The sequence below is a fragment of the Anser brachyrhynchus genome (genome assembly GCF_964034855.1).
Source record: "Anser brachyrhynchus genome assembly, chromosome: 4".
NCBI lineage: Eukaryota > Metazoa > Chordata > Aves > Anseriformes > Anatidae > Anser > Anser brachyrhynchus.
The window spans coordinates 24,230,591-24,302,679 of record NC_137698.1 but is presented as its reverse complement, the minus strand read 5'-3'; the positions used below and the strand labels follow the sequence as shown (position 1 = coordinate 24,302,679).

Genomic DNA, 72,089 nt, shown 5'->3' with positions numbered 1-72,089 from the left:
TTTATTTTAATCAGCAGTATAATGAATGTCTTTGTTAAAGAAGTTTTGAATTTTTCATGTCTTTTCAGAAGAAGAAAAAAAAAGAATAAACAAATAAATAAATAAACAGAGCAAAATCCAGCAACTGAACTCTGCTCTTTCGAAGATGTATAGCATTCGATTTACAGCAAATGCACTCTTTCAAAGATGAAGGATATTTTCTTTCAAAGATATAGAAGTTATTTCCACTGAGAACTGTAAATTGTTACCATATATGCTAAATAGGTTCCTATTAAATGTATTTTATTGAATGATATTTGAACTAGTACAGAAAGCATTATATGAGATGCTTTCTATGACAGTTGAATAATTTGATAAAGAAAATTTAGGGAATTACAATTTATAATATGGAAAACACAAGATAAAAGGATTCATGCAAATGCATGGTGGTTAAATTCTGAACCCCAAAGTAGATATTTGAGCTCATGTAATGAATTAGGAACATATGAAAAGACAATTAGAGGCTGATAAGTATCTGAGAATGAAAGGTAACAAAAGAGTAAGGTATAGTTATACAGCCTGACTGGAAATAACTTCAGTTGTGTTTTCGTTAAAAACTTTCCTGAATTTGGTTTCCTACTGGAGGTCATCTGTTGATGAAGGACTTTTTTAACAAAGTAGAAAAAGGACTCTCCAAACCACAGAACGAGAGAAATTGCCTGGATGGGGAACAATAGGTTCAATCTCATTTTCTGTATAATGCAGAGCAGTAATTTGAACTGCTATCCTAGGTGAGAAGACTGACATCGATGAAGGGAAAAGGTTCTCAGTGACAAGGTTTCTCCTACTGACACTGTTAAAATTTCTAAATAACAAAATGGTCATCAGGGTACAGGACAAGTGTATGAATGATCATATATCCCAGCACACCTAGGATGCTGGAAATAACATGCATATATTTTTTTAAATATATATATATATATAGGAATATATTCCTATTTCATCTGAAATATATATATATATATTCTGGGTGAAAAGAGTGAATCTTTTGGAAAAGTTCATTTGTACTAAGAACATGAAGTAGATGTCACATTTATGCTCTTTGTAAGTTTTACAGACAACATCAGGAATACTCCTAACTATGCAAAAGCCTAACAATAATTCATATGATTTTTAACTTGATCATGCAGACCTCATCTCTAATAAAATACAACAAAGCTTGTATTCTTTTCTTCTATGGATTTTTTTAGTGCCTTTTGAACTGTTTTACCTCATTCTTAGTCTTTCTTCATGGTTCTTATTTTTGTCTTGTAATTGAATAATTAAAAATACATATTGTAGAAATATATGAACTGCATATTGGGGTGAGACAGAGTAAGAATGGGACTCTATTAATTTTTTTTTCCTATTTGTTGAAAAAAAATGTTCTCATACTATAATGATAGACTAACAAACTGAAGTGCAATGTATCACCTATAACTAAAGTACTAGAGCACAGCAAAATGCATACAGACAAAATCAAACATTGTAGATGGGAAAAGCACATCTTTCTATCATCCCCCTGCAGCCTTCTTGTTTTGTTTTCTTTGTTTTCCTTTTTTTTTTTTCTGAGTGACAGCTAATGTGTGGTACATGAATAAATAATTTACTTTCCATATATAATAACTTTCAAGCTTTCAAGGATATTATCTCAGGAAGAGGTAAACTAGCATCATCAAAAGATAAAATAAAGCTTGATGTCCTGGAAATGAAGCTCAAAGTATTATGATCTTCTCTGACAGCCTATTAAGAATTTATCCAAAGTTAGAGCTAGCAGGAAGAACTAAATTTCTCTTTAAGAATGTAGTTCCCAAACCACATTCTTTAATTAGGCAATGTTGCTTCCATTGTTTTATATAAAAAAATGTAACAACAACATGGGTAATATATCACCAAAAAATATTCTTGTCACCCTGAAAAAAATCGAGTAACTACAGTAAAAAGTATTAAAGATGTCAAATAAACACATTATGTTTTTAAAAGGTTGTGTAAGAAGTTCTATATGCACATATCTGCACTGCCAATGGAATTAGAAAAAGCAGAGAAAGCAGCATATTACCCCCAAACTGCTGAATATGGCTGGGAATATCTGATCTGAACATATCTTTGTGCATACATCCTGATTTTATACAGATGGCTAGCACAAACAAATTGTGTCTTTCAATCTCCCGTTACAGGTCACAAGATGTCTGGATCGTAATTGATTGCTTTACCAGATAAAGATTAGGTTCTTATAAACAATGAATGTTCCATGTGTCTAACACATTAGTAGGTTAGACATCTGGCTGTAAAGTGATCTCTTCAATGACTAAAAATAGTTCTAATTACAGTAATAATAAGATGCATTATTATACTTTCTCTACCAAACAACCTTATAAAAAATAAACAGATGGTGACATTTTATATGAAATCATAAACATATTTAAAAACCTCTCACCTCTAAATATACTCTGCAAAAGAATATAAAAAGTTCTCATCCATGCTAAAAATCTCAAAGAGAATGTCATATATTTGTCTAGCAACCATCTGTATCTCTTCTCAAATAGTACCTAGGCCCAAAATAAGTCTTTACACAGAAATGCATATACAGGCAGATTTAAACGGGTGAGCTTGTAAAGGACCTTGTAATAATATGTTCTCTTTTACTTTGCTCTTTCATTAAGTGTTAGAGTTTATAAACAGTGTCTTGTAGTAAATTTGAAAGGATATTTCTAATTACTGATATGGTAGTGAAAACATTAGTTGATATGTAATTTGATTTAAATTTGGGGGAATCTTCAAATGCTCTTTAGAGCTCTCAAAATTATTACCAGTCATACATTAAGCCCTTTCAGTACTTGTATCTAATGACTTCCTTCAGAAATAGTGTTTCATTTGCTCTATGCAGCAATTTTTCACAATGTTTAATTATGATGTTAATACGTAAGTTAAGATCGTATGGTCATGTCTCCCTCTAGTGCCTGTATCTGTTCTCTATAGTTTTAACTGGATTTTAGAGGTTCCAGTCTGTAGATCCTGAAGTTTGGTATAGTCATCACAAAATTCAAAGAGAAAATAAGGTAGAAGTGAGGTATTTGCTAGGTACCTAAAAATATTTACTAGTTTGTATTCAACAATCTTTTGATCTCTCCTCAGACTTTATTTTAGATTTAATAACTAACTTCTTCCTTACCAGTGGGAAGGTATCACTGAAAAGTTAAGATACCTTACTATTAAGATCTTTTATCCAAATCTTTACACTGTGCAAAAACACTTTGTCACCGTAAAATGTAAAGATTATTTGAAAAGTTCTTGTTTGGATTCAAAAAAGAATCACAAAACTTGGTTTCAATAGACTTTCCAAACAAGTGGCCTCATGCAAAGTAACAGATGCAAGGATGTGAAGTTTAGAGTGTTTTTCTTTTTTCCTACTCCCTACTGCTTAAGCTCCTACTGGTAGGAATGTTTGCAGTACAACACATCAGTCATATCTCATTTCTTCTGTTATCAGATACTACAGATTCTAGTTATTGTTGTTTAATGGTGTATTGTAAGACAATGGGAAGTGGACAAATACATTAATTTGAAATTAGTTTCAATATTCACCTTTCTACAGTAAGTTGCATTTGCAGATGTAACTGAATGCAGCTGCACAATTTCTTTGTGTCTGCAGCCTGAAACATTATGGGGTTCACAACCCATAGAACCAGTGTGGAATCATTGCAGTACTCTGACATCTCTTGTATTGAAAATGTTAGTATACAGCCTATAATACTAAGTCATTTCAACTCTGTCAGAGTAAATAAAAGTATATTAACAACTCATTAAGTTGTTTGTTGTGCCTAGTAACAAACAGTTCTTTTGTACCAGTGTTGAATTCTGGAGGACACTCTCTCCTAAATTCATGCACAGAAAAACATCCTGTTTAGCAGTAACATTCATCCTATTTTTATATCAATTAATTAACTAATTAATTAAGAACTGGTAATTTCTTACCCATCAAACAAGAAGTAATAATTTGAACATATTTTCCTAGGTATATCTAATACTGAAAAAAAGTCTATTCTTCTGCTAGTTAACACTTCTGTTATTCTTTTGTCACTGAATAATTTTTCACTCTATACTCAGCCTATCTACTTTACAACTCACAAAATAAAATAATCAGGCAGTAAGTTAGAAACCTAGGTCAAATTAATCTACCGTATGAACAAAGAGAACACTTAGGAATTCAAAGTCCTATCAAGTTTCCCACCCAGTGAGATGGGTGAAGCTATTTTATTTGGAAAATATTTGTACTGTGACCTTCTGACTAGCTGTTTTCCCAACATCCCCTTGTGTTTTGGATGAATTTTGGTCAGTTATAATCATTTACTTTTTTTGTTTTCATTTTCAGAGAAGATTTGCATGAACAACCTCTAAGGTAGAAAGCAATTTCATAGAGCTATCACAAGCATTTATATTAGAAAATATTAAATGAATATGTACAGTATCAATACTGAGAATACTAAAGCATTTATAAAGTAGGGAAACCAAACCAGTTGCAACGTCTAAATAATGTTCAGCATTTGTAGAGCTTCATGATTTTGAGCTGAATGGAATGAGGAAAATGCCATAAACTGCTTTTAATTATAATACAAGAAATAAGAGATGTTTTCATACATTTGATTACAATTAGATCTACGTATAAAGTTACTGTATTGGGTTTGAAAACCAGCTTAAGAATAGGAATTCCTAAAAGAAAGATAAATTTTAAATTGAAATACAGACATTATGAATAGAAGCAACAGAGCTACCCTTATCTGGGACATTTAAAATACAATTGCTCAAAGCCTCTGTTTGCTAGGAAATGGGCAAGAAAGTCCGAAGATTTATTACTCTGTTGTTTAAATGAAGGTGTCTGTGCACTATTAACAACACCGTGCCATTCAGTCTCCAAACAATTGGAGAGCATATGCTGTCATGCCTGGATTGCCAAAAGAATAAGAACTTAGTATAAAATATATGATGTTAAATAAGTGATTTTTTAAAGCTATTTCAGCCTAAAACTAGTCTATCACAAGACGAAAGTAATAATCCCACAAGAGGTATTGGTATTTTTCTTCTGATGTGTCAGAAGACCAAATTTCTTTGCTGAGATAACATTTGCAATAGCAGAATATTTTTAGATTTATCATATTTTTTAAATGGGAAGATAACTATTTTCATATTACTACAATCTTCTTCTCTCCAGTCATTCTTTCACCCTTCTTTCCCTTTCAATTTAACATGTGTTTTTCTTTCTATCACATCTGAATCACTCTTACAAATAATGAAAATGTTGCCCTCTGAAAGTTGTAACTCAGACTACATACCCCGCCTGTATAAGTGTATACTAGCTGAATCTCAGATCCGAAAGGTAGGGAGAGAGCTGTTATATTATTCATTACATTTCTCAACCACAGGGATGGTACTTTGAAGAAAACCCTATGGATGCTGAGAATGTTCTAGCAACTATGCACATTAACGTGCCTTCATGAGTTCAATAAAACATTATTAGGCAAGTTAAAGTGGACCGTTAGTGTAAGTGCTTTTTATATTGCACAATCTATTTTTCACAACATAGAAGAAAGCCTCTAGGAACAACGGAGTTTTTACATCAAAATGTTTTCATCAGGAGTATGCACACACACACACACACAACACAAAAAGTGAGATGCAAGCCTCTGCACAGGGGGCTTTGTGTGCCTATGGGCTCTCCAAAGAGCTGGAACAGAATCTGATGTTACTACTGAGAATGTGAAGAAAAATCCAAGCTCTTATCCCTTCTGTGGGAGTAGCTGCTCAGATGTCCAGTTATGCTCTCATCACAAACAACAATCAAGTTCACAGGAACATTGGCAATCACACACTTCTCCGTATTTAATATTGGCCTCCCTTTGTTCAGTTAATTCAGTTCTCTTCTTCCATCTTAGCTTCAAACAAAGGCTTGGGAAACAAGAGTGAAAGCCAAAAAACAACTGAGTCCAAAGAGATAATGATCTCTCTTTCTTCATGTTAACTCTGATGGATGTGACAAAGTTCCTTTCTCAGCCCTCGCAAAGTGAATAAAAGATTCCATTGACTAGAACTAATCAAGCTTTACTAAAAATTGGCAGTTAATTAGACACCGAATTTTCTTCCAGTTCAGACTGGTTTTGCATTTTATGACAAAGACATCAGAAGATACAAGGCCATTTTGTATTAATCACCGAAAGAAGGAAGAGTCACATGTATCATGTTGTATTAATATGTTTCTTTGTTACTGGGCAATTTAAAACCCTAAAAGCGGTATTATGACACTTGCTGGTCAATTCATCAGTTGTAACATGCAATGGGTAATCAGCTCAGCATTACTACTTGCTTGACGTTCTCAGAATGAAGGTGGATATGCAGTCTGCATATTTGAATGTCTGCACAATGCATGGGCAGCATCAGGTTCTGATCTTGACCTCAGTAACCCTGGATTTGATTTAAGGTAATACCAGTCATATAACACAGAGTTTGCTTACATATCTGCTCTGCAAAAGGAAGAAAAAAAAAATGACATTTTCCTCCCACTTAAATCAATCATCTTGCTCTCTGTTGCAACATAGAATATGTAGGCCAGGATCTAAAAAAAAGATAAACAAACCTTTGTAAATCTATGCCTAGACTTCTGTATCATATTATTTCCTGTAAGAATAACTCTATTTACCTAAAAAAGCAAACCTTACTACTTTTATTTTATATTGCACTGTGTTTAAGAACTGTGCCTATAAAATTCATGCAGACCTTAGGTGTAATTGCAACACATTTATTAGAAGAATGGAAAGATTTTCTACCCATTCCAATGTACATTTGCTAAATCTTTAGAGGTCACCTTTAGGGTAAGCTTTTAATGAAGTCCAGCAGCTTAAAATCAGCTGTTTTAAGATGTTTATTTTTCTGGATCAAACATAGTTTCCATGTCCAGTACAAAGCAACATATATTAAGGCATGGATGTTGCTGAAGGTATTCACATTGGCTTAATGATTTTCAATATATAACAAAGTAAACAAAAGGACTACCTAATTTCACTTGATTTTGAAGCATCACCGTTGAATGCAAAGTGTTCTGGCATTTTTTTGAAATTGTTGCCCAGCTTTTAGTTTGGTTTGGAAGCAACTAACTGTAAAAAACTGAAGGTTGTCTTAAGAGAATGTACTCTTCTGTTACTTTACTTCTGCAGTGTTTTTTCCTTGTATTAATAGAGAAATGCATACATTGCTCTATGACTTTTAATTGACTGTGCTTATGGAGAATCTTAAGATAAGGAGACACATTAATGGAGATGAGAATGCTTACAGAGATGTATGAAAGTGTTATTTTTCATAATTAATTACAAAGACTGTAATTTATTATTCATAACCAAAAATGATATGACATGTTAGATAGCAATAAACTATATCTACTACATTTGGCACTCCTAGGCATGAAGAAATCATTTTAAGAGAAATGTTTTTCAGTTTTGAGCTGCAGAAAAATAAGGAATTCCTTGACTAGAATACTGGACTACTGGAATAACAGTATGGAATATCAGATCAGTGGCAGGTTCTGATACTATTAGTAAGGAACAGTACTATATAAATTATCTTATTGGCTTCACGGGAAAGCAGAATATTGCTTCATGTGAATAAATTTATTAGATTATGTTCTTTCACCGAGTTGAATATTCATTATTATTCTTCCTCTCTCCCCTCCTGGACATGCTTGCTTTACGGAAGGGTGAGGTTAGCCAAAGTACCTGGCCATTTAAACGACTGGACATAAGCTGCTCCCTACAAATCAGTGGGGTAATCCCACAGTCCCACACCACAGCAAGGGAAAGACGGAGGAGAAATCATGATTCTGAGTCATAATTCTTTTCCTGACTGGAAATGGACTCTTGGACTGAACAGCTTCTCATTATACCTTTGCATAGGGTGGGTCAGAGAAATAAAATTTAAACAACAAATGTTAGACCTTAAAATGGAATCAAGGGAGTACAGTGAGGGTCAGCTATAACCGCAACCCATACAGCCTTCTGCATACAAGTTGAAAGTCCACTCTTTGTACTTGACAGAAAAAATCCTACAAATATTTGCTTTAGATTTTTTTTAAGTGATCAAATTAAACCAATTAAATGGTGGAACCATTTGACAAACTTCAGACAGAATGATGCTTTTTTCAGAAGCATGTACTTCAGTTCAAAGCAGATAATTGCTACATTAAAAGTGGTTCACATGGGCAAGCTCTTGCTGATATTCAAATTGGTCCAAAGCGTATTCTTACCCAGGACATAAAAGAAGCAAGGGCAGTTCAGCTCTGCCTTTGGAGTCCTCACCTCTATGTCGTACGAGTTCCACATTTCAGCTGATGCTGTAATTCCTTGCCAAATACTGTCATGTGAAGTAGATGACAAACTAAGACAGCTTGAATTGAAAATTCTGTTCATCATGCAAAGGCAAGATGTTTGCAATTTTGTGACAGATTTTCCTATATTGAACTCATGTCTACAGATGTTTAGATTTTAGGATGCTTTAAAGTCCAGGATACTTTTTGACTAGTACTTTACTTAATTAACACTTTTGCTGACTAAAAAATGAGTAAACTCCAGTTCTTCGTAAACCGCACTAGCAGTTATACTTCAATACCGGATATCTGTACAATACGCATAGTATTTATACTCCAAAAAAAGAAGTCTTAAAACAAAGGAATGCTGACAGATAGCAGATTAATGAAACATTTTTTTTTTCTCCTGGCAACAGAATTCTGTCTTTTGCTAAAAATATTTTAACTGATAAATGTATTTTTGTCATATTCATATAATTTTCTGTAGAGAAGAAAACAGAAATTTCAGTGAGCAAGAATCAGTCATACTGAATGAATATATTATAAAAAAAAAAAAAGTCAGAAATTCTGCCTAACTCAGGTGATTATACTTTTAGTATCAAACTGATATATATGCTGAAATATATGATGATTCAGACCAGTCATAGTAAGTGTTTTCAAAGTTATTACTTGTGAACATTGTGTATAAAGTCAGTTGAAATGTATTTTTTAAATAAGAATTTAATAAAAAAAATATTTTTCATTCTAAAGTGGAGTTACAAAACTTGTAGGAAAAATTTGAAAGAGAAACAAACAAGTAATTTCAAACAAAACAAGTCGGTAGAAAAAAAATATTCTGACATGACAAAAGAATAGGTTTTGCTTTCAGTTAGAGTCACTAGATCAATATTGGATTTTCTCAGCTGTGAATGATAGGACACTCAGGCATGAATTTGTTATGCTCTGTAACAAGGCAGTTTTTGCCTTACATATGCATTTTGGAGAAAAAATTTGCATGTTTTCATTCTCACTAACCGTTCCTGAGAAAGCTGAGAACAAGCAAACTGTCCCCACAGCTTACATGAGGAAAAGATTTTGTTTATCGTAATGATCTCTCACATAACAACTTTTTAATCCTCTGTTAAGAGGAACAAGACAGCTGCATTTGAAGCCCTTCCTCCAGCTGTGTATTGCTCATTTGTTCTTTTTTCAAGGAATTCAGGGACTTGTATAATTAGACTGAAGGGACATTGGGTCATGCTTAACAGTTAATTCTGCTAATATAGCTGATGTGTCCAAATGTTCCTTTGGGGTATGTGTGTAAATATCTTCTCTTGGTAATTCTCTACTCTCCACTTCTTATCATAATGACTTGGCAGCTCCTTCGAATATCTACAGTCCATGTTCATCAAGTTTTAAGTAAATATATTAAGATGCAATTTCTAATTTATTAATTAACAGTGCAAGCAATATTACAAGGATACCAGATTATGAATTTACACTATTGCAGAGTGGACATGAAAATAATCCATAAAGAAAGATTAGGAATTCTACACTGCTGAATACTTCTAAAATTGCAACTTCATTGACTCATCACTGACATGCAATTCAATAGTTGTCTTACAGCCTTTAATTCAGATCATTTATGCAGTTAGACTACTTTTGATCCTGAGCTAAGGTTCAAGTTAGTAGAGGTAATGGAACTCAGTATTTTACAGAATCGGGCATCGGGCCAGAGACAGCAAACTTTGTAGCTCCCAAGGAGGTACGCACAAGAAGGACAAGAAAGATGTTAGAATAATGGAGTATGTTTCAAAACAAGTAGGCTACTTTGAAGAAGAAAAAAAAAAGTAGCACGCAATATTCATGAAAGTTATACAACTAAACGATGCATCATGTTACTATCACACAGTAGTGGAGAAGGGAATAAATAATTCAACTAGGAAGAACAGCAACATGGAGTCAACTGCCATTAGACTAATGAGACAAACATACTTTTCCTTCTTCCAGTACTAAAACAAGATAAGGTATTTCACCTGTTCTCTTTCCCTTCTGTTATTCTGATATTATATTCTTCAGAGCCACATCTCTTGATATGTTTTGTACAGGACAGCTCCTTAATCATGATTATAATCACCAGGAACGATTCTCATACAAAACAAAACAAAACCAACCAACCAAACAAAAAAACATATGAGTTGGTTATGAATTCTGTTCTTGAGAAAGGAAATAAAATCACGGAGAAATAACTGGAATGTCTTAAAAAAAAATTCACAATTAAAAATCTAAACACTGGAAGTGCATGAATTATTGAGTACAACACTCTGCTTAGGTTATTAGATTAGCCCTTAATTTCCATATAATCAATTTAATCAATGGTGTCGTTCAAAAACCAAGCACCATGCAAATACAGAATCCTGATCTATCAGGCATTTTCAGGTTACACCTAGCACATACCAACAGGAGTAATCTACTTCCAAGTTTCAGCTGTGACTGCATTATGTCTGTGGAAAGAAACAGCAGGAATACAGTCACTGCATTCCTATATCAGGAGTGAGGAAATCAGGGCCCACAACTTCAGTTTCCAACTCATGATTCTCTGAGATCTCTACCTGCTCCCTGATCCCTGCTCTGGATCTCCCCCTGTCTCTGTATCACCAGGCTATTCCTCACAGAGGGTGTCTGCATTAAGGTTTTATTTTAGATCTACAGTACACTGTGCATGTGAATATCTCCCTCACCCCCACTTACTGTACCTTGGATCAGAATTTCATTTCATTTTGAGGAAGCTCAATTAGAAGATTCAGTCCAATTGTCATCAAGTGCTCTGTATGGTAAATTCTCATGGGAAGCAACTACCACTGGCAAGAGAATCACCATTCCTTCCCTCCCTGTTCCTCGTCTCTCATTTTGTAAATTTTAGTTAGTTTTAGAGAAAATCAAAACAGATGGTGCAACGGAGTAGATAATAGCTATTTGATTTTTCAGGAAATATTATTCAATAACATGACCAACCAATCAAAGTGCAATATTTGCACCTATTTAGCATACTCCAATCATTGCTAATAGCGTCAGAAACAAGAACAACCAATAGGGAGTCTGAGCAAATCCTCACAAAAATTATATAGCAGGAACTATATTATATATAGGAACAGCATGCTATAAAATTGTCACCATCATCCTCATCATCATTTCATCATCACCACTTGCAGCATTCTTTTTCTCCTGAATTATCTTGTGCTATTTATGTCTCTGTGTGCCATCAGCTACAGACCCCACCAAGAAACCTTTGTGTCTGTCTCAACATCTTGTGTGCAACAGTGTTCTCTCTGCCTTCTACAATGCATTCTGTTACTTTCCCTCCACCCACTAGAATAGCGAAGAGTGCTTCAGGGGTTGCAAACTAAAACAAAACAAAACAAAATGAGGGGAAAAAAATCAGGCACCAGTGAGATCTTCTTGCTCTGCTAATACAAAATCTTACAATTCACCACTATCAATGAATGCAGCTCTATTGTACTAATGTACCAATTAAGGACAAAAAGTCTTTTCCTGCCATTAGCTCATAAAGAAAGAGGCCCTGCCCAACTAACAGTGTTCTCACAGTGCATGGGAACTTTCTTCAGCTCTTGAATCATTCTAGACATGCTGTGAATAGCTCTCTGTCCTCATGAACTAGAGGATGGAACTGTGACGTGGAAGAGGAAGATAAGACTCCTCTGGAATAGCTCAGATTCTGCCGGTCTGGCCCATAAAAATCTAGGAACATTCTTACTTCCTTTCCCATGGTCATAAACTCTGGACAGAATGTGGAACTTGTGTCAAAGGGGAAGACTACTTAGTTAGTGAGTTATGTTGCTTATCCTTATTTAAGAATTTGTCTGAATCAGACGATTGCTATCAGAAACATCCTCCTTTGCTAAGAACCGTGGGGGTATTTTTGGCTTGTAGGTTTTGTTTGATGGGGAAAATCCTAATTTAAGACTTCCTGGACTCCTTTTCTTCTTTGTCTCCCATATACAATCTTGGCTCTTGGACAGTTGTGGTAAGGCCTCTCATATTTTAGTGCTCAAAAGGACCAAACTCAAACTGAACTGTGTAATGATATTTCAAATAAGTTGATAAAGAGTTGAAAGTTACAGGAAAACCAAATGAACAATGAGAACAATGAACATTGTTGGACAGAAAGGACGATATAAAGGCAAACTAGAAAACAATGTAGAGTAACAGATGAGTAGAGAGTTAAAACTTCCTCTGACTGATTCTCCTGCCTCTGAAACCTCAATCAGCAAGACTATCTTCTCTTGGAGACCATTGATTGCCACTAAACCACAAGAAAATGTGAAGAAAATATGAAGAAAAAACAACTCAACTTACCGAAGTTGGTTGTACAAACATTCTCTTCCCATCTGTTCCTGAGAAAGTAGCTATTATGGATGGCAGTGTACAGGTCACTACTCCCTTAGGGACACTGAACACTAGCAAGAGAGACTGGTTTTATACTGGCAGTATACTGGCAGTATTTAGCATTTTTCTACATTTGGATAGATTCCAATCATTGTTCTGTTTTGAACAAGTAAGTGTTGGGGCACTGGGTATATAACAGATTATTTTTATAGTACCTTTTATGAGCCTACTTTTTTGGATTTATATATATATTTTTCATCTGAATTAATTTTTTTTATCAATTTATAAATGCCCATAAATGAAACTACATTCAGCACGTAAAACAAAACTATAAATGTATTACAAAATTCACAAAATCCAAACACAGTGAATATTTTCATGAGACTTTGTTAGCTAGTTATTTTTAGCTGTACAAAAGCAGTTCAGATTATCACTCTTTTTCATCTACAACAAGTTTGCATGACAATTCATTGGCTATTCTGAACAAACATCACCCACTTCATGCCAAGAATTCTCATTAAAGTGTGACTTGACATCAGCTATTTCTGATCATTTTAAGATAGAGAGTTGTGGTGCAACTTGATCAACAGCGATTAAAAACTGTGACTCAAAAGTGCTATTTCTCTAACTTAATCCTTTCTATCTCTTTTCTAGACTGAGGAACATTCTTATTTCACTTGCCACTCCGTGTGATTTTCTGTGTAAGCACTCAAATCTTGTGGGCTTTGCTACTCTGAGGAGGCACTGGAAATGTAGACACCACACAGATAACAAGTATACAGAATAGTATGTGCACCAGAGTACATATGTATCAAATATAGGAAACACATACTTAAATATTCAGAATATCTAACACAGAATTTTAAATTAAATGAAAGCAAGAAAATGAAAGGAATACCTTGGGATAATCAGAACTATCTCAGTCCAGCACTTCGTGTTTTATTCTTCATGAAAATTAGTAAATTCAAGAGAGAACATTCAAAAGCTTGAACAAAATCAAAGACAATTTAGAGTTAAGACTCATGGTACATACCAGTAACTCAATGACTGTTGTAATTACCTCCAATAACATGTCATTACTATAGGACTGAGCTGCAACTTTTTGGATTGCTCAGCCAGGCAGCTTAGTAGCAACTGGTCAAATAATATAATTTCTTAGATCTTCATGTTCAAGAACACATCCCTGCTTTCCTCTGGGAATAATGTTGTTATTAGTACTGTTCTCTACAAGTTATTATTATTTTCTTACAGTAATACATAAAGGCGGCTCTCAGGGAAACTTGATTTACAGTTATATATTACAGTTATAATTTAATCTATGGTATTCTTCCTTTTATCTGTTGATGGTGACTATGTCCTACGGTTCCCAAGAGTCATTCTAGTATAGGCATCCCTACTGGCACCTCTCCAAAAAGCATTCTCCCTGCCATCACACAGCAGACCTTCTAGGATTTGTTCCAATTCGAACCTTTCTACACCATGGCTATTCTACAAACTTATTAGACAGTATTACATAAAGAGCTCTACCTCTACACCCACCAGTGTGTCATAGCAAATGTGGGGGAAATCTTGCACCAGGACAGCACCTCTGCATTACCAGTCTTCTCTACTGTCCTCCCAGGGCCCTTCTGCATCCTGGAAGCTGACAGCCTACACTAGGTAGAGTGGCATGTATCTATCTTCATAGGGTTGGCCTGCTGGAGTATCTACAACAAACAATTTTTCCTATCCCCATCCCATGCTGACCTCATGTCCTGCAAAGGCAGGGTATGCCAGAATGCCTCATGTGCAGACTCTCTTCATCACCTGACAGGTTGCACGATGCTGGGCCTTAAAGAGAATCTGTAACCCTAACCTGGCTAACACCACTGGGGTACAGAGCAAGCTGCTTGCAAGGAACAAATAGGCAGAAATCTTTCTTTAGTTTATGACACAATATACTGCATTCCTCAAAAAAAAAAAAAAAGCCAAACAATGAACTGCACAAAGGGACCCTGTCTCTTGCCCCATCCTGGGGTGCTCTGCAATTAGGTGGCCCAGGAGTACTGGGCTCTTATTCCCAAAAGACTTTTTAAGACACTTTATAATACAAGCAACATCAAAAGAAACCTCTTCAGCCATGGCTATCAGTGAAGAGCATTTGACCTTCAGGAACACTGATTGCTGCCACTGATTCCTACCACTGATGCTGCAGGGTCAGTTAAAGCTTCAGACTGGTACTATTACAGTAAACACCTAATTAAAGTATCCGTAAAAAAAAATTTAAAGAGATATGCAAGTGCTAGCCTGTTTACTGTAAACTTACCTAAGCAGGTAAAGTAGTGAATCTACATTCTAGGAGTTTTAAACCCATCGGTATGACAAAAATTCTGCTAAAATATTTCAAAAGGCACTGCAATGGATTTTCGCCTCTATAAACCAGACAAGTTTCATTGATCTTACTGAAATTATCTTAATTTATTCTAGATTTCTGTTAAATCTTTCATGGTCTACAGATTTATTAGAGTAACTCAGGGGGAATGGTGACATAGGAGAACGCTATGTACCTGCACCTCACAACACATTTAGTAGAACTTTGTACAACATCCTGTCTGAGCAGCCAGATTATTTAGCTCTTTGGGATTGACAGTAGGACAATTCATGTAACCATTCTAGTTTATCAAAAACAAACAAACAAACCACAACCATAAAACAAAAAACAGCAACAAACAAAAAAACCCCAAAGCATTATGAATTGTAAATAATTTAAAAGCTTGTAGATATTATACATTATTTCATAAACTATGCTGGTGCCATTTTCTAATAAAAATGTTGTGTAACTAACAGATTTTTAAAATACTTTGTCTAATTTTCAGACTGTACACAGGTGTAAGATGAATACAATGATGGATAGAAAATTAGTACATAAAAGAGGTCAGCCACTCTTAGAAGATCACAGCAATTAGAGTACTTGTTTTGTTAGTACATGCAGACTAAAATTCTGGTTCAGATTTCACTTTTCCTAGCACAGAACTCTGTCTGCTACCCCAAGGGCCTGTGAAGTATATTCTCCTGTCTGATTCCCTGCAGAAGAAAAAGCTTTCACGTTACCTGTGATAAAAATGAATTTTCAAGTTCCCGTATAAGTAACAAGGAAGGAAACCTCATTCTTTCTAGTGTTTGTTTAGCAACTAGACTTCAAACATTCTCTGAAAAGCAGGAATGCTTTTCAACTGCAGGAAAAGGAAAATTGAAACACAACAAGCACACTGAACACATGAAAGGTCCTTAACTGCATCTACAGATTACATAATAGGTTAACAATGATGGGAACCAAAAACATGGTTACAAATCCAAGATAAAGAGGGCAACCAAACTACACAAGGTTCACGACAAGTATTAAATCTTTTACAATTAATTTTGTAGGGTTACTGTTCTCATTTTATACAACCTAGAGTAAGAAAATTCTTGTCTGAGTACTGATTGACCATGAAGATTCAATGTCACATAGTTTATTCTTTTAATGTTTGTGTATGAAACAAATAGCAGCTGAAAACATTTGCATTTTAAAGAAAATTAATAATTCTGTATCAGATGAATGAGAAAGTCAATCAGCTATTGTTTTAGTCTATGACAAATAATCTTAATTCTGACTCAAAATGATTCATTGTCCAGAAATATTTCTTTTGCATTTCTGCATTGAAAAAACAAAGCAAGAGCTCCCCCTATGTAACTCTGTATGCATTACTTTTCTGTATTCTGTATTATAGATATGTTTGTTTTGTGTATTAAAAGTCTTATTGTGTGAGTAAATGATGTATATAAGGAAACAGCAAAAATATGAAAAAAAAACAAAACAAAGCAAAACAAAAAAAATCAAAAAAAAACATACTCCCCAGTACTAGATTGAAATATTTTCTTTCAGTAGAAATTATAGAGAACAATTATAACCTAAAAAATGTAGGCTTGTTATAATAAATGAGTTGGTATTAAAGGTTCACTGAAGTTACAGAGCCAGAATTTCAGATGACGCATGCCTACTTTCTGATACACAAACACTTCTGCTTCAAGGAAGCCAGGAAAGCTCATGGAGCAGATTATCTTGAGGGTCATCACGCGGCACTTGCAGGGCAAGCAGGCGATCAGGCCCAGTCAGCATGGGTTTATGAAAGGCAGGTCCTGCTTGACGAACCTGATCTCCTTCTATGACCAAGTGATGCGCTTGGTGGATGAGGGAAAGGCTGTGGATGTGGTTTACCTTGACCTCAGTAAGGCTTTTGACACAGTTCCCCACAACATTCTCCTCGAGAAACTGGCTGCTTGGGGCTTGGACTGGCGTACGCTTCGCTGGGTTAGAAATTGGCTGGATAGCCGGGCCCAGAGAGTTGTGGTGAATGGAGTCAAATCTGGTTGGAGGCCGGTCACTAGTGGTGTCCCCCAGGGCTCGGTACTGGGGCCGGTCCTCTTTAATATCTTTATCGATGATCTGGATGAGGGCGTCCAGTGCACCCTCAGTAAGTTTGCAGATGACACCAAGCTAAGTGCATGTGTCGATCTGCTTGAGGGCAGGAAGGCTCTGCAGGAGGATCTGGATAGGCTGGACCGATGGGCTGAGGTCAACTGTATGAAGTTCAACAAGGCCAAGTGCCGGGTCCTGCACCTGGGGCGCAACAACCCCAAGCAGAGCTACAGGCTGGGAGATGAGTGGCTGGAAAGCTGCCTGGCCGAGAGGGACCTGGGAGTATTGGTTGATAGTCGGCTGAATATGAGCCAGCAGTGTGCCCAGGTGGCCAAGAAGGCCAACAGCATCCTGGCCTGCATAAGAAGCAGTGTGGCCAGCAGGGCTAGGGAAGTGATTGTGCCCCTGTACTCGGCTCTGGTGAGGCTGCACCTCGAGTACTGTGTTCAGTTTTGGGCCCCTCGCTACAGGAAGGACATGGACGTGCTCGAGCGAGTCCAGAGAAGGGCGACCAAGCTGGTGAGGGGTCTGGAGAACAAGTCTTACGAGGAGCGGCTGAGGGAGCTGGGCTTGTTCAGCCTGGAGAAGAGGAGGCTCAGGGGCGACCTTATCGCTCTCTACAGTTACCTTAAAGGAGGCTGTAAAGAGATGGGGTTGGTCTGTTCTCCTATGTGCCTGGTGACAGGACGAGGGGGAATGGGCGAAAGTTGTGACAGGGGAGTTTTAGGTTGGATGTTAGGAAGTACTTCTTTACCGAAAGGGTTATTAAGCATTGGAATGGGCTGCCCAGGGAGGTGGTTGAGTCACCATCCCTGGAGGTCTTTAAAAGACGTTTAGATGTAGAGCTTAGCGATATGGTTTAGTGGAGTACTTATTGTTAGGTCGGAGGTTGGACTCGATGATCTTGAGGTCTCTTCCAACCTAGAAATCTGTGATACTGTGTGATACTGTGAAGGTAAAATAAACCAGACTACTAAGAAATATCTGAGAAGGCTCATTATTACTACAGTCAGATGGCAGTAGTATTTACCATTCTCGGCTATCTTACTTGTCTCTCTGTCTAAAGCTTCTGATCTGACAGCAGGAACGACCACCACAGATGGTTTACTACATCACACAGCTCACCATACCAAATTATACTGGTGCTACTTAGGGTTACTTTAACACCCTGGGTAGTAAACTGCAGTTGTTCAGAACATGTTTCAAGTGTGGATGCTGCTGCTGCAGGAGCAATAAACCTACAGAGGATGCCAGGCAGACAAGCAGTAATTGCTTCAGCCAAATGAACTCCAATCACTTGTGTTTGTAAATTAAAACTCTGAATACAAAGGTGATTTTTAGTGACGTGTTTTAGAAATGGGAACCATTACAACATTTCCAGCCTCTCTTTACAGGGATACTCCTGCCTTATGTAGACAATTCCTACAGCTATTTGTAATTTTTCACAGAACGTTGGCAGACAACTCCACAACTTAAGTGGAAAAAATGTTTTTATTCATGAAAAAGAATCAATAATGCATGATAGTAGTGAGCACTGCTAACATATAGTTAATGTAGATATTATTCACTGCCTTAAAGCTGTACAAAATGATTCTACATTTCATTGCATTTTCTAAGACAAAGTCGTCCTTTACCCATCCTTTCAATTCAGAATCAAAACTTTTGCCAGCACATTTCAAATTGAAGATGGAAAATTAACTTTTGTCTTGAAGTTTGTGTCAGTTCTATTTTCAATTTAGCAAGCTCTGGGATGAAAGTGGTTAATGACATTGATAACTCCCATGTTAGCAGTATGCAAGTCTTACTGTTTACTTGGAGGTTTCCTCCCCTTTTCTTCAGTGGCTAGGCTAACCAGCATTATGCTCAGAGCTACGAAAAGAACACCGAATGCTTATGGCTCATTGACTTCAAAAATTCCTTTGTCATACCCTGAGGAAAGCAAAAAAAATTAAAATAAAATAAAATAAATCTTACTTCAGAATCACTGGTTACCTAGCAGAAACATTTAGTGCCTCCACACCAAATATCCCGGCAAAATGCAGCACTTTGACCAGGGCACTTGTCAACCTATGCTGTTGAGAAACTTGTAACCTAATCTATGAAGAAATCCTCCAAGACTACTTTCAAGACATTCAGACATAGGGCATCCTAAAAAAGGTTGCCTTGCGAGTCTCAGGACATAATCACTGTAAGACTGATAGTATCCAGTCTGGATCATTTGATTGCAGACACTTTCCATTCTTGCATTTTGTATAGCATATCTGTCTCCAGAAGAATGGATTGTGAGAGGCTAGGTGCCTTTCGAATTAGCAATTATCTTATCCAGATCTTCATATCTGTGGTTCATTGCTGAGGTATGTGTCTCTGGCTTCTGGCTTATACTCTAAGTAGCTTTGTGGAAATCGTTATGTTGACACATTCCCAGTACTGAATGCACGTTCAATGACTGCTCATCTGAATAACCCACTACCATTATAGTGGATTTTCTGGACAACTTATAATATGTAATGAGAACAACATTATGACATGGAACATACTACTGATAAACCTGGAGATGTAACAAGCAATAAATTCAATTCCAATTATACAGTTGTAAAGCACAATCCAGGTATGACTGCAAGACAGGTGGGCATACATCCGATAACCTGCCCAGTATTAGTAATTTGCTGGCAACCACAATATAAGACCTCTGGCAACTCTGTGCATGTTTTTGGATTGCTTAAGCCTGTACAGTCTTTACTGTCTTTGTGGAACTAACTAATTACACTAAATTTACCTGTGATGTGATCACATAGTTATTTGGGCAGACAGGCCTAATGCAATGACATCAATCTTCCCAACCAACAACAGAAATAGTGTGGGGAGGGACAGCCAACATAGTAGAATCATCCTTGGCTGCCAGAACGGTGGGAGGTAGACCACTGGCACCTGCTGCATGCTAGAGGAAGTAGCCTTTCATTATAAGATTAAGTATTTTCTTCAGGGTCTAAAAGTGTATACTGAGAAATTCAATCCAGTAATGAAACTTTTAGAAGAAATATATTATGTTGATTTGTCTCTACTGAAGAAGGACATCTTAATACTGAATTGTATCTTTATTTATTTTTTTTAATATTTAAATATGGGTCAGGCAACACCAGTGTGAATTTGCATTCATAATTCCTTTCTGAAAAGATAATTTGACATGCTCTCCTTTTTCACTTTGCTGTGTATTCAGCTTTAGCTGAAAAGATCATTTACTCTGCTAATGCCTTTCCCCTTCAAAAATGTCTGTGGATGCCATGTCTCATGATGAATACCCATTTGTAAACAAAGTAGTGATTCATTATTATAGCTGAAGGGCATCGTTTTACCTGGATGTAAATTCATCATTTTTTAATGCCTCACAGTTTGATGCTTGAAATCTCATCAAGCACTCTGAAAGCTTTGTTGACATAGACTGATGATCCAAACAATTAACTTAATAATGGCATCAGCAACTAGAGGTTGGTATCAACCAGAGAAAGTGAGCCAAGTTCATTCCTACTGTAAGCCTAATAAAGTCAAAGGAGGTACACTAGGGTTCTATTTACTGCAAACAATGTGTTTAACCTCCTTTTTTGCTGTTCTAACTAATTTTATGAGGCTAGCTATACTTCATTAAGTACTCTGTAGACAACAAATTGAAACTTTTTTTTTTTTTTAACAAGTTAGGTCCTACACACTACGAAAAAATCTACATTCTCAGAAGGGTTTCAGAAAAGCTAATCATCTGTGAATATTCTGTTAAAGCTCAGCTGAGAAGTGGTTAACTCCAGATGTTAATTACTACCCCACACCTGAGATATGGACATGTGGTAGCTGCCCATATATGTAATTTCTGGTCTGCTCTGATGCATAGCAAAATAGCATCCAGTAAAACCCTCACTCTTTGTTCCTTTCCTGGCTTATGGACGCTCTGTCTGAATGCATCTCTACATGACGTGGGAATCCACTAATGAACATAAGGCATCATTTGAATTCAGGCTAAACAAATCACAATTGTCTTGAGGAAGATCTGCTACAGACTTTGAGGGATTCTAAAATATTGCCATCATGACAACCACCTCATTATTATACCCACGACTATCAATCTTTCTACAATGTATTTTACATTAACCTCAACCTTTAAAGAAATCCAAAGTACTAACTCTTAAAATTAGGAAACTAAGTTCGTTCCTAGAACTCTGTGATAGTTTAACAGTGAGCCTGATATGTCATGTCAACTGACGTAATCATATTGGCAAACAGTGCCTGAGAACTGCTGGTTTCAAGCTGGAGACTGACAAATGAATAGCTTTTCTTTCTGAAGAGAGCCAGGTGCATGGAGTTAGATGTAAAGGGATTAGGTATTGCCTTGAAGCTAAGCTGTTTCATCCTCTCTTTGATAGTAATAAATGGGAAAAATTCATGAGTCATACAGAAGTACTCAGACTCCAAAGATGACACCTGCCACAGCCTGTCTGCCGCCTTTTTTTTTTTTTTGGAAGTTTTTGTCTTTTTTTATGGCATTGGTAATTTCCATAACCTTGTCACTACTTTCATCTACCAGAGTTATTTTAACTCAGATTTAGAATAAATTCTTCAGATATTTCACAGCAGTTGATATGTCTTTAATGGTACAGTTAAGGTTCCCATGTTAACACTAATCCTTTTCCACTTGTACATCTGGCACTACAGAAAAAGCATGAGTGCTTAGCTAAGTAATTTTCCTACCTGTAAGAATTCAGGCACAACTATGCACAGCCAGCTGCTTGTATTTGCCAGGTCAGTTGCACACATTAATGACCTTGCAGTTGCAATTTAGTTGTAGGAACAGCTAAAACTTACATGTTAGATATAAAGATACTATTCAATAGTTTAGTGGTAATGATTTGTAGTAATTTTAGCACAGTTATTAACACAGCAAAACAAGCACTGTGTAGCTGTACTGAACTTTCTTGTAGTAAGATGCTGTGTACATTCAATACAAGGTTGTTTTCAAGAGAAGCAAAAGTTAAAGTGATTCTACACAAAGACTATTAGTATATAATTGGAGATTATGATATTCCATATGTAGTCAAAAGTACCTATTTGTTTACTAGAGTTCAATGCATAAAAAGTAACTACTGATGATGGCGATTGACAGAGCAGGGACAAAAAGAAGAGGAACTATCGGGGAGCATACTAACATACAGCCAGGTCAACTGTAGATCAACTCATGTTCCTAAAGCATAATACGCTGTAGGGAGGACAAGAATGCATACACTTGCATATATTTTAAAGTCATTTCTCCAAAATTTTTCAAGTTGTAGATGAAATACTTCACTACTGCTCATCATTTCTGAAAAGCAATGAATCTAAGTCAAAGCTGATGAAGTAAATCTGTTCATTCTCTTTTATAATACAAGAGCAAAGAAACCTGAAAGACAACATGTATGAAGTTAAAACAGAATATTTTGTAAAACACTTATTTGATACATTGAACTCTCCACCACAAGATAATAATTATGTGTTAGGAACAGACAGAAAAAGTGAAAATCTAATGAAGATACTGTATTTTAATATTTTGCCTAGTGTAACATTTTCATAGATGTAATCAGTTATAGTATTGCCACATAGAGCAGATGTTATGACAAAATGATAAAAGGAAGTGAAAGCAGAATAATACTATATATTCCCTTATTCAAACTGCACTGTTATCACAACTCATACAAAACAAATCATGCATCATAACTTAAATTCTGATGGCTTCAGCTTTTAGCATGCATCTTAGTCAAGATCTCCCCCTTCTTTCATCCTTATTCCTTTTTCTAAGGCAAATGTGTACAGCTGTGGTTTTTTTGTCTGTTTGTTCGTTTGGTTCTGCTGTCTATACTAGTCTGTTGAAGATTTATTAACACAGGATGGATAAGAGAAGGTGGTGTATTTGACAGGTAAAGTTAATATTGTGGTGCATGATCTGTAATACACAACTGTTCTAACACCAAAATAGTATTTTCTTCAAACATTGCTTAAATTGGAGGAAAGAGTGTCATAGTGATTAAATATTTTGTCTATCAGCATCTCCATATGAACTTCTTCCTTTTGTTTCATGAAAATATGTAGTTCCTTATGAAGAAGGTTAAGAGCATATATGCATATGCCCCGCCCTCATTCAGCAGATTGGCACAGCCCAAGCACCACCAGACAAGAGAATATGCCTTACAGGCTTTACTGTAAAGCATGTCCTTTGCCCATGAGGTGTGTGTAGAAAACTGTAGTAGAAAACTTCAAAATGTAGTAGTACTGTAGTAGTACTTTAAAATGACCTAAAGGTAAAGTGACCTCAAATTCACAATCATCAAAATAAATAAATAAATCCCATATATTAAAGGCATGAATTTTCTAGCATTGATAATTGTAAAGAGGTGTCAGGCAATGTTAAAAGGTAATTTCAGCCTTAGTCTAAATGAAAATCTTTTATTTTATTTTATTTATTTATTTATTTTAAAGGATGCCCCCATTGCAGAATCTGTTTCAACTTTACTTCAGTATTTGATGTTGGCCATTGTCAGTAACTTTAAAATAACAGATAAATAGACCATTAATTTGGCTTGGGATAGTAATTCCTATGAAAGGCTAGCTACTTTTGTAGCTCTATCCTCTAAGATTAGTGAAGATGTGATTATCAGGTTCTAAATAGATGCTCGGTATGAAACTTGTCTTTTCCATATATATATACTATATATATATATATATATATATATATATATAGTATAAAGGGAATACATATAATGGTACAACTACTGATAGACCAACACAGTACAGGACATAGCTACTTCTGCATTTCCAAAGTAACTAGGTCTTATTCTTAAAACAGAACTACATGTGTAGCTCACAGTATAGGAATATGCTGTTGAAAAAGCACTGTGTTATTTTATCTTATACATTGTTTCAACTTCTAACAAGAAGTTGAAATTAAAATATTTGTTATTAGTTTGCACTGAGAATACAGAAAAGACTGGTATATTATGCTGTTTTATAGAGATGGCAATAATGAAAACATTGCTAAGGCAGTGCCATTCGCCAACTACTGATGAGACTCAGGAGAAATTCCTTAACAGATGTTTCCTACATCAAAAAGATACTTTGTCTTCTCTGATTACGATGATCTTGAGAATTCATGATTTGATTCAGTGATCAACACCTCTTCAGTAGTCCCATAAAAAACAAATCCTTGCAATAGATTTTCCTTCCACACAGCAGCTGGTAAATATATATTTAAGGCCTTGAGTCCATTATGGTGAAGTTGTATTACAGCATTCTTGTGTTCATGACACAATTAGGGTTGTGTCAGCACATCAGTCATACACCGATGAATGCACATCCTATTTTCTTTACCATTTTATAAGCTACTACAAGCTGACCTGACAACTGACATACTGAAATTTTCTACTGCTGTGCTCTAAGATGATTTGTTGCTATTTACTGCAAACTTACTTGAACGAGCTTCCTTTGACAGCTGTTATTCATTATTTTCAGATGCCCCCTAACCTGCGATGCACTGAGTACTACTCCTAGATAACTTTTTTTTTTCTTTTCTTCAAGTTTTGTCATTAAACATTATTGAGGTGTCTTTCCAGAAGAGATATTGAGCTCATTCTAGAATAAGAAGTCATCACCAAAAGTGAGAGCATCAGCAGCTTATACCTATGACTGCAAATAGTCCCATCAGAGCAAAAAAATAATAACAGCTTGAGATACTCAGTAAGCCTGGAAATATGGACGGTCAAATGAACATTGTTTTAACACAATATCCAGCATCTACTAATTTTACATTTTTTAATTTATTTTTAGGAATCTTCAAATCTAGGATCATACTAATAACCACACCTATAACATACATTTCTTCCCAACAATAGTTGCTAAGCTCACAAAATATACATTGCACGTATAACAACAATGAAGTACATCCATTTTTACAAAAAAAACCTCGAAACAGCAGCAAACACTGAAAATAAATTCTTGACAATGAAATGTAACAAATCCCTTGATTTTTCAGACTATTAAGAGATTTTGAGAGTTATATTGTAGCTTTTTGTCAAAAAGTTTTGTCAAAAGTATCCCTTCTATTTTCACTGATTTTCATAAAGAAAATAATACAGCTCAATTTAAGTTTTCCCCTATACTTCAGTTTCTTGGGCCAGGACAAAGGCATTCTCTTAAAAAAACATATCTTTATAATAACTATCTTTAACTGAGTTAATCTTTTTCAGTTTTAATACGTTAAGTTAGAAGTAACTGCTATTGAAATTTATGAATCTTTTTTGGCATATAACTGACATAAGAAAAACAACCCTTTGATTCTCAATAAATACTTCTAAATAGCAAGTCATCCCATTTGGACTGGATCACAAGAGATAGCGAGTCACTGAATAACTGGGTAAGTCCAACAACATGTTTTTTGTAATTCTAGCGTTCATCCTGAACACAAATTGAACATCTGAACTCAGCTTAGCAGCTTAAAACATACACTTCAAAAATATCACCTTGCCTACTTCTTGCACATAAATCATGGAATACCACCTTGCCTTTGCAGCCCTTACCTTCTCAACTGCTAAAAATTGCTGGCATCATTAACTCACTTCATATCATGCTATTTCTCTTTCTGTCCAACCTGTCAGCTCCTCATTTTCTCCTGCATCCCCCCGTCTGACAGATGCACTTGTAGTAATATATTTCTGTTTCTTGACTTATTCAGATTCTGCTATATTGCCAGCTTCCTCCTGAGAGTGCTGCTGTATCACGAGCCTGCTTCCTGTGCTTGCAAGTAGAACTACAGTAGATTTCCAAGCACCACAAGAACTGCAATATTGTGTCCTACAGATACAATAGTTATTTCAAACTTAATCTTTGCTGTGCACATTTACTCCTGATTTATAAAAACTGACTTGTCCAAGGGAAAAGCATACAGCCCACATTATTGTGATGTGGGCACAGGCACACAAGCAGGGAACACACTCTCTATATATACAGCCTATACACATTATTATACACAAACTACATTCACAAATTCTGAAAAATCAAGCAGATTTGTTTTGTATTGTTTGATTTTATGTACCTGATTTTTAGAGCTGCTGATCATAACTACTCTTTTGTGTACCTTACATGGTCTTATATAAAAATTGACACATAGCAAAGCAAGTAAGTTTTGTTTTCCTTTTAAAAATCAAATTTAAAAGGGAAATTAAACAATAGGGGTGATTGCAGCATGGACAGACTGATACGGAACCCATTTCATGAAATTGTTGATACAACATTAATTCAGGAAGGAATTAAAGTGGAATTAATTCCCTCCAAAGAAATATGAACTCTAGCAAATCTTATAATCAAACAAGTTTGGTGATGAAGCAAGAAAACAAAACATACAGCTTCTCATACCTTATCCTCTTATCCCTGCTAAAAACAAGGAAACCCTATCTTGTGCAACTGGTTACTTCTCTCAAGGTGATGAGTGTTTACTTGAAAAGCAGCATTTGAAGGTACAGGTGATACAAATGGACACACAGTCACAATCTGCAAAATGGTTCAGATGCGGCTGCAGGCAAAGAAAAACTGTTTTACCCCATATTCATCTTATTATCTTCATACCAGTCTTTGCTTTTAGTCTGCCTTTTATTCTAGTCCAGCTAGGACCTTAGAATTATTTTTGTGTAATATCTGCCAGTTTAATTAATGGCCTGCTTACTCCCTCTTCCAGATCATTAATGAAGATGTTAAATAAGACCAGGCCTAACACTAATCCCATGGTGCCTTGGCAGACACCTCTCCACACAACATAATTCATCATACCTTTTGTTTGGAGGAGAGTGTTTGGAAGACATAGCTGATGTAAAAGGAGGCTGCCCACCTGCTTCACTGTGTTAACCACAGGGAGCACATTACACCAATTACTAAAAAACTTCACTGACTTTATTTGCTTCTTGTTGCAAGTCAGAAAATGAAGAGTGTTGACAAGTGTTAAAAGAAGATCTCTAAACCTTTTGGTTCCTGACACCTGAGACAGTCAGGCAATCAGCTCACTGTAAATGCTCTGGATGAAAATACACAGAACCAGATCCCTATTTTCTGAAAAGATGCACTGCTGAATTACCTGAGATGCAAACTCTGAGTTAAAAAGACTCAAAATTTTCAACTTCTAGAAGAGAGCAAGCTATTTTTCTTAAAGTGCTCCCAAACCAGCATATTAGACTGAAAGTGATGTATGAGAAGTCAGCATCCTCTACATCTTTAAGGGCAAGAACTATTTAACAGTAGCTGAATTACTTTGGACAGAGACTTCTACAGATGGAGGATTCTCAAGATCTTTTTCCTCCCCTGCAGTTAATGACACAGGTAATGTCGTTCTTACCTATATGGTATAATTGACTTTTTTTCATTAGTGGTTTGCAACTTTTCCCATAATCTTCTGTCATAGCTTGTCGGTGTAGTTTTCCTTTCTAGTAAATCAGCATCCAGATGGACAAAGCAGTATCTGGGGAAAAAAAAAAAAAAAAAAAAAGAATGAAATAAGTTATTTAGTGGTCATTGTGAGCCTCAACAGTTTTTAGTCTATTTATGTAAATATTCTATAAAATCTCTTGTGAGCCACAGTGGAACCTTCCCACAATTCCAAAAAGAGTATTTTCAAGAGAGAATCTGCTCAACTCCAGAACTACTACAGCATGTTATTTTTGGGGCAACTTGTTACTATGTACTTTCATGATTCAGATATTATGTTGTTTGTAGATACAAATGCCATGAATCCTCATCCAGTGTACGTCTGAAGTACAGTTATAGGCCTTCTTTGGTTTATTTTATGTAGGTCTGTATTTTTTTTCTCACCAGATTCTATTTAGTAACAAACGTTAATCTTTTCCTAGTTATTCAAGTGTCAAAAGCCTTTTACAGTGCTGACCCTGTTATTCACTGTTTTATGTAGTTTCTCTTTTCCTTAGATCTGACTTGCAGTCATGCTACTAGAACAGGCACAGTTCACTACTACTTTCTCAACAATCCTCCTTAGCCTGTAATAGGCCACACTCTACTAATAAAAAATTCTAACCATTTATGAAGCCTGCATGAGGGAACTCAAAACAAAGGCTGAAATACAGTAAAGAGAGTTCAAAATATCCAAAGGCAAAAGAAATATACCATTTCTAATATTGCAGTATTGCCAACCCTTAAATTGAAGAAAACAATATGTATATATATATGTATCCAAAAGCAGGGTTTTGGTTTTGTTGTTTTTGAAATTTCTAGTACTTCTGTCAAACGTCTTCCCCATCAGCTTCTATTAGGTTACACAATGCCAAGCTGCCTTGCTGCTAGAGCAACATTCTCTCCACTTCACAAATCATGAGGAACTTTATTGCACAAATGCCCACCTCTTACTGCCATAGCAGTTAAAACAGCAACTCTTCATTGATAGTCCTCTGCCAACACTTCTTAAAAATAGCATTTCAATACTAAAAAGGGGGAGAAGGGAGGAGCTGCAGCATGTACAAAACAGAGTTTGAAATTCAGCTAAGTAACATGAAGTATCTCACATAAAATTCAGAAACCGCTAGAGCAATCTGTCTGATAAGCAGTATGGATCTCAGACTCATAGAAATGCACACGTTGGAAGAGACCTCTAGTATTCAGCTAGTCCAATCTCCTGCCCAAAGCAATGCCAAATTCAAAGTGAGATCTGGTTCCCCAGGAATATTTTCTAATGATGGATATTTTGTATATACCCTGGAAAACTTGCTTCTGTGCTTGGATCTTCTGTGCTTCTGTGCTTGGATCTTCTTTCTGAATTTCTGTTTTTCTTATATTCAGTCAAAAGTTCCCTTGCTGTGTGTGCTGCATAGCCTCTTTTCCTTTTGCTATGTACCTCTCAGGAGAGCCTCTGTATCCTTAATAACTTCCCCTTTCGTTAAGGAGGTGAAGACAATTGGAGAAGCGTAGAAAGCCTTACGCGTCCCTTCTGCTAAGCAAACCCTTCTCTCTCAGACACAGTTCACCATGTGCTCCAGCCCCCTGAACAAACTCATGGAGCCAGATACGGTTTCACGTGTGCCGCACAAAAGAGAAATAACCGTTTTGCTCGACCTGCTGGCTGGCTGTATCCCTCTCAAGTCAGCAGTGGATGCGGTTAGCTGCCAAGGCCACAAGGGTGCACTGCTGACTCATTTTCTACGTGACCAACAGCCCTTTAGGATCCCGTCCTGCAGAGCTGCTCCTCCCAGTTGCTGGCCTGACCTTGTAAAAAGAGGCTTCTGCATCAGGCCCCGCTTGTCTGTTTCCGAGTTTCCTCAAGTCTACAAAATACAGAGCAAAAACTCACCCCATCCATACTCTCTGAACACCCAGCAAGTCATCTGGTGTTTGAGTGATGTTTGTTTTCTTTCCTTCTGCATCCTACCACTTCTTACCCCTCTGGGGTGGGGGACACAGAACTCTTGGCTGGTCCTTCTCCCCTTTCCAGAGCCTGGAACAAAATGAAAACCTCAGCTACGGTGCTGATAGGCTGCTTTCCAGACAGAAGCAAAAACCTCTTTCTGCTTTACACAAGGAAAGGCAGAAAATCATATGGAGCTAAAGCTTTTTGTCCTGTTTCAAAACCATCTCTAGCTTTTACCAGACTTAGCAAGGTCTATCCTCTCCTGTTACCCTTGACAAGAATAGTTCAAGAATAAAGTAGGGACTGTGAGCTTTTGGGGCCATGGCTTGTATGGATGGCTTCGTCATGAAACCTGACACCGTTTTTGGACACAATGAAGTAAGTATTTTGGAAAATGAAAGTAGAAATAAAGTTCCCAGGAAAGGACATTCACGTTACTTTCATGAGCCAGTGTGAGTTCTGTTATTGTATTCTTACCTAATCGCTGACAGGGGTGCAAGTAAAGGTAATAAATAAATATATGTATGGAAGGCATCCAGTTTTGTTTTATTTATAGGCATTATTTGAGAAGCTATGCATCATGTCAGAGATTTAAAAGGATTATTGATAGAGAATAGTACAACCTTTCTTCCAATGCAACAGCTGTTCTGAGAAATTTCCATAATAACAGTTGCTTTTAATTATATAAAGAACTGCAAAGCCTTTTTAGCTTCATATCAGTAAGGCAAAAGTTGCTAAAGAGATAATCCTCAGCCTTTCTTTTTTTTTTTTTTTTTTTTTCTTGCGAGGACAGTTTGTGAATAGCAATGATTTTAATTCCAATGTCATATATATACATTTTCTTTTTTGAAGGAAGGAAAGAACAGCATGGTCTTTTTCCCCCTGAATTTGGACTGAAAAATTACTAATAACACTTGGAAAACATTCTCACAAGAGTCCTTCAAGAAATACTACTGACACTTAAACAAATAGAGTTAAAATAAAAATATCCAAAATACTGCACAGATATAAGAAAAAGAAATTGTCCTAGAGAATCTAGCCCAACGCTATTGATAAGGATTAAAAAAACAAACGACAACAACAAAAAAAAACCTATATCTACAATTGGCGTGTTTTGCTAAAGAAGGATATCTTGTTAGTAATTTTGAAGGCCCTGAAAAGTCAGTGAAAATTACACTTCTTTATCTTCCACTCTTCCTGCCTCTCTCTGTGATTGAATACTGGCTTCTGACTGCTTAATGCTTATTCATTCCTCATTTTCTGGGCAGATCACTAGTTTGTGAAGATAATTAGAGACCCCTGCTATTCCTTCTAAGCCTTGAATCTTGAGACTAATTGAAATGGAGTGCTGCATGTAGATAGGCAGCTGATAAAGGCTTTGCAGCAAGGTACAAGGAATTATACTGTTTGTGTAACAGAGAAGTAAAACCAAGGTGCATGGGCTAGGTCAGTTTTTGCTATGGCCCTCATTGCACTTTGCACTGCAAATCTCACTTAGTTCTGTTATTAGAGCTTCATGGACTTTATAATAATATCTAAGTTTTTAAACATATATTATTCTAATGTTTTTCAGGATAGCATTAAAGTACAACATCTAAACCTGAAGTAAAGATGGCAAGTTCTTCAACCCATGATCACTTTCTTCTACCTCATCTTTCTTTGAGGTGTTACTCTTAAAAGTAACCCACAGTAAAAGAATACACCTCAGAGCACTGTATGTGTAAATACAATGCAGGAAGGCTATAAAGGATGTTTCTGCCTCTCTCCAGGTACCAATTTTCTCCTTTTTGTCTGTTTTAGCATGTAGATAGCCTGCGGCTATTGCTGGACACTTTTAAAAATATCTTCAAGGTTTTACCCCTTGAATAAACTACTGCAAGTTTTAAATATTCTCTTTTCTCATCCAGACAAACAAAGTAAATTTTACTTCATTTGGGAGGAGACAATATGCATTAACAAAACAAACAAACAAACAAAACTTCTGGCACTGAACTGTGTCTCAAGATGCAGTAGCTACAGTGCTGTTCTTAAACTGCTCGGTAAGTTGTCTGTACTTATTCCATGAATATCCAGCTTCAGTAAGATCTACTTACACCCTGAGGCAGTTCCACAGTGCTGTCAAACTTCTCCAAACATTTCTCCAAATGAAGTTAAACTATGACTATAAATTAGATTACGCTATTGTGAATGGGCAGAGGCACTTATGCTGGTGGACCTGGCTACCTTAAAGCAAGCAGAGGATTTAATTAGGAATGGAATGAGATATTCCATTTTCAAACAAACATATATCTTTTTTTCATGCTTTGGAATTTCTAAATATTTAATTTGTGAATTTAGGATGTGTCTTACTCAATTCTTCTCCAATATTTCTGTCACTTAATAGCTGTAAAAGGTGTTTTGCCCCTTTGGGCAAAGAAACATTTAGGAAAGAAACTAGATGTTGCTTGGTATGGTTATAGAACTTTGAAATGTCATAACTCGTGTGTACTACACAGAACATTTCTGAAGGAATCCATATATTTTCTGATCTTTCTTGTCCTCCAAAAAATATAATACTTAGTCTGTAATAGTTTGATCTCTGAGGTCTGATACCTAGACATAACTTGTCCAAAACCAGGCCTTCCTGCATTCAACTTTGATGAAACCTAACCCTGCAGATAGATACCTGTGTTCCTGGGAAGCTATGTTTCTGCTGTGGCCAATTTTCTCCCTTAGGACATGCTCAAGCATCAAGACTTGAAGATACCAGTTTCTTTATACATCATGTGTGGATGGAATTGACTAGGTAATCTCTACATGTCTTACTTTTGGAGTCTGCTCCAAGAGATGTAGTTTCTCATGTTTACCAGGCCAACTCTTGAACAGAAATGTAACAAGAATTATTGTGGCCTCTGCAGCTCTCCTGCTGGCTTAAAATACTTGCACAAGAAACAGTATACCTAGGTTCAAAGTACTCAATCTGAAGTGGAGCGGCATATAGATTGTTGGTCTCCTGCCATCAAAGGAACTGCCACTATCACTGGGTTACTAGGCACTTCGATCGAGAAAGGAAGAGGAATCTCTTTAGTAGTAAAACATGTCCCTTCAATAAATATATATATATGAAGATGTAGATGAATACTGAATACTTAATAACATAATAACTACATCATTAAGACTCAGATTCACTCCCAACATGACAAAATTATATTCATACTCTCATAAGCTCTTGTTAGAGTTAACGGTAAGATCACAGCCTAAGATGAGAATATCCTTCCAGAGACGGTTATATTACAAAATATGAAGTCTGAGGCTGCTACGTTCCGCAGTCAGATGCTGAAAATTAGGCTTGATAATGCCAGGCTAATCTAAATGACCTTGGTTTCTGTCATTGCTCTGGTTAAAGATTAAGTATGTTATGCAAAATAAAAGCACTTTGACAAGAGAGACTGTTAGCTGCAGAACATTGTATATCCTATATCCTGCATACTTTCTCAGGAGTTTGAAACTCTAGGAACATTTTTTCTCTAATTCCCAGGGAAGGATGTGCCAATAAGTTATCCAAGTATCAACAGATTGCTGCAACGGCTTAGATAAAGCTGCCACATTCTGGTTTTTTTTGTTTGTTTTTTAATTTTGCTATGCTTAGGTATCTAACTAAAGGGAATGGTTCACTGCTATGAACCCAGAGGGCTCATAGGCACCTAGCCAACTTCGTGGCACTTCCAGACAGTTCCCAGCTCAGCAAACATGTGAATCATATTCTTAGACACAGCTCTTCTTACACTGCATAAGGAAAATAGGTGACTGCTTAAAGTAACGCAGCAGGGTGTACAATAGCAGGAACTGGCATTATTCCCTGTGTGGCTAATAGAGAGAAAGATGCCATGAGGCCTCTGCTCTCAGTCACCGTCTGGTGAGGTGCCTACCTTTTGCCATTGATCAAATGGACCATAGTCCATAGTCGATGGACCTCTATGACTACTGAATTTTAGGCAGAGTGAATAGCTTGCCTCTCTCCTTGTAAGTCTAAGCCTTTCTTGTGGGTGTAACCCTTTGGTCTACACAGAAGAAAAATTTGGATTTAAGTTAGATTAGTTCGGTTTTTTCTTTTCTTTTTTTTTTTTTCCCCAGCAAAAAATAAAAGTTTAATACAGTACAAAGGTGTCTTAGGAAATATGAATGATTTTTGGTGTTTGAAATCAATACAGAGCTAATTTTCTATTCCTGGCTAAAAATAACAAAATTACTTTGCTGAAAACTAATGCGTCAAACTAGCCAAGATTTTCGAGGATTATTATTTGTTTATCTCTAGGGAAATCAAGAGTTGATGCAGAGAGAAGATATTTTTACTAAGTGACTTGCAACAGTCATTTATTCATAATGCTCTAGTAAGCTCTAGTCAAGAAAATCCTTGTACTGTTGTGACAATATCAATATATATTTTTTTACATAGACAACTGTACACATAATTTGCATCCTCTATCTGTCCAACTCATGTCCTGTTTTGGCTACCTGAAGTGCCAAGTGCCTGAAGTGAAGTTATTAAACTTATAAATAAGAAATTGACTTTCTTGTTTAGTATAAGAATTGGTACACTAAGAAGATGGTTCTGCGTCCAACTTTCAACTGGTGTAAATTAGGATGGTACTGTTAAGAATCAACTGTCTCTTTTACTTCCAATCCATTAATCAAAAGTATTTTCAACACATGCTCCATGTTCAGTGAGAATAGTACATATGCTGTAAGTAGCATTTTATTGTGACTGCAATAACGCAGAAAACTCCTGTGCTAAAACTGTCACTCACAACTTAGTTAATCATGTTATTTTGATATTTTTACTGCAATTTCCAAAGTTCCTCTTTTAGTTTACAAGAACTGGAGCTTTAAAAAACTAAGTTACAAAAACATATTTTCTCTAATGGAAAGTAAGGACTTTACAAAAACAAAAGGATCCCACCAATCAAGTCATTATTTATTTTGAGATAACTAACAGAAAATAATTTAATTATGCCTCTTTATCAACACTGTGTGACTTTCAAAATTTTCTGGCAGACCAGGAATCCATAACCAGAACTCATTCCCTTAACAGCACAACTATTTGGATTAATTGCATTAAAAAACTTAATTTAGAAGGATTTGGGAATGTTTTTACAAGGTTTAGGAAGGATTTCATTAGGATTACATGATCAGTAACTTTCAGTGTACTTAACTGTTTGCATTAACTCTCTAGGCAGCCATGAAACAGATCAGTCATCTGCTGCTTATTAATTCTTATCCAAGATTTTGTCACCATAAAGGGAATGTCTTTGTAGTTCATTGTATACTTCAACCAGCCAGAATTAAAAAATTGTGCCTTAATGAGAATCTCAGTGCTGACATAGTTCTTCTGACTGTTGGATCTGTTGGATTTAGAAGAGCAGGGTGCACTTGTCTTCTGCATATTTCTGTTGTCTTGTGTGAACCATCTTTCAGAGAAATTGAACATTAGTATGTGGCTTAACGTGACATTTCAGTTAAGTTAGTCTGGTTTTGCCACATGATAATATTCCTTGCCAACATCTTTTTTTTTTTCTTTTTTCAAAGCTCTGTTAATGGCAAACTTAACAAATGTATTTAAACTGTGTGCTAGTATTCTAAGGACAACACATTAATCCAAGGGAGAAAATGCACATAAAACAAAGAGTTTGAGGAATTAGATGTTGGTAGCTCTACTCTTGCAAATTGACAACATCGGTTTTATGTCGAATGTCCTGAGCCATGAACTGGTACAACTAGGCATGGAATCAGGGCTTTTGTGCAAGTTCTAGAAAATGGAAACAAATAAAAAGGATGTGTATGCTTTTCATAATTCTGGGAAACCTGAAATTTTAAAAATAAACATACTTTTGATTTGATTGTCTAATGAGATCATAACTGCAGTACTGTGCCAACTATGTCAGTAACAATATGAGTGTCCGGTTGTTAGCACACTGTTCTACTGTATGCTAATATAAAATTTGCTAAATATTGCAAATGCACAAACAAATCAAGAAATGTCACCTGAGAATGCCCCTGGGAAACTTAACAAAGGCAGCTGTGCACACAACTATAATAACAGGGGGTAAATTTATGAGCATATGTAGATTTACTCAATTTCTGTTGCAAAAATAGATTTTACCTTTCACCGCAGGTGACTTGCTGTTATTTGCTACATCTATTATCATAGTACAATAGAATGATTTCATGATTTCATTGATGGAACAGCAGACAGAAAGTATAAAATGGTCAAATATTAAACTTATACTCTCGTGGGATTTATATGCTTGTTTGTTCTTGAAATTTGCACATTTAATTTCTTGTTGGAGATATTATTTCTCATGGCCACTGGATTTTTCAAAGTCAAAATAAAGTGTAAACAACTGTTGATGAAATTACCTGCCAAAAAATGTTATATTCTAGCAAAGAACCCTGACATAAATTAAACAAAAGCTTTTATTTTTTATGCAATCCATCAGCCTCCTTTTAAAACTTGCCTCTTACAAAATACGTTCCCCATAGTCTGAATATCTTGGAACTGCAAAGTTGAAACTGAATGGCAGCAATTGAGATTTCCTGTCTCAAGGAACTACTGTTATAAAGGCAGCTAAGATTATTCTGCTTAGAACTTTGTAAAACAGAAGCGTTTATGTATTTCTCTCTTGACTGCACTACTACATCACTTTAAAAAAACTGTGTCAGCAATAATTTTCCTCAATTACTGTTGCTCTTTCAGCTGCTGTTATTGAGGTACTTGCACTTCACACTGTGGGACAAAACCAATGCTCAGCATTTAGCATTTGTCTGAAACCATGAAACTGTCAGACTAGTATCTCCTCCTGTGCTGTTACTGCTCCTCTGTTTCAAATGTATTCTTAAATGCTTTTCTTAAAGAAACTCCCAAATGTTTATCAACCATCACCAAACACTTTAACATAAAGCTCACCAACATTTTGTACAAAACCTGAGTTCAACTTTTTACGAATTAAAGTGCATGCAATAGTTGAGTTACTGCAGAATCTCTAGTTAAAATTCTGTTGTGTACATGAGTGGAAAAAGGGATAGAGAACCTTATTAAATGGTTAGTGTCAGAACTGCAGATGCACCTGCAAAATTAGATGTGGAATTGAAAACCTAACCTAACACGTTGCACCAGCCATCCACTGAAAAATATCCAGTTATAAACTCTCTTATCACAAAACATATTATATTTGATAACCAAATAACAGGAACTGTTAGTATATTTTTAAGGTGCTTAAATGTGACTACAGAAACCAGAGTTACTCAGTGATTTCTAGCTGCCTTGGAAGAACAGTAAGGCAGGACTCAAGGGCATGGAATAGGATTACATATAGTAGTATTTTCTAACTTTACTAGCACATCTGAAATCATACTTTTATTTCAGTGAACATAGTAACTTTAACCTCATTTAGTCACATCCTTCCAGGGGATAAGAAAAACAAACAAACAAACAAAAACCTTATCCTCTTAGAAATTAGACACATTTTATTCAAAGCCTGTGCCTTGATAACAGATTGGATGTGGACTGTTTATATAAGAAATCATAGTCACTGAAAAACAAATGTGGGTGTGCCTCATGAGGTGGATGTTAGGGGGTGGCACCTAACGGCCTACCTTCTGGCACAAGTCCCCTCAGAATTTCCTAAAGCTTGCGGAGTTTATTACATCCATGCTTACGATTTCTTACAAACGCAGCAGAGAAAAGAACATTTTCTATGTGTAAACAGACACGGGCTGGCTGCAAATCCTATTAAATATTGACTCTCTTAGGGCCGAAATTAACTTCTAATTGTGCACTGAGTCTTATGGTAAGATGTACTTGCAGGGCAGTGGCAGAGAATAAAAGGAAGCCTGTGACAACTAACTGGGTATTCAAAGCCACTACAAGTTCACGCTTAAGAGCAAAACAAATAAGAGATACCGTGTTTTCTGTGAAGGCTCTCACGACACAAAGTCTTTCGTTTAATGTTCTTAGGGCGTTTTGCTCCCATCTGGGGTCGTGATAACATGCACTATCTCTTTTACTCTCGCCGAGGGGCCGGGACCGCTCGGTGGTAATGGCCCGGCCCAGCCCGGCAGCACCGCCCCCGAGCCGAGCGGGAGATTTGAAGGGAAGAGGCGGCGGCAGCGCGGCGCTCGGCGGCCATGGTGGAGGGCCCGTGCCTCGCCGTGTTCGCACAGCGGCTGCGGGCCCGCGTGCTCCGCGGCCAGGCCGTGCGCGGGGCGCGGGGCGGCGCTGCGCCAGCCGGGGCGGTGAGGGCCGGGCCGGGTTTGGGTTTGGGTTTGGGTTTGGGTTTGGGTTTGGGAGTCCTCTGGGAGGCCGCGATCAAGCTCAGGGGCGGGGTGTGCAGAGGCTGAACGGCTGTGTGTGTGGTGTTAAGGGGATTTACTTTCATGTCAATAACCGTTTGGGTTTTTAGCATCATGTTAATTAGACCAGCTATTCAAATAAATAAAGGCTGTGGCATCTGCTGTCAATACAGGCTGTGTAATTTCTCCACTGGTTTTTATCTTTTTTGCTGGCAGCATAAACTAATGCAACAGTATAAAACTCTGCTGGGGCTTTGTGAGACTTTCTGGTAACAAGCTCATATCAATGAGCAGGTCTAGCTAACGAGCTGTGACAATCCTGTGTCTGGTTTTGATTATGGAGGTGGTCGGGTGTTTTGGTTTTTATTTATTTATTTACTTATTTTCTCAGCTGAGTGAAATTGTGTCACTCAAGTCCTAGGTAAGTGTACTAGATATCTTCCAACAAAAAGTTGGGGACTGCCCCTCCAACACCCTTTGTGGTGTAAGAAAATTTATTAAGGATTAAGGCTGAATAAAATAATACTTAAATGAACATAAGAAAGAATGTGGCTCAAGATACATCTGTTTAAGATATGCCATCAACAGATTGGGCCTGATAGCTTTGTATCCCTCAGGACTAAGCTTTTTAAAATTAGGGAGTTACTCTTTCACTTTCATAGGAAAATTTAATGCCTTTCATTGTTCATAACTTAGTACAGCAGAAGTCAGCTCAGGGTTGACTTCATTCATCAGCAAATGACCATCACAAAGCTCTTGTGCATTTCAGATCTCAAAAACAGCTGTTAACCATAGCCTAAGCCTAGACCACTGCTGAGGACTGTAGTGTGGATGCTCTTAAATACTACAATGAGCATAAGGGCTTGCCTGATAATGAAGTGGCATGAATTTAACTTAGAATATTTTGAAAATCAGGTTTATTTTCCATTCCTGTCACTTACTCTGGTTTAGTTGAACCAAACCTTAGTGCTTAAATCCAAAAGAAACCTTGTTGCATACGGACTTCCTTTATTACTTTTATTGGAAGGAGTGAACAGTTTATGCAAGAAGGAAATTTTTGCTTTCTTATTTTGATAATGGGCAAAGTAAATGACATTGGTGTCATGCAAAAAATACTTTTATTTTTTCTCAATCACTTAATAACTGAAAAACCCTCTGAATATAATTTCAGGGTAATAACAAAGTGGGGGATTATTTTGAAAGTGGCTTTGAAATTTCACTAATCAGCTCAAGCCTTGCTGATTTGCTGGAGTTGCTTTCATATATGCTTATGCTGCAATTAAGCATTGTTACTGAAGCTTTGGTACTTGCATCTGTCCCTTGCAGTTAGGGCTGCAATGTTGTTTGCAGGTTTCATTGGGGGCTGAAAGGGACCTTTCAGAGACCTCAAGCTGCTACTCAGAGGGACCCTGACACATTGAGAAAAATGGGCTGGCAGAAACTTGTGAAGTTCAGCATTTGCAGGACTTGCAAATTCCTCCACCTGAAACAGAATAATGCCATGCAATGGCAGGGGCATGGGTGCTGCTCAGGTGGAAAATGGCTCAGTGGGGTTACTACTGTGCCCTTCTGGGGAAGGGAAGAGGGCCAGCTACCAGCTAGGCTGTGTTAACAATGTAGCCAAACAGCTGAGGAGGGTGATTCTGTACCTCTGCTCAGCACCTCTGAAGTTGCATCTGAATTACTGTGTCCAGTTTTCAATTCCCCAGTACAAAAAAAATGGTAATGTACTAGAGATAGGCCTAGCAGGCTGAAACGTGATGCGTTAGGAGAGGCTGATGGAACTGGGTCTTTATTGCTGTCTTTGGCTGTTTATAAAGGAAGGTGTGGAGACAGAGCTAGGCCATTGTCTGAAGTGGATGATAGGATGAGAGGCAACTGATACAGGCTACAACAGGAGAAATCTTGATTAGATGTTAGGAAAACTTTTCTACCACGACAGTAGCCAAGCCCTGGAACAAGAGCCCAGAGAGAGGAGAAACCCCATCCCCAGAGATGCTCAGAAGTTGACTGAACCAGGCCCAGGACTTCCTGATCTAAGTCAGTCCTGCTTTGGGCAGGTGATTTGGACCAGATAACCTGTAGAGGTCTCTTATTATAATTGTAATGAAGCTTCATGTGCTATGCAAAAAAAGATCATTGCTTCAATCACACAATTGTCATCTTCTCTTCTAGTAGTGTCCTGCTTGTTGTTCATCATCTGAGATTAGACTTTCAGCTGTTAGGAAGAGAGAAGCATCTCTGTGGGCTCAGTGGAGGTTATTCTGTAATATGCAATGTGAAATGCTGAAAGCATATAATTAGCATGGCTAGAAATTCTGGCAAGAGGTATTTGGAGAAGGATGGAGCCTTGCAAATGGCAGAAAGTTGGCACTGACAATTGTTTAATGTTCAAACTATACCCATTAGTTTATATCAGCTGGAAACTCTTTTTGAATTCATGACTCGAAGGAAAAGATATTAATTTAATTAAAAGAAATTTTTTTGATTAAAAAAAAAAAAGAGAGAAAAGAACGAGCTAAGTTACAGCCTTAGTAATAGTGACTGTATGCTTCCTTGGTAGATACTCTCATTGGTTTTGATAGACATGGTTAAGGAGATAAAGGTTGATGTTGTCTAAATTGGAAAACTAGTTCACAGAGCTACTTGCTGAATGCATACTGATGGTGGTATCAAAGTATTATAAATTCTGTTTTAATATTTATGCATATGTGTTCATTTTCAGACTGCTGTGAGTGAGGAGAGAACCTCTGTTCATAATTTCCTAACTGGACATGTTTACAGGGGTGTGGAAACATTGGGAAAGGAACTTTTTATGTATTTTGATCAGAAAGCTTTGAGGTAAGAGGCAAGAAAAATGTTTTCTATGTATTTGAACTGTGCATTTTCATGTTTTTTGTTGTTGTTGTTGTTCATGCTATTGTCAGTTCCAGATATTTGGAAGTTAGTGTTATGGAGAAACTTCTCTGCAGCCTCTCTTTAAGAGCTTGAAACACTGGATAGAACCACAGAATCATCTAGGTTGGAAGAGACCTCCAAGATCACTGAGTCCAACCTCTGACCTAACACTAACAAGTCCTCCACTAAACCATATCACTAAGCTCTACATCTAAACGTCTTTTAAAGACTCCAGGGATGGTGACTCAACCACTTCCCTGGGTACCCCATTCCAATACCTAACAACCCTTTCGGTAAAGAAGTTCTTCCTAATATCCAACCTAAACCTCCCCTGGTGCAACTTTAGCCTATTTCCCCTCGTCCTTTCACCAGGCATGTGGGAGAATAGACCAACCCCACGTCACTACAGCCTCCTTTAAGGTACCTATAGAGAGCGATGAGGTCTCCCCTGAGCCTCCTCTTCTCCAGACTGAACAATCCCAGCTCCCTCAGCTGCTCCTCGTAAGACCTGTTCTCCAGACCCCTCACCAGCTTTAATGCCCTTCTCTGGACTCGCTTGAGTATCTCCATGTCCTTCTTGTAGCGAGGGGCCCAAATATTTCAGATAATTTACTGCTTTATTCTTAGTCTAAGATTGCATGTAGAGGTATCTGAAAAGGACAATTGTTCCTTGAAATGCTTTGTTTCAATTAGGAAATGTAATTCTATTCTTTCTAAATCTTTAAATAAGAAAACAGTCTTTTCTGCATTCAATGTAGTCATTGTCACTAATGACTGTTCTTGAACAAAAGTGCTGAGTCATGATTTTTCTTCATTTAAAACTGATAAATAGTATCAACCTTAAATCACCTTAAAATTCTGTGATATAATGCTTTGCCAGTGACACTGCTGTTATAGAAGAGAGATGGAACTGAAAATGCTTGGCTGCTGGTACAACAGTTTACAATGATTGCACTGGATAAAGGCATTGACGTTAGAAGTTACCAGGGATGATGTGTAGACAAACCTTTGGTGGCAGGGGGCTGCTGTTTATCAGGTATAGTGCTATATGCCTATTTCTTTTAGTGTTAGAGGAATGGAACTTAGGGACTTGCATGTATATAAGCAAAGTAAACACGTGGCTTTAATAGTAATTAATACTAAATGCTTTAGCAACTAATGCTAAAAAAGTGCAATGAAAGAAAAAAGTGATAAAAGTTGTACACCATAGAACAACACCAGAAGCCCCAAATCTGATATGCGATCCTGTGAAAAGTCTCTAGGAACAAAAGAGAAGTCTACAAACCATGAAAGTATCCCAAACTCTGTAGCTGTTTATATAGGAGTCTTTAATCTCTTAATAAAACTGTTGACATAGTAGTTATCACAGTATATCAAAAGACTCTTCACTCAAAGTTAATTCTTAAGGATATTATGTATAGGTCCTCATGATTTAAGAAACTGCTGTTGTTGTATACGTGGCTTCTTACTGCAATTTTAAGATGTTTATATTTCCTAGTTTTTAATTAAAACAGTGTTGTGGGGCATAGGGGGTAGGATGTAATGAAAGGGGAAATATAGGGATTTACCAAAGATGCCTGAAAGTTCAGTGCAAAAGGTTGGGATATCTCCTGGGAATTGACCTGGGCATCACCTAGCTAAATGTTAATGCAGACAAACAAAACATCCCCAATATTTTTGTTTGAGAGATATATACCAGTGGTCTTTCCCTGGTCAACTTCCAGTAATATAGTTTAGAAAAGAGGTTTAATATGTGAACAGACGTTTTAATAAAATACCTAAAATGCCTCAAACTTTCTGTTAACAAAAAGATACTATAAAAAAGGCTGGTCTGGGTTTCAGGGGTGGTATTTGTTTTTTAAATCGTAACTTAAAGTAAGATTAGAGATGATTGTACTAAAGATGACAGTTGACATGAATCACTAGCGTAGGGTCACCCTTTCTTGCGGAACAGCGAGTTTCTAGTCTTATAAGCACTTACCAGTGCTTATGACTGTATTACATGTATTACAAATTAATTGCATAAGCAAAGGAGTAAATTATCAAAAAGACTGTTTTTTATTGTACAAACTGAATTACAGTATAAGGTGGGAAAAAAGGCTATTACTCTAAGAAATGTAAGCAAGCATTTTGCATAAGTTATCTTCAAAAAGAAAGAAAATGTGGCTAAGTTCTAGTATGGAAAATATGATCTTTTAGCCCTCAAAGTTATTAAATAATTATTAAGCTTCCTTGTCAATGCAGTAATATACCATACTTTGTGAAAAAACAGAATCATAAAATGTTTAAGGTCCATTCCAACCCCCCTGCCATGAGCAGAGGCATATCCTTTGATTCTCTTTTGATAATAAATTTAAGTTTCATCAATTCATCATTTAAATTAACTCTAGAATTGTATTAAGAAATCTTTTTAGTTGCATTGATTATTTGATTGGAAATGTTGTAAAAGTTATGTACAGGAAAGGTGTCCTCTACATGGGAGACAGAAGTTACCTGTTATCTGGTAGTTAAGATGTTTGTTCTGTTGTTTTAAAAATGTATGTTGCGCATCTGAAACAAGTAGCTGAGGGGAGTTAGAGGAATGCTTCAGAAATCTCATCTAAGATTGTCTGTCAGGATTGTTCTGGGAGAGGAAGTAAGGAATAGGCCTTCAGATGATGTATTCTTCATTAAAGTAAACTCAAATATAGGACACTATTGTCATGGGGGTTACCCCGATGCAGATTGTGTGTCCGTACAGTTTCTCAACATAATAAAACCAGTTTTTCTCATCTGCTGAGATTTCCTGTGAAAACGTGGTAGTGATGCTGAAATGTTTGTCAGACAAACCTAGGTAGCATATCTTGTGAAAGATGGGGCCACGAAAGGTAATTAACTCATATTGTGCTGTTGGGTTTTCTCAAGTGGGGAATGGCTGCCTGGTGGAAGAAGGTAACTTGGTCATGAAATTGTTTTATACAGTTTGGCTACTGCTTGCCTGACTTGCAGATGAGGCTGCTTCTGAGTTATTGCCACGTTAATGGGTAGCAATTAGTCAATGAGGGAAGTCCAGGATGCTTGCAATCCACAGTGGGCAACTATTTAGGAGCACGAATAATGACTGAGGAGAAATCAGTATTTCTACTTTTTGATGCCCATTTAAACAAGGTCATCAAATCTCTGAAGAAAGTAATGTCAAGTTTTTAGGTAAAACTAGATTATTTTTTTTTCAGCTTTGCCTTGAAAGTCACTTAAAAAAAAAATCAAAGCTAAAAAAAAATTCTGTGATACTAGTGAGTTGTGCTGGAGAGGCCTGCATGGATTTCAGGGTTTGCTAAGGAAATGAAAATTGTGTGAGAGAGTTTGTACTGGGCTTAGTTTCTGTTGTGTGCTATTAACATATATTTGGAGTCATAACTGATTTGGAAAAGCTTCTGAAAATTGATAATGTATCTATATTTTTGTATAACTGAAAACAGATGAAAATGTTCTTAGGAAAAGGATCATAATTACTGACCACAAATCCCTGAAAGGAAAGACATCCACTATCTTGACTGGGATTTACATCTTGGCACATAGAATGTGATAATATGAATTGTCAGTGTTCTTCTTACATTTCCTTGTAATATATTGACTGTGTTGCTATTTAACTCTTTTTAGGGAAAAAATGGTTTAAGCTTTATGATATTGTGTAACACTAATTCTAAAAACTTACCCTTTTACTTTAAAACAACAAAAAGTCTTTTTTTTTTTTGCTACTAGCTGTCATTTAATAATAGATCCTAAGTTTAACTAGTGTTTTTTCCTATTAGTAATTCTTTTGCCCGATTTCAGCATATCAAAGATAATGAAACACAGAGTAAAATCTTCTAAATTTCTTAATGTAAATGTGTAGCAATGATCATTAATTATTTTTTCTGGTCATGAACTGACAGGTCACTATAGCAGCTAACAGTACTGACTTTTTAACATTTCTTTTAAACAAAGTTTGGTTAATGGAACCACCAGCTATTAAGGTGAATGCTACTTTTTAAAAGGAACTTTCTGTAAATCTTAGTGTATTCCCATTTGGTAGCAGGATGCAAGAGTTTGGTTTAATTTTTTTTTGACTGGTTAATCTTGTGCAGTACTGTTCATGGCACTTCAGAATGGGAAGTGGCTAACAAACAAAACCAGCCGAAATATGTATATTAACTGATTTCCAAGAAGAGAGCTCTGGACACAGGTTTTTGAAAACTAAAGGAAATTAATGAATAGATACTATGAGGATGTTACATAAAGAATTGGCTTTAGACTATGCTTACTGAAATATTTCCTTAACCTGACTGTAAGTACTTAAAATGCCCATCCTTCCTGATGTGTGACAAGGAGACATTAAAAGGACATATGCTCTGATGTTCAGTTTGTTTTGTCATACGAGTAGTTTCATCTGTTAAATCTTTTTTTAGCTACAAAATATTGCACCTTTTATGATATGCAGTGTCTAATCTAAGAAGTAGAGACAGGATGTGAATGTACCAGGTAAATTTGTAATAAATTTATGGGATTGTTAGTGTAGCAACCACATAACCACCAAGTGATTATATGAAGGTGCTTTATTCAGCGCTGGAAGCCGGGGCAGGTGCCCAAATCTGGCTTCAAGTCCCGTTACTTCCCAGCCATTATTTATACATACAATATTGCGTCAGGTATACATATTCATTACAGGTTGCAACATCAGCCTCGCTTTTCATTCTAATTAGCTCCCCTCCCCTTTGCACATGCGTGGCGCACTCTGGTGGTCGTCCAGGTGGTCGTCCAGATGAAGTAAGGAGTCTTCCTCTTCGCTAAACTTTTCACCTTTCTATTCGACGCATGCTCTCTCCGCTCCTCGGTTCTGCTTCAACTCATTTCATCATCTCCAGGCCCTTATCCAAGGTCAGGTTGTACCTATTCCCTCCCGGGGTTCCCCTCCAACGATTGTTTTGATTGTTCAATGTGCTCCCTAAGTTTCCAGTATACACAGATTACTTGATAATGTAAGTACATTTAATGATATTTAATTATACCGTATGATCCATCACCTGAGAAACATTAATAGAACATCCATTCGATTCTCCCCAACACTAACATTTTGAGAAACATTAATAGAACATCCATTCGATTCTCCCCAACACTAACATTTCCCCCCTTTGAAAATACTTCACTCATACCAAGAGCAAGTATTTTCATTACTATTAAAACATAATTATATACATCCTGTTTACTGGTAACATGCATATTCGGGTTCGGTTCAGGAGACTCATAAGGTTTTCCATACATGATTTCATAGGGACTTACTGACATCCCACTTCTTGGCTTTATTCTAATTCTTAGCAAAGCTATCGGTAAGGCCTGTGGCCACTGTATCTTAGCCTCCTGACAGATTTTGCTTAATTGTCCTTTTAAAGTTTGGTTCATCCTCTCTACTTGACCACTAGATTGAGGCCTCCATGGGGTATGTAAGTTCTAGGTAATTCCTAGTAACCTACTAACCTCTTTAACCACATTGGCAATGAAATGTGGTCCCCTGTCTGAAGAAATACCCAATGGTACACCAAATCTAGGGACTATTTCCCGTAGTAACCATTTTACCGTTTCTTTAGCTTGGTTGGTTCGACAGGGAAGGGCTTCTGGCCATCCTGAAAAAGTATCAACCCCTACCAATAGGTATTTATAACCTCTTGCTTTAGGCAGTTCCACGAAATCTATTTGCCAGTAATCTCCAGGCTCTATTCCAGCTCTAATTCTCCCCATCTCAGCATGTTTCCTTGCTACCGGGTTATTCTTTAAGCAAAGCTCACATTTTGACATTACTGATTTTGCCATTGTTAACATGTGTACCGAGATGACACCTCATTTCAAATAGGTCACCATTGCTTCTGCACCCCAGTGACATTCGTTATGTTTTATTTGTAAAATTTCTCGCATTATTATAGGAGGCACTATGAGTTGTCCTGGCGTAGTCACATACCACCCGTCAGGATTCTTCTGGGCCTTCATCAAATTTGCAAGTCTCTCATCTTCCGCGGAATACCTTGGGTTTTTAGGTAATTTGAAACAAGAGAGGCCTACCTTCGATGGAATTAGAGCCATTATTTTCCGTACTTCACGCGCGACCTTCCGGGCCGTCAAATCTGCCAATCTGTTACCTTCTGCAATCTCTGACATCCCTCCTTGATGAGCTTTACAATGCATTATGGCCACCTGTTGGGGTTTCTGTACAGCTGTTCTAATTTCAATATTTCTTCCTGATATTTTATATTAGTCCCTTGTGAGGATAGCATTCCCCTTTCTTTCCATAATGCCCCATGTACGTGGACTACCCCGAATGCATATTTTGAATCTGTCCAAATATTCACATTCTTACCCTCGCTTAGTTCCAGGGCCCGCGTCAGGGCGACTATTTCTGCTCGTTGGGCTGAAGTCCCCGGAGGTAGGGAATTTGCCTCGATCACTACCTTTGATGTAGTTACTGCGTATCCTGCATAACGAGTCCCATTTTCCACGAAGCTGCTTCCATCCGTGAAAAGTTCCCAATCTGGTCTCTCCAGAGGCTGATCTTTTAAGTCTGTTCTGCTGGCATAGGTATGTTCGATGATCTCCACGCAATCATGACTGAGGTCTCCTTCCTCCGCAGTTGTTCCTAGAAACACTGCTGGGTTCAATAGGTTAGTAGTTCTTAAGATTCATTCGGCTGGGCGATAGCCAATGGCCCCCCTTTTGCCTGTATTAAAAGGACTGTGGCTGCCACGGCCCTTAAACACGAGGGCCATCCGGCGCTTACCGCATCCAATTGTTTAGAAAAATACCCCACAGGTCTTTTCCAGCTCCCAAGTCGCTGGGTCAGTACTCCTAATGCCAATCGTTGTCTCTCATGCACAAACAGCTGAAAGTCCTTTGATAAGTCCGGCAAGCCCAAGGCAGGCGCCTTTATCAGGGCTTCTTTTAATTTCTTAAAGACCTCTTGTTGTGGCTTTCCCCAGGTAAATGTACAGGCCTTTTGGGTTTCATAGAGGGGCTTTGCTATGAGTCCATAGTCCATTACCCACAGTCTACACCACCCGGCCATACCTAGGAAAGCCCGTAGTTCGTGCAGATTTCGCGGCTCGGGGATTTCACAAATAGCTTGTATTTGGTTAACTCCCAATTTTCTTTGTCCTTGAGAAATTTCACATCCCAAATAAATTACTGTTGTGCACGCGATTTGTGCCTTTTGTTTAGAAACCTTGTACCCATTTAGTCCCAATTGATTCAAAATATCAATAGTTACCTGAATACATTCTGACTCTCCTTCGGTAGCTATTAATATATTGTCCGCATATTGTAGCAGCAAGTATCGGTCCTTTGGTACCTGAATCTGTTCTTGGTTAATCCAGTCTTCTATTTCTTTAGCTAGTTGACTGCCGAAGAGGGTCGGGCTATTCTTGAATCCTTGAGGCAACCTTGTCCAGGTTAGTTGCATCTTTCGTCCGTTCCGTGGATTTTCCCATTCAAAAGCAAAAAGCTTTCTACTTTCCTTGTCAATGGGTATGCAGAAGAAGGCGTCTTTTAAATCAATTACCGTAAACCACTTATATTTCTCTTTTACAGATGTTAACAATGTATAAGGATTAGCCACCACTGGGTGAATATCTTTTGTTATTTCGTTTATTGCCCTAAGGTCCTGCACTAGCCTGTATTCCCCATTAGGTTTCTTTACTGGGAAAATTGGGGTATTATATTCAGATTTGCATTCCTCCAGAATGTGGTAGCTAAGAAATTTATCTATAATCTTTACTATCCCTAGCCTAGCTTCTAGCTTCAACGGGTACTGTTTAATCCGTACCGGTCGGGCCCCTTCCTTAAGTTCAATTTTTACTGGCTGGGCTAGTTTTGATTTTCCAGGCTATTTCCAACAGCCTGTCCAAATTTCTCAAATCTGCACCTTCTAACTTTTGCAATTTCTTCCTAATATCCTCTTGGGCTTGTCCCAAGAAAATGAGTGCTAATTGAGCTTTAGCTTGCTCAGTCTCTACGTCTAAATCTGTATATTTCTTAGCAGTTTCTTTCAATCTCTCTAAAAAGGCGGAAGGTGATTCCGCTTTTTCTTGCCTGACATTATACAATTTTGACCAATTTATGGTCCAGGGCATGGCATTCTGTACCCCGATTTGTACCCAATCTTGATATCTCTTCAGCCTCCTTATTCCATCCCCTGTGTTATAATCCCATTGGGGATCCTCAGTGGGGAAGTTTTGATCTAGATTTCCAAGCACTAATCCATTTCGTATATCTTCTCGGGCTCTCTCTCTGGCTGCCCGCAATACCATGTCTTTTTCTGTCGAGTCCATCAAAGTATCCAGGATCACCTGGAGATCATCCCAATCGGGATTTTGGGTTTTAATTATCATTTTCATTACCCTGGCTACTTTATCTGGGTTTTCCCTGTAGGTGCCGGCTGCTTGTTTCCATATCATTAAGTCCCCGGCTGAAAAAGGCACCTTAACATATACCGGTCCTTCTGTCCCCACTCCTTGCCTGAGGAGAGCGATTATTTTCCTTCCCTGTTCGTTTATAGTTTCTCCTGCCCTTCGCTGTTGCCGGGTCCTATGTGACACGGGGAGACTAAAATCGGGGATTCTCCATCACTACTGCTATCTTCCTTTTCTCTTTTCCCTCCCTGTCCTGGCTCTTCCGGCAGAGCCGACGGCGCAACTTCCAGATCAATATTTCCATTATTCATTTCCCATAATACTTATTATTCTCTATTGCTTGATGCTGTATACAGCGTCCCTCCTTAGTACATGCACAACAACGTTCCTCAGTTTAAACTTCAAGCACCATTATTCCACAAGCATGCTGCCATTCAGGCTTTCGGTGCAAATAAAAGAATAATTCCACATACGGCAGTTCATCATATTTTCCTTCCCACTTACAAAATAGCATTAATTGTAAAATTGTATTATATTGCAATGTTCCATTCTCAGGCCAAGTTTCTTGGTCCTCTAGTTTATACTGTGGCCACCAAATATTACAATAATCAATCAGCTTTCCTTTCCGCATTTCTTGACCAAAACCTCCCTCTTTCCAGTGTGCTAGCAAACACCCCAGCGGGGATGTCCGCGGGATAGGTACATCTTTTCCCAGAATTTCTTTAATCTTTTTCATTTTGAGCTTATGATACGGACCCAAAAGCTGCCGGAGCAGCAACACACTCTCCCGAAAGCTGCCGGAGCAGCAACACACTCTCCCGAAAGCTGCCGGAGCAGCAACACACTCTCCCGAAAGCTGCCGGAGCAGCAACACACTCTCCCGAAAGCTGCCGGAGCAGCAACACACTCTCCCGAAAGCTGCCGGAGCAGCAACACACTCTCCCGAAAGCTGCCGGAGCAGCAACAGCACACTTTCCAGAAGCTGCCGGAGCAGCAGCGTGCTTTCCCAAAAGCTGCCGGAGCAGCAGCGTGCTTTCCCAGAAGCTGCCGGAGCAGCAGCAGCACGCTTTCCCAAAAGCTGCCGGAGCAGCAGCACGCTTTCCTAGATGCTGCCGGAGCAGCAGCGTGCTTTCCCAGAAGCTGCCGGAGCAGCAGCAGCACGCTTTCCCAAAAGCTGCCGGAGCAGCAGCACGCTTTCCCAGATGCTGCCGGAGCAGCAGCGTGCTTTCCCAGAAGCTGCCGGAGCAGCAGCACGCTTTCTACATACCAATAATACCAGGTGCTGACCCTTCAGCACAAACCAATACAATCACCAATGCCGAACCTGCAGAGCTTTCGCTCTGTCTAACGGACGGCGCCTAGGCTTACCCCGGGAGCTCCCTGCCCAACCGAGCGTGGCTTTCGCCGCGTCTGACCGGCAGGCTTTCCCAACCAAATCGGTACCGAATACCCAAAGTTGAAAGCACCTTTGCTTACCACTCCAGTGGTACGTCGTGAGCAGCGGAGGTCGGTCGTGGTCGACTGCTCCCCGAGAATCCCTCGGTGCCGGCTGGAGCGAAACCGAGACACGATCCGCCTCAGCAGTGCCCACGCTGTCCCATCTGGGTCGCCAAAATGTTAGCATAGCAACCACATAACCACCAAGTGATTATATGAAGGTGCTTTATTCAGCGCTGGAAGCCGGGGCAGGTGCCCAAATCTGGCTTCAAGTCCCGTTACTTCCCAGCCATTATTTATACATACAATATTGCGTCAGGTATACATATTCATTACAGGTTGCAACATCAGCCTCGCTTTTCATTCTAATTAGCTCCCCTCCCCTTTGCACATGCGTGGCGCACTCTGGTGGTCGTCCAGGTGGTTGTCCAGATGAAGTAAGGAGTCTTCCTCTTCGCTAAACTTTTCACCTTTCTATTCGACGCATGCTCTCTCCGCTCCTCGGTTCTGCTTCAACTCATTTCATCATCTCCAGGCCCTTATCCAAGGTCAGGTTGTACCTATTCCCTCCCGGGGTTCCCCTCCAACGATTCTTTTGATTGTTCAATGTGCTCCCTAAGTTTCCAGTATACACAGATTACTTGATAATGTAAGTACATTTAATGATATTTAATTATACCGTATGATCCATTACCTGAGAAACATTAATAGAACATCCATTCGATTCTCCCCAACACTAACATTTTGAGAAACATTAATAGAACATCCATTCGATTCTCCCCAACACTAACAGGATTACAGTCAAACTTGTCCTTTGCTCAAGTATACTAGTTCCCAGTAGAAAATATTATAAAATGTAAGACTTCTTAAAGCATTAGTGATCTGTAAAAGAAATCCTCGAAAGTGTCTGTTCCACTCCTTTGCCATCTGTGCATTTTTCAGTTTGTTTATTAATTTTTAATTGACCTGCAGTCTTTGCCTTGGTTGTAGGTTAAAAAAATTAAAATTAAAAGAAAAAATCAGAAAACAGCATATGGCAGATGTTAATTGCATTGTTTATGGCATTATTGGAAGTAGCTTTGATATAATGTAGTGTTGGCAGAGAAAGGACTGAAATCTTTGCTTTCACACCGGATGACTTCTGCCTGATTTAGCAGTATATTGTCTGAAGCAGTCTTATTTCTTTCAGTCTCTCTGAGGACTTAAGAACCTATGGAAAGCTAGCATGTTGGGTGGAAAAAAAATGCTAAGTGCAATACACCAGAAAAGTGTGTTAACAATCACTTTTGATTTTTGCATAATGAATTATGAAGACCACTTTGAAAACTGCTATATTTTGGAGTGTTTCTAATTTAGGGATGGGACAGTTCTTCTCTGGAGACTGAACAGTATGCAAACAAGTAATTTGTTGCCATGTTACTCTTAATGACCAGAATTTATGTACATGCTTACTGGCTTTGTTAGGTCAGAATAGTTCATAAATTAAATAAATAAATAGACTAGTCTAATGCTTGGAAACATGTTTAAGATTAAATACCCATAAGAGCTCTCTTTCTTTCCAAGGATTCACTTTGGTATGAATGGTTCCATGCGCATTAATCCCGATGGAAGCAGAGACAGAAATGGTGCATTACCAGTTTTGGAGATACAGCTTACTGAAGATACTATCTGTTTTTTTGGTGTGACAACAGAATATAGGTAAAGTGAAAACTAACTAATTTAAAAAACAAATAAAAAAACCCACATAGCTTGGTTTAAATGTATAACATTCTTTTAAGAATGTAGTAGAAAAATCACACAATGTTAAGTGTTTGGATGAATGCTGTCATAGATACACAGAAATAAATTAAAACATTCTAAACACACCATGTTTATTTTTATGGAAAACTAAATTTGTTGGTTTTGTACCAGAGTTTACATACAGTTAAAGTAGTTTAATACCATGGCCTCATTAGGCAGTCTTGAGACTGGGAATGAAACTTGGATTTAATTCAGTCCTCTTATCTGAATGCTGAACCCCATCACTCCTTCAATTTCCACTTAAGTCTAACTTTCTTAGTAAGAATAAGGACCTGTGACAATTACTGGTTTCAAACTTTTATGGCCCCAGGGTTGTGTTTTATTTTTTTCTTCTTGAAAGTAAGTTGATATAGTTTTACTAATTAACATGATGTAGATGCATTTGTCCATCAGCACATACTTTCTGTTGCTAATAAAAATAACATAGCAAGCTTGATTTTTAAAGTATTTAGACTCCTGGGTGAAAAGGGACATGTAAATTCAAGTAATATATATATAGGTGTGTATATATATATATATATATGTAAATTTAATATTATGAAACTTATAAGCCTTTGCAACTGTTTGTTCTTCAGTTTGATTGTACTTAACCTGATAAAATCAGGGTTTAAGGAATTATATCTTTAAATGTCATGTTGAAACTACCGAACCCATGTAGCCATACAGTTCATTATGGCTGATGTCCAAACACATGATTCTAATGTTGGAAGTAGTTTTAAAGCAAGGGCCTTACAACTAGTTTCTGAGCTAATATGAAGAAAATAGGAATGATTTCTTGTATATCGCTTGCAAGTTCTGTGCATGTATCATTGAGCTGCTTTGTGAGGGAGGGGTTAATATCATTTCTGTGCCTCTTCCTGTGACTGGTGTTTTCACATTTTGTGTTATCTGTGTATACTATTCTACTATACTGTCATATGTTGTTTTAAAAACTGTACTGATATGTAAGCATACAACTAAAATAAATGAATATATCTTATATATCTTCTTATCTATCTTCTTCTTCTTCTTATCTATCTATCTTCTTATCTATCTATCTTCTTATCTATCTATCTTCTTATCTATCTATTTTCTTCTTTTTCTTCTTATCTATCTTCTTTTTCTTATCTATCATCTTCTTCTTATCTATCTTCTTCTTCTTCTTATCTATCTTCTTCTTATCTATCTTCTTCTTATCTATCTTCTTCTTCTTATCTATCTTCTTCTTCTTCTTCTTATCTATCTTCTTCTTCTTATCTATCTATCTTCTTCTTCTTATCTATCTATCTTCTTCTTATCTATCTTCTTCTTCTTCTTCTTCTTATCTATCTTCTTCTTCTTCTTCTTATCTATCTTCTTCTTCTTCTTATCTATCTTCTTCTTCTTCTTCTTATCTATCTTCTTCTTCTTCTTCTTATCTATCTTCTTCTTCTTCTTCTTCTTCTTCTTATCTATCTTCTTCTTCTTACCTATCTTCTTCTTCTTCTTCTTCTTATCTATCTATCTTCTTCTTCTTCTTCTTCTTCTTCTTCTTCTTCTTCTTATCTATCTTCTTCTTCTTCTTCTTATCTATCTTCTTCTTCTTCTTCTTATCTTTCTTCTTCTTCTTCTTCTTATCTATCTTTCTTCTTCTTCTTCTTATCTATCTTTCTTCTTCTTCTTCTTCTTATCTATCTATCTTCTTCTTCTTCTTCTTCTTATCTATCTATCTTCTTCTTCTTCTTCTTATCTATCTTTCTTCTTCTTCTTCTTCTTATCTATCTATCTTCTTCTTCTTCTTCTTCTTCTTCTTCTTATCTATCTTCTTCATCTGTCGTCCGTCTGTGGTCCGTCCGTCTGTGGTCCGTCCGTCTGTGGTCCGTCCGTCTGTGGTCCGTCCGTCTGTGGTCCGTCCGTCGGTCGGTCGGTCCGTCGTCTTCCGTCCGTCGGTCGGTCGGTCGGTCCGTCGTCTTCCGTCCGTCGGTCGGTCGGTCGGTCGTCGTCTTCCGTCCGTCGGTCGGTCGGTCGGTCGTCGTCTTCCGTCGGTCGGTCGGTCGGTCTTCCGTCCGTCGGTCGGTCGGTCTTCCGTCCGTCGGTCCGTCGGTCTTCCGTCCGTCGGTCTTCCGTCGGTCGGTCGGTCGTCGGTCGGTCGTCGGTCGGTCGGTCGGTCGTCGGTCGGTCGGTCGTCGGTCGGTCGGTCCGTCGGTCCGTCTGTCTGTCGTCTTCCGTCTGTCCGTCTGTCTGTCTGTCGTCTTCAGTCTGTCCGTCTGTCTGTCGTCGTCTTCCGTCCGTCTGTCTGTCGTCGTCTTCCGTCCGTCCGTCTGTCTGTCGTCTGTCTGTCTCTGTCGTCTTCCGTCCGTCCGTCTGTCTGTCGTCGTCCGTCCGTCTGTCTGTCGTCGTCCGTCTGTCTGTCGTCGTCCGTCCGTCTGTCTGTCGTCGTCGTCTCCTCCTTCGTCCGTCCGTCTGTCTGTCTGTCGTCGTCGTCTCCTCCTTCGTCCGTCCGTCTGTCTGTCTGTCTGTCGTCGTCGTCTCCTCCTTCGTCCGTCCGTCTGTCTGTCTGTCTGTCGTCGTCGTCTCCTCCGTCTTCCCTCCGTCTGTCTGTCTGTCTGTCGTCGTCGTCTCCTCCGTCTTCCCTCCGTCTGTCTGTCTGTCTGTCGTCGTCGTCTCCTCCGTCTTCCATCCGTCTGTCTGTCTGTCTGTCGTCGTCGTCTCCTCCGTCTTCCCTCTGTCTGTCTGTCTGTCTGTCTTCTCTATCTATCTTCTTATATATAATATATATATTATATATAAGTTTATTTTTCTCTTCCAGAAATGCAGCAGAGAGTGAGCAGAAAGTGAGAATGATGGAAAGCTTGGATGTCTGCTCTCCGAAGTTTAGCTTATTAAGAGCAGAAAGTGAGATTAAGCAGCAGAAAACCCGCATGTTGTGTGATGTGTTACTGGATCAAACAGTATTACCTGGAGTGGGAAATATCATAAAAAATGAAGCACTGTTTGACAGCGGTCTTCATCCAGCTGTTAAAGTAGGTGGACTGTACCAAGATTGTTCTTAATGACACCCAAGTATTAGGAATGTAAATACACATTTATATAATGTTTTGTCATCTTATTTTCCTTTGTTTTCTCACCTATCATTTCTTAAGTTATTCCAAGGCACTGAAATTCCAGTTTTATCATTATAACTGGAGATACTTGTCATGTCTTTCCTTCAAACCTGTTGCAGTTGCTCCTGTCTCCTAAGTTGGACATACTTGTTGAAGCCATGCCTTCAGTCCTACAGCTTGAAACTTCTTTTCTAGGGAGTTCATTTAACTTTCAAATACTGACCTTGTCTGGCATCATGTTGTGCTGCCTTTCAATTGACAGCCCATAAATAAAGTGAAGAATGCTCAGGTGTACTTTGCTCATTTACTACCCAAAATAGTATGTGGTATAGTTGTTTGTCTCCTCCACTTACTTTCCTGCTAGCTGGCATAGTGTGCTTTTCTGCCATTGTTTACCATACTTTTTTGGTAAAAATCCTCAAACATGCATGTTGAAAACAAGTCTGATGTTAGCAAAACAGACAGATTATATAGAATGTAAAGGAAAGCAAGTGAAAATAGTGAGAGTTTCGTTATATGTAATATTTCTTAAAGTTCTTCATAGGATCAGTCTAGATTTTATTCTTTCCTAGAGCTGTATGATGACATCCATGGATATGATGACTATCCATTTGAAGTGAGTGGATATTCATCTAGGTCTGAGGAGGCTCATTGGTGCATTCTCAGCTGTTTATAAGTTCTGATATTTAAGTATTCCTATAAAAATGAGTCTTGGGTCTTGATTTCTCAAATCAAGATGTTACTCAAAAATTGCATAGATTCTACATTTGATTCATCTGAATTAAAATTTTACATCAATAGGAGCTGCAGCTTACTTGTGTATCCAATAGTCAAAATAAGAATAACAGGATAGGAATCTCACTTTTGTTGTTGAACATACTAATTAAAACAAGAAATGAACCATGGAACTGTCCTCCTTAACCTTACTGATGCTTGATTTCTGTGGAATATGAATGCAAGTTCTACTGAAACTATGGAGGCATCTGTTAATCAAGTTTCTCTAGCATATCTTGTTTCCAACCCATTTTTAATAACATCTGGAAGGTTATCTAGTCCAGTGTCTTTCTTAAAGCATGACCAACTTTTGAGGTAAATCAGATTGCTTAGGGTCTTATCCAGAAGAGTTTAAAAATAAAAATAAAAATGCATCAGGTGACATTTCAAAGCCCCTCTGGACAAACTGTTTCAGTGCTTAATTCATCCCTAGATACTAATCAAAGTGCATTAGTATGTATCTGCAATTTGAGATGGCACAGGAAATTAAAATGTGACTTAAAAATTGAGTTCATAACAGAAATATGGTTGATACATCTCTTTAGCTGTGATGCCTCGGTCTCCAGCATTCTTCCTGAAGATCTCTCACAAGGAAGAGTTTCTGATGATAGGTAGGTTTTATAAAATCCACAGGGAAATTAAAAGGTAATTAAGAGTGTTTAACTCCATATGATTCCTGTGATCAGGAACTATTAGGTCAATAAAAGATCAACCACTGAAATTTTTAGTCAATGTTTTGCATGGTTGAGGCAAAGTACATTGTTTGCTATTCACAGAATGAGTTTATATAGTGTAGAATGTGACTAATATTTTACTGGTTTTTTTTCAATATATATATATTAAAATTATATAAATTATGTATGTATAAAATGTGAAGTCAAAGAAGTCGTCATAATAGGATGCAATGCAATTCCACATCAACCGAAGGTGTTTGGAGTGCCTGTTGTTATACATCTTTCTACTATTGTCATTTAACAATATTGTGAAAATCATGCCTGTCTCATTTACAGGTTTGCCAACTGACAGATGAGCAGATACATCACTTGGTGAAAATGACACATGACTTTACTCTGCTTTTTTATAAGGTATGGACACCCATTCCTGAGAAACCTCCAAAACTTGACTCCAGCATGTCAACTGTATTTGATCATCTAGTGGAAACTGTAAAAAGATGCAACAAGTGTTTCAGTGAATAGGAGTGTTGTTTTAAATGTTCTTTATTAATTGCAGATTGTCAAATGATGAAAGGTAGAGTCTCTAGACTGTAAGAATGTGCAGAATGTTGGCCCAGTTGCAGCAAGAAGACATACGTGTTGCCAGAGGGCCAGTTCATCACAGTTTTTCTTTACATGGGCTGTAACGTCGCTCTGAGCATGTCAGAATTGATGTAGGTTAAGCATGTGCTTTTAAGGTGAGATAAGGTCACTCTTCAAACTGGGAGCTAGAGGTCACCCCAGGGAAGTATGAAGATAATTCAGTTCATGCAGCTTCTTTTATGAAACTTGAAAGTATATCTATTTGAGTAAATAGGTTGTGAATTCTAACTATTTTTTCCTCTAGCTGAAGCAACCTTTTTTGGCAGCTGAAGTGAAATAAACTCAAGGTTTTCCCTACTGCCATAACTCTTCAACAGGATTTCATTTCTTCCCCTGTAAACCCTATAATTTCTGGTTGCTCTTTATCTTTCCGAAAGAGAGAAGTGGACCTAAATCTTGCATGTATTTTTTTTGTTTTGTTTCTTTTTTTTCTTTAAGCTGCATGCACAGAATTGAACAGCAACTGTGTAATGATTGTTTCTCATATTTTTCATGAAAGGCAAGGAGCTAGTGTTGACAGAAACTTGTTTTTTGGTAGACTAAGAGGAAAGCACTTAACATAATACAGTCTTTCAATCGTAGAGGTTAAAAATGTAGTTTGTTTAATAGTCTACCTAAATTTCTGCTTTCCCCCAACACACTGAAGAGTAGTGTTTAGTCTGTTGGCTAGGGAAATCTTTTCATTTTCCATTCTTGACTGGTAAGGAGACAAGCAAACAGGTTGGCATCTACTTATAATACTAGAAGACTTGAATGTGTCACAGGATTTTAGACTGACAATAAACAAACAATTTGAACTTTTTGTAGCTCAGTCTACCTATCTTATACTTTGATAACCTGTATCTACCAACTATTCACCAGTCAAGTGCTTTTAAAGGGTGAGATAATCCCCCAAAGCCTCTTAAAGATAAAAGCATAATGAAAATAGGTTAATAAGAATAGTAGTGCTTGATCATTTTTTGTATAATGTTCTTATACTGTAATTGTTGTAGTAATCATACCATGTTATTATATGTGTTAACACCTTACAGATAAAAAGATCTTGGGATCTTGTTCTTGTAATAAGCTGTTGCTTATGTCTGTTTTTCAAATAACAAATGGGATGAAACTACTAATAAGAAACTAACGTAAATGTTAAGGAGAAATCTACAAAAAAGCAAACTGCTTGTGAATATTCATGCCATACATCCATAATTCCTTCTGATTGAACTACTGGATTGTATAGTCAAAAGCAGAAGCAGTTCTCATTCACTGAGACTGATCAATATGGGCACAGCAGAAGCAAATATGCTGTGCTCAGACACCTGTGTTTTGAGGAAGCTCCAAGAGTCTTTGTCTTATGGAGGGGGAGATACTGAACCCTGCCAGAGCTGGGCTGGTGTTGTTAGTCCAGTTGTGATTGTTTAAGCTGTGCTTGAGAATGTGCAGTTGTGGTGCAGAAACTCTTGTGGCTCTGCAGAGCCGGCTGCAGCTCTGCTGGGCTATTGTGTTTTTTTTGTTTGTTTGTTTGTTTGTTTTTCTGCCAGTTTTAGCAGGAGTATGTCTATGCTGACTCCACATGAATTGTCTCCTAAAATGTGCCTGTTCATCAGCCCTCTGGGAGCTCATTAGGTCATTGCCCTTTGGTCTTGTACTATACTGACTTTAATATGACTTTCTGCCAGATCCAGAGGTGCTTGCCACAGTGCCAAGCAGCTTTTCACAAGCGGTTTTGGTCACCAGTGTGACCAGTGCCAAGATGAAGCTGAGCACCTTTACTGGGCTCAAGCCGATTCCTACAGAATCTCTGGAATACATCTGTGTTGCACAGTTCTTCAGGTCAATCTGCCTTCCCAAAATCTAGATTGTAGTATCATCAGGACTGAGCTGGCTCTGTGGTAGGGATATTTTTGTTTCTTTTGTTTTTGTTTTTCTGTGCTGCATTGAATGGAGCTCATGAGCTCTCCAAAAACACTCCCGCAGGCGCCTGGTCAAAGAAGACTGGTGCTGAATCAGATTTAGCTGATCCATCTGAATTCAAGGGAACCCTAGCATATAACTGCCTATGCCATGCTACTACATTTTTTGTGATTTTTTTTTTCTGTCTATTATTCCAATATGTGGAAAATTCCAGATCCTGTTATGCCAGATTTAATGTCAATTATTTCCATAAAAGAAGATGAGATACAGGCAATCGCTGTTATGAGCTTGCCTTCAATATCTTTGTTTAGTCATTAAGTGATTGGTTTACATAGGTGCTTTTTTATTATTATTTTAGTTTCAGATGAACTGTAGAAAGGCTGACATAATTTATGTTGGGTCTGTAACTTGGGTTTTAAATGTTCCATTTTCAGTGCCGCAAAACTGGATCTCCACTCTACAAACACTACAAAGTATACAGGTGCCGAAGTTGCGGTCAGTGCAATGGGAAAATCACTGTGTGTCGTTTAGGACAGAACAACAGGATGACTTACTTCTGCTCTCAATGTCAAAAGGCTGATCCCCAGCTTGTCAACGTTAGGTATGAGGTAACTTTATAACACTTAGGCATTGATGCCTCAAAGTGCTGTTATGGTAACAATGGATAGCAAATAAAATGGATGCATGCAAACCACTGTCCATTTTATATCTAAATTCACTTGTGTTTATGAAAGAAAAATGTTTCGGCCACTGTTATTTTTAAATGGTTAAATCCTTGATTAGAATACTTCTTTCAAAAGCCCCTTCTCTTATGAACTAGCTGGTGCTCTAATCAAATATGGAAATCATAAAAACAACTCAGAATACTCAAAATTACTCACTGCTTCTGGAGAAATTGCCCCCTGTTGTTGCTGTTATAATAGGCTTGGATATTTACACAGAAAAGAGTTGAATGGCTTAAGGAAGGTAGGAATTTTTGTGTCTCTTCCTTTTCATAGGAAGACCTCTTCAGTCCAGGAATATCTAGACAACTGTGCATCAATGCAGTTTTTTTTTCTGGCTGTAGAGTTACACTGATGAAAACTAAAAAAGTAAATTCAAAGTGCAGCAAATACTGTAGAGCTTAGGACTTTTCTTCCTCATCAGTTTTGGAAAGCTTTTACTACATGTGTGCCACAGAGACTTTCAGTTCCACATAAATTGTGCTAGCAGCAGCCTTCTTCCTTTTATTTTAGAAAAGCACAAAATGTATTTGATGTCACAGAGGGGCAAAAGGTAAAAGTTTCAAAAGCACCTTGATTGCAGACTCTTCCACACCTAAGTTGTTCTTGAAAATGTTCATCTGAGGCCTCAGAATCTTGCCTTTTAATATTGAGCTCTGTCAATCTGATGCGAGACACTACTTCAATTTAAAAACTTTGTCTTCATTAGTGTGTGTGTGTGTATATGTATACATTTAGAAAAGATTTACAGAACACACAAAACTCTCTCGCTGCCACCCCCACTCTGTCTTCTTTCAAGATTCAGATGGTTGATGGGATTTTGCTTAGAGCTTGAAAATCATCTCTCAGTACAGATCAAACATTCAAAATTCCAGCTTGGAAGATAAATATTTCACATGCTGATAACCCCAATCTGCTGTCTTTTCTGAAAGTTTTAATGAGAAATCTTTTGCACAATGTTAGGAAGGTGGCAATGTTCCATTGAGTCAGATAACTAGAAAATGATGCAGGGGAAAAAATGTCTTTTTCTGTCCATGTTAGAACAAGTAGGGGTTTTCTGAAAACAAACAAACAATGGTGTACTTCAATCACAGATGTGGTAATGGTAGCTGTAAAATGAAAGATGTTTCTAATGCTGTCCTCATCCTAATGGTCAGATCACTGTTCTACTGCCCTGTTTTCTATTATGCAGTAACTATTACCACATAAAAGTACATTTAGCTTTCAGGTGGCTTATCTGCCATTCCAAGCTTTTCACCTTTGAAGGCTAGAAGCAGGCCCTGAGATCAAACTGACTTGCTACGGTTCATAAACAGTAGAATTTAACTCAGTTGTTCCTGGGTCAAGTCCAGTAGCTTTATGATTTTGCTCAACTGAGAAAATGAAGAAAGCACCCATTATAAGCTACTTCATCAAATTCAAATGTACCTTGAATATTTAAAATACACTGTTTTCCTATATTTCATCAAACCCAAAAAGGAGGAATGAGAATTGTACTGCAAAAAGAGACATACTGAATATATTCAGTCTGGTAATGCATTTTTGATAGCTCAGTAGTAGAAATGATTTAATTATGTAAAAACATCCATTTTTAATACTTCTATTTCAGCTATTTTGTTATCTAGCCCCCCAGTATTTTGCTGAATGGTACTGTGTCTATTCTAACTTGACAGCACAGTATCTCTGGTATGTCAACGTTCTTATTAGCCTCCATATCTTTCCTGTTGTGGAAGAACTGTGGTAGATAGCAGATATCCATACCATTGAGAAAAACATACCGTAGAAATCTGGCCTGTTAAGGAGGGTGATGATTACAGAATAAATGGTAAGTCTAAGGAATGTCACAATTCACATAAATGTTACTGAACTGATAAGTTCGTGTTACGTTTAACATGCTAACAACGTTTGAATAGTATGACAAAATTAGTCCTTTGTAGCATGCAGTGACTGTGAAAGAGTAACTATGACTCTAAATAAATGTACCAACAGAGGGGTTTACAGGAAATTTACAGGAAAATAACTACAGATCAAGTTTATAGAAGTATTTGCAGTACAACTTTAGCTCATCAGTTACAGCAAGGATGTTTATAGACTCTGATGAGAAGAAAAGAGCACAAAAAAGAAAGAAAATTCTTAAATCTGAACAGGCTCTTAAGTGTTTAAAAAAGTAAATCACAAAATAGTGTCACAAAAGAAAGACTTTCTAACTTTAAGGTTTTCAATTTTGTTGACTGTTAACAATAACAAAGTGCCTTAACGGGTGCCATTTAAGCAAGAGCCAAAATGTTTGTTAGATAGTGTGGCTGTCTGTAGTTCAGCTTCTGAACAGTTCTTCATTCAGTAATGTATTTGTTAGTAAGCGTTCTGTACAAGGGATGGTGGGAGTGTACTGAAACAGTTGTCCTTTTTTGCCAAATTCTTGCTGCCCTACTTGAAAATGATAAGGAATTTGAGAGAGGCTGGACATTGTGCTTTAGTGTATCAGTTCATTACTAACTTTCTGTCCATATCAGATTGAATATTTTTATTTGTGTTACTTCTACAGCATTGGGAAAGATTTGCCCTTTAGGTAAAGAAAAAATCAAACACTTATCATGACATGCTGTCCAAGCTATGATAGGCAGGTATAACACTGTACTACTCATTCTCTAGCCCCATGCTTTCCTGCGCGTAGTGGTGTAAGGTAATTTGTAGAGGAAACGTCACAAAGGACTAACATCATTCTTCTGTTTCACAGCAAACTGCCAGCTAGAAATAGCCTAATTGGCTGGGCATATGGCAGGGGGTCATGTTCTAATGAACACGTAGCTCAGAAATGTGAAGAAGAGTGGACGTGTATGTGCTGTACCCTAATAAACAAGCCTTCTGCTGAAGTTTGTGATGCCTGTTTGACTTCAAGGCCTGAAGGTATTGAAAGGTTGTCTAGAGCCTGTACTGGGGAGTGGGGAGAAAGGAGGGTTTGTGGGTTTGGTGCAGATTTTCAAACTACAGAACTGTAGAAGTGCCTTAGTGTGAAATGTATTAATGTAACTTTAGCTAACTTAGTCAGATTTGGGGAAAATTTTACACAGACAATCATGGAAACTGTCTTGTCTTCAACCCTGAAAGCGTCTTGCCTTCCAGCTTTGTATGTAGGTGGCGATTCTATAGACAAGCCTCCAGGGTAATCCTTTGTTATTGCTGGGGCAAGGAGTGAGACAAAATACCACGCTTTAAACTCTTATTAAAATCATTAGAAGTTGGCAGTAGATGTCTGACAGAGAAATCATCAGGGGGCAGAAAAGTAATTATCATTCTTCCATGTGAACAAAAACAGTAGGGGACTATATACGTTGGTACCCTTTCCAAAGGAAGGTTTTGGTTTCTCAGGGGCTAATTTTTTTTCCTCTGAGTACAGAGTAAGGATGATTCTGGACTTAACTGCATTTATTGTTTATACCCTGGAGCTTTAGTGCTACTCTCTAGACCTGTGGGTGGGCAGAAGCAGCTGTGAATGAGACCTAGAGGTCCTTGAGAGACCTTGAGGATGGAATGAGTAACATGTCAACTTCTGTCCAGATTTCTGTATGGGAATTTAGATACTAAGAAGCGATAAGAGGGGTAACGGACAGACTTTCTACCTGTTTTCTGTCTGAAGAGGAGCTCTGTATTCTTTCACTTCTTTAAGTATGTGCTATTACTGCAAGTAGGTCTGAATTTTGAAGATCTGTTGGATTTAGTGTAATACAGTTACAACAATTCCTTTTTTATTATTTATTTAGTAACTTATTTTTGCATTGCAGGAGTGGTATTTGAGACTTTTTAACACAGTTTTTCTTACCTCTCTTTTCAGACGTTGAGATTTCTCTACCTTTGATTTTTTTTTTTGGCTTTTCTGTTGTTTCTAAAATTAGTTATTGTCAGTAGAAATGTCTGAATTTGAGGACAGAATTCGTGGTATGTAAAGTTTGCTGTTGGCCGTCCAGCCAAAATTATTCATTCTGTAGACAAAGATAACTATTTACCATTACATCTCAATTTCTTTGCTCCTTTGCTAAGTACAAGGCCAAACTCCTTTCTTAAACAGTCTGATTCACTGAAACCAATATGTTTCATTGTGTGCAGCAGTGGCAAAATAAAAAACGTTTGAACACAGGTAGTATTCACAGTAAATTCTAGGGATTATTACTTTGTTTCTGAATGAGAATGCCTTTGGTACTAGAGAGTGTGCCACCGTGTATACCTTATCTACCCATTTTTCTTCTGGTTAATTCCTTCTTGTTTGCATGGATGGAGGGAAGACGTACAGAGATGCTCCCTGGAGATGGTAGAAAAGAAAGTAGTTTATTCTTGAACACTGTGGCTTCACAGTTACTTAAAAAAGATTGCACACAGGAACTCCATGTTTTTCTTTTCACCCTTTTTGAGGAAAGATTACAGTAATATATTAACCCTAGTTTGTTTGATGATGATTGCCCATGGTGCAGGCTTCTGATTCAATGAAGAAACTTACTGTTCAGGTCAGGAAACAAATGCAAAATATATGTCTGAACTTCTTGCTTCTGAAGCCTCTTACAATGAGGGATCAAGAAGTTTGAATCCGCATTGTGTTTGGAAAGGATAGGAACTGTGAAAGCAGTAGAAAACCAAACATATTAATATTCCTTTTATGTCAATTTTAAAACAACACTTAAAAAGGGATGATGTATTGATGTTAGAGCTACCATACTTTGCAATCTCGCACTGGAATTATAAGGGTTTATTTTGAAAAATCTAAATATTTTAATTGCAGTGTCTGTGCTAAATTCCACTTTGTATAGTTAATTGTCTCATAGCTTTCATGTACAGATTACTCTTCACTTCTGATCCTATTCAGACAATAGTAATGTTACCTTGAAGTGTATGTTGTACATGACTCCCAAAGTACATGAGCTTTTGTAAGGAAAGAAATTTGGTTCTACAGCTCATCTATGACAGGTTTTGAGATGTTTCAAGATGGCATAGTAAACTTACTCTTTCATTCCCCATATGAGTTATAAGTACAGGTAATAAATATGATTTATTATTCTACACAGATGGCTTATAATTAATAACTTATTTTCCTCTAGTCCCAGAGACACAGAATGCTGGAGATTCTGCAGCCTTTAACATAAACCTCATGAAGTACCCTTGTAATGAATTTGGAAAACCAAGCACAGAAATAAAGATCAATAGGAGAGCTGCATTTGGAACTACAACTCTTGTCTTAACAGATTTTGGTAACAAAGTAGTTTTGAAAAATGACAACCAAATATCTGATGGATGCTCTGAGTGTGCTGGTCCAAAAAGCAATTGTGATCAGATCCACAATAATGTCTACCAGTCAGGAAGAAGCATGGACAAGCACAGCTCAACAAATGTAACTGATGTGGCTTCACCTTCCTATCAGGAACCATTCTCTCTGAAACCCATAAAGAAAAAGCAGAAAACTCATCATGTACCTTCTGTTCACCAATACGACGTAGCAAGTGGGTAGGTATTCTAAAATGTGAACAAGTCTTTTTATAATCCGATAAACTATCTTTATCCCTGAAGATTAATGGAACATTGTGTTGTAAGGTTCACACACTGTGGTGGATTTCTGCCAGAGGTAACTTACTTGTGAGTAACTAAAACTACTATGATTTCAAAAGCACTGAAAGACCTAGGCTGTTGTTGAAGTCCTGGTTTTGGCATCTGGCCAGTACTGCTGTTAATTAAACAGTTCATAGTTCAGATATTCCCATAGAACAAAATAGTTTAGCTCTAATAGGTAAACTAATACAGTTCTACCCAAGGAGTTGTCCAGTCACTGCTTGCCTTAGCACTGTAGTTGCTGTTTGCTTGGAGAGGTCTTGAAGCCCTTGTGAAAGATGACAAATATGTAAACTGATGTCCCTTTCTAAAGTACTTATTAGACAAGTGATTATCCTTTCTGTCTTGATTGTTAACTTGTTTCCCCTGTCTAAAAACAAGAATCTTTTTTGCTTTCATTATTTGCAAAAACAATTATACCCAGTATGTTTGTTAATTGCAACCTAAAATGAAATGGGTCTATGATGGAAAGGAAGACTACTAAAATGTGTAAGCTATCTAAAAGTTAAGTTAGAGGCACTGAAGACGAATTTGCTATCTCATTTAAAATGTGTGAATTCTCATACCATAAGGAAAGTAAGTGAATGATATATTCTAACTAAAGCTATTTGTCAGCTAGCAATTTTCAACGTTTTTCCATGATACAAGCTTCTGTTCAAGGTAGCTTGATGAACCTCCCATCTCTGTTTTTTTTTTTTTTTAATGTTCCTCCCCATCCTATATATATAATTACTTCAACGCTTCACCCATCCCAAAATTTTAGCTACACACCCCTATTCAGGCACATTCTCACATTTCTCTTAACTAGGGAACCCATTAGGATTGTCAAGGAAAACTTGGGCAGACATACACAGCTGCAATGGGAGTAAATGGTAGATGTCACTTGTGGTTGTAAATAATGCAGGGTGAATGTGAAAGATATTCATGTTATGCTACAAAATTATTGGTCATGTGTCTGTTCTGAAATACAGAAGTTATTTCTTGCACTGTTGAGGCACCAGTTTTGAAACAGGATCTCGCTAGCTAGCAAAGTTAGGGTGTATAAATATATGTGCTCCTTGCTGCCTCAGTAGAGGACTAGAAAGGATGTAGGTGGGATAAATGAGAATAAGAGGGAGTGCAAAGAAGAAATTAGACATCATCAATCACAATAACAGGTGATAACTAGTTACTACCAGTCACCAACTTAAACATTAAAAAAAAAATTATAATGGAAAATGTTTTTTTAAGGGGTGGGGATCCATGTTTTAATGAGGTATTAGACAAAAACTTTGATGTTCACAGGACTGTAGTCTTCCAGACATAGCGAACATACAATTTCTAAGTTGAAGGTTAGACAAAGACACATTTATGGAGTATAATCTTCTTTTTCATGTTACCATTTTTAAATAAAGCCTTGTATATTGCATTCAGATAATCTCTATCTCAATCGTGATGAAGGAAGAAACTTGATCCCATTCAGAGAACAGTATTCCACCCCCTCAGCTGGATTACTTCCTGTCAGAATATGATTTGGAGCACTGAAGTAACTTTTTAGTAAAGAGGGTAGGAAAATTCTGCGTAATTCAAAAGTTATATTGTAATCTGTCATTACAGCAAACCTCAAGTTAATACAACAGATGATAATCGTATGATAAGGATGGGCCATCCTCATTGCAGTAAACACAACCGCCTCTGCAGCCTCAGAGTTGTGAGAAAGGATGGAGAAAACAAAGGCAGGCAGTTTTACACCTGTCCTCTACCCATGGAAACTCGGTGCGACTATTTTCAAGTAAGTATGAGACTTCAGGATCTGTATTCTATTAAGTAAGCTTGCTCACTGTTTTTTGCTTAATTCAAACACTTGTTTCATGCAGCCACCTCAACCTAATAATTTGTACTTGTGAATATATATGATCCATTGAAAGCTTGAGGTCATAAATAGTTCTGCACACTGAATTGAAACTAAGAGCATAATCATAGCTTTATTTCAATTACTCCTCTTACAGCTGAGGAGGTACCTGTTTGTGCAAATATTCTTAATCTGCTTCAATGTGATGTGAGACAGATTCATAGTAGAAATGGTGGTACCTGTAAGACTCATTTAGTTCAGTATCTTGCTTGAAGTAAGACTGATGCAAACTCTAGATCTGGACATCAGCCATGTCTCTGTCTAGCCAAAATATTGAAAGCCTCCATAGATACACATGCTATATTCTGTCTGGACAACTGTTTCCACCATTGCACAGTCATAGCTTCAAGTAGCCACAGCTCCTTGCTGTGGATGTGTGTAACTGGATGGTAGAATCATAGAATGGTTTGGGTTGGAAGGGACCTTAAAGATCATCCAGTTCTGACCCCCCTGCCATGGGCAGGGATGCCTCCCATTAGAGCAGGTTGCTCAAAGCCCCATCCAGCCTGGCCTTGAACACTTCCAGGGTTGGGGCATCCACAGCTTCTCTGGGCAACTTTTTCCAGTGCCTCACTACCCTCAAATTAAAGAATGTTCTCCTTATATCTAAATTAAAACTACCCTCTTTTGGTTTAAAGCCATTGCCCCTTGTCCTGTCACTACACTTCCTGACAAGGAGTCCCTTCCCCAGCTTTTCTGTAGGCCCCCTTTAGGTACTGGAAGGATGCTATAAAGTCTCCTCCGAGCCTTCTCTTCTCCAGGCTAAAAAACACCAACTCCCTCAGTCTGTCTTCATAGGAGGGGTGTTCCAGCCCCTTGATCATCCTTGTGGTCCTCCTCTGGACTTGTTCTAATACTTCCATGTCCTTGTGCTGGGGGCCCCAGAGCTGAATGCAGTACTCCACATGGGGTCTCACAAGAGACCTGCCAACAGGTAGATAACAGATGAATTCAAGGCAGTAATGACTATCATGCCTTAATTTGAAGAAAACTCTGCATTAACATCAAGTAAACTTAGAAAGCTTGTTACAATATTTAACAGCAGTTAAAATGCATGCAGTTATACTTAATGTTGAAAAAAAAAAAAAACACAAAAACTAAAATCACTGATCACAGAAGAGATCAAACTATATTAAGTACTGGGAGTTTCTGCTAAGGTCTCCGCTGTAGATCTATCTCCATTGCTAATTTTAAAATACAAAACTCACAGCCATTCCGTACACTATAACTGTGTCTAAAAACTGTTTCTTTTTGCAGTGGGCAGACTTGCATTTTCCCCTTTGTAACCATGGCAAGCGCTGTGTTATCAAGGCAGTGCTGAAGATTGGTCCCAATAATGGAAAGAACTTTTTTGTTTGCCCTTTTGGGAAGGAAAAACAGTGCAGCTTTTTCCAGTGGGCAAAAAATGAGTCAGCTATGCAGGTTATCCCTTGATGCTGATGTTTTAGTTACCAGTTCCTCAGGATGTTTTAAGTTTGTACAGCTTTCCTAACCACTTCTGTTTTGTTGTTAGTTTTGTTTGTTTTTCCCTGTTCATGGGTTAATTACTAAAAACAGCTCCCATAACAGCATGTAACAGTAAAAAAAAAAAAAAAGATTGGGAAAGAGCAATTGTAAACAGTTAATTTTAAAGTTTAAATAAAATTAAACACTGCTTGTATGCTACCTACTATTTTGGAATAAATATCTTGCAATATATTGTGACATACTGTGTTATATTTCCAGTCAAATAATTGAACTGTTCTCTTCTTTCAAATAAATGTCACTGCATTGTCAGCACTGCAAACTTCCAAGTGTATGGAATGGGTAACTTAAAACAAATTCATATTTTAAATTGGTAACTTTTTAATAAATGTAAACATGTATTTAATAAGTCAATAAAATTTACTACTTTAATACAGTTTCATGCTTTACTTCCTCAGAGCTCAAAATGAAACAGCAACTGACTGTACACTTCAAATTTTACCATAGTTGAATTTGACATTGCTGGATGTGGAAAACAGACAAAAACTGCCTCACAATTAGTAATATGACTCCACAGATTTTTTACTTACACATTTTGCCATAACATTTGATTCTGGCTGCTACTATTTTTTTTTTTGTTCCCTAGTCCATATGAAATGTGTAATAAAGCCATATCCATATAATAAGCCATAGCCATATTAGGTGGTTAAAACTCATTTTACAGTTGCTTATCTTACCCCTCCTTGATGAAGTAAGGGGAACAGTAAACAATATACTAAATTGTGAAATAAAGTGGAAACAATTCTTCAGTTCTTTGGAGCGTGGCTGTAGATAGCAAGGAAAATAAAACTATGATGAAGATATAGCCATAGCCTCATCCATTATTGTTTCCTTTGAAAAATGTTGTCATTTTCTGGAAAGTAGTCTGAGATGGAACAAATCTAAAAATTTCTTGTAAATGGTCCACCAGTCTATGTAAATACTTCAGAATTCATTGCATAATTTGACAACTGATTGCTTTTTTTCCTTTTTTTTTTTTGGGAGGGGGAAGGAGAGCATAAGGGAAGAAGGTACTGACTTAGAAGCACCTTAAAGAGTATTCAGTTTTCTTAAAAAAGTTGTGGAACTTCAATCCAATTTAAATCTTCAGTGCCATGCTGCAAGTGAAACCAGTTAATTTGTGTCTTAGCCAACAAATTCAGAGGCAGCTTTCTTCTTCCCCCCTTCAGTAGCCTGTTACACATTTCAAGCATTAAATCTTATGTGAAGGTAATCTTTCTAATCAGACAGTAGAAAGTATAATCCTTATGTTGTTTGATGCATTATTTGCATGTCTTTCATGAAGCCTGTTATTTAAAGTGGGGTACAGAACTCCACCTGAGAACAAAACAAGCTACTTCACATGGTGAAGACTGACTTATTGCTGTCTTTTTATATGATACTTGTTTTTACAATGGTATGTCACCATCAGCTTAGCTTGTACATCTAAATCTTTAAAATTGTTATCTAACCAGTTGCTCATTTGTACAAATCATTACTATGATAGTCTGATAATTTTTACATGCATTTGGATGTCTTTAGTTGTTCAGCTAAACATGAAAAATCAAAACGAAATACAACCCTTTTTGATCAGTTGCCTTTAACAAATGTTAAGATCTCACTGAAACGGAGACTTGAAATGACTTTTTCTGACTTTGACACTTCAAAGATTAAAAACAAAAACAAACAAAAACCCTTAAAGCCCGACTGTTATCTTACCAGCCAGACAAGAAGTGAATGAGTAACTGTTTACATATAGCACATACAAGCTTTAAAGGATTAACTACTTTTATTAGCTACTGCAGTTACTTTTCTTTCTATGTTGTTATATTTCTAGAATATATGTGAAAATAAATGAACGCATAAGCAATATGAAAATTTAACTTGGACAATGGAGCAGTGATATATAAATTGGATTTACCCTTTAAAGATGTAAAATCTGAATCCTTTAATGAAATGGTTTGTCCTGATTAAACTAAGGACTAAACTAAGGAAAAGTGTTTAAAACAAAATATTTTGTCCTGATCATTGGCTCATCTATTTAACAAGTCATTTCTCCTGACGTTTGAATAATTTAAATGTATGAGAAATAATCTACGTTATTAAAACAGTAAAAATTTCAACTTGAATTTTATTTTAAATAACTAACTTTCTGCATTGTCTCCGATTGATGATACAACTTCTGGCCAAAGAGTAGTCTCAGAAATTGGATATTTAGCTCAGAAAAAGACCTTGAGACATAAGCTAGCAGATAAAGTGCAAAACATTTGAGAAGAATTCTGAAACTTAAAAAAATAAACTTAAGAAGTTTAAACAGGAAATAAGGCAGGAGCCATACAGAAAGACAGGGCTATTAAGTGCATAATGAAAGTTTTGTTTACGGAGTAAATAGAAGAGTGAAAGATCCAGACCTGTGTAAGGTTGTCAATATTTGGCTTGCACTGAGTATCTTTACCTTTATGTTTATTATATAAACAAAATTTAAAATTTAGAAATTAATATACAAACAATTTTTGGACTGCTATGTCTTCCCTAAACCTCAAGAAGGTAGGGTATACTAGTGTCAATGGGAGCTTAACTGTTCTTTTACATAGGTAATGCTAACATGCTTTTCATTAAACAACATGAAGACTACAAATTATTTAATTATAATCTCATATCTCTCCTACAAATAAGAAAACTTATATCAGAATAGACACCCCCTCAACCTCCTATAAAGGATCTGCAATCAAGGGGTCAAACCAGTAAGCAGGTCTTGAAAGGATCTTTTTGTGTTTGCTCAAGATAGAAGTCTTGATTTTGCTGTTTGTCCTAGTAGTTTACAAATGTGTGGGGTGTCCCCCCCCACCTCCGATTTATCT

The 72,089-nt window shown here is 37.4% G+C and overlaps 1 protein-coding gene and 1 long non-coding RNA gene across 4 annotated transcripts; one reads left to right on the top strand and one right to left on the bottom strand.

The window, feature by feature from the left end:
* Positions 1–17,886: 17,886 nt before the first annotated feature.
* LOC308194477 lies at positions 17,887–33,040 on the bottom strand. 2 transcript variants are annotated; one of them, XR_013950563.1, is made up of 3 exons: positions 28,946–33,040; positions 27,580–27,702; positions 17,887–22,608 (listed from the first exon to the last, which is right to left on the bottom strand). It is a non-coding gene; the product is annotated as an uncharacterized lncRNA (long non-coding RNA). The 2 variants fall into 2 exon arrangements; XR_013950564.1 differs by having other exon boundaries at positions 17,887–19,118.
* Positions 27,473–69,621, top strand: NEIL3 (nei like DNA glycosylase 3). 2 transcript variants are annotated; one of them, XM_080590473.1, is made up of 10 exons: positions 27,473–27,563; positions 40,649–40,764; positions 52,233–52,367; positions 55,237–55,450; positions 57,316–57,390; positions 59,955–60,121; positions 62,980–63,149; positions 65,330–65,732; positions 67,431–67,605; positions 68,983–69,621. In XM_080590473.1, exons 1-10 carry the CDS (start codon positions 27,516–27,518, stop codon positions 69,157–69,159), a joined length of 1,680 nt encoding a protein of 559 aa, XP_080446599.1. In that variant the 5' UTR covers positions 27,473–27,515; the 3' UTR covers positions 69,160–69,621. The 2 variants fall into 2 exon arrangements, with proteins under 2 accessions (XP_080446599.1, XP_080446598.1); XM_080590472.1 differs by lacking the exon at positions 27,473–27,563 and adding an exon at positions 37,625–37,866.
* Positions 69,622–72,089: the final 2,468 nt, after the last annotated feature.

Excerpts from the sequence above, each read along its gene's own strand:
- NEIL3 (XM_080590472.1), top strand. The coding sequence starts at position 37,759 with ATGGTGGAGGGCCCGTGCCTCGCCGTGTTCGCACAGCGGCTGCGGGCC. Across the intron at positions 52,368-55,236 it reads GGTGTGACAACAGAATATAG|AAATGCAGCAGAGAGTGAGC; the intron begins GTAAAGTGAAAA and ends TTTCTCTTCCAG. Across the intron at positions 67,606-68,982 it reads CTCGGTGCGACTATTTTCAA|TGGGCAGACTTGCATTTTCC; the intron begins GTAAGTATGAGA and ends TTCTTTTTGCAG.